Source organism: Pongo abelii, chromosome 2, assembly GCF_028885655.2.
Source record: "Pongo abelii isolate AG06213 chromosome 2, NHGRI_mPonAbe1-v2.0_pri, whole genome shotgun sequence".
Taxonomy (NCBI): Eukaryota; Metazoa; Chordata; class Mammalia; order Primates; family Hominidae; genus Pongo; species Pongo abelii.
The window spans coordinates 28,206,615-28,278,703 of NC_085928.1; the positions used below are offsets into that span (position 1 = coordinate 28,206,615).

General features: G+C 36.3%; 1 pseudogene; it reads left to right on the forward strand.

The window, feature by feature from the left end:
- The first annotated feature begins 30,101 nt into the window (after window positions 1–30,101).
- Window positions 30,102–31,062, forward strand: LOC100440647 (nuclear transcription factor Y subunit beta-like; annotated as a pseudogene).
- Window positions 31,063–72,089: the final 41,027 nt, after the last annotated feature.

Below are 72,089 nucleotides of genomic sequence, written 5' to 3' on the forward strand. Positions count from 1 at the left end.
TCTTTCCATTGCCTCCTTGGCTGTAAAGCAGGATGCTAACATGCTACTTCCTTATTTAGAGATTTCACACTCATATTAACTGATCTTATTAGGAGCTCAAAATATGACTATCCAAGAACATCATATTTCTTCGTAATCAAATGAGTTAATGAATGTGAAAATATTTTATAAACTAAAAGATATTATATACAGCTTATTTTAAATGTTGACACATATGAAGTAACACAATTACTTATAAATATAAAAGCAAAGTAAGGTTGGCTGTGTCCAACTGATAAGGTTTCATTTACTCTAACATATAGAATTGATATTAAAACTTAGAGGCAAGATTCTACTCATCTCCTGTATTAATCTGCTTGGGCTGCCAAAACAGAATACCACAGACTGAGTAACTTAAAAAACAGAAATTTATTTTCTCACATTCTGATGACTGGAAGTCTAGTATCAAGATGCCTGCAGAGTTGATTTCCGGTGAGCCCTCTCTTCCTGATTTGCAAACAGCCACCTTCTCTCCCTGTCCTCACATTGCCTTTCCACTGTGCACGCACTCCTGATGTTTCTTTCTCTTCTCTTATGAGGCCCTATTGGATTGAGGCCTCACCCCTTATGACCTAATTTTAATTTAATTATCCCCTTAAATCCCCTATCTCAAAATACTATCACACTGAGGGTTAGGTCTTCAGCATACGAATTTTAAGAAAACACAATTCAGTCCTTAACAGTTGCCCTTATGAAAGGTTAAAGATATTATCTTATCCATCTATTCAAATCATATTTATAACTGACTCATGCTTTTTTTTCTAATTTTGAGGCCAAATACAAATGGAATGGTACCCATAGCAGTATGATTCTGGTGTACAAATGAAGCATAAAGAAAAAATATATTTTGTTTCTTTTTTCCCTCAGCAGTTTTCCCTTTCCCCAATTGCATAAATTATCCTAACCTACCCTCCTTTAATTGGATAACCAGATAATAGTTATTTACTAATTTATAGCATCTACATAAAACCAACCACTATAATTTTGAATCCTGTCCTTAGACATAGCTAGCCCTCTTTGAAAAGGAACATAACCCTTTCCAAAGAATGAATCATTTTAAAGAACGTTAAACAAAGTGTAGGAAGACTATTAAGCAAATGATAGAATACTCTACAATTACAATTTTTCTTAATTATACACTGCCCTGACACTCCCTAGAAAATGCAGATGAACCATTTAATGCATTTATAAATAAGATCAAATTTGATCCCATTAAATATGCCAGTGGTACTTGCTATTAACTCTTTGCTTAGGTCTTGTTTTTTTCCTCACCTTTGGCTGAATTTTATTGAAACAGACATACCAGTTTCAGGTTTTTAATCCTGTAAAGTAATCAAAATAAAAACAATTTAAAACATCTTTGAAATGATCATTTGTAAATTGCAAGCCTAACTTGATGTTATTAGAGTCAGGTTATTAGAGTTTTACTTCAAGGTGATAACCCTTTTCTAACACAGAGTTTATATACAATCACTTGTGCATTCTTATTCATTAACTAAAACCACAGGAGGCATTGGTCTGATTAAAAGACCAGTGCATTGTCATAGAAAGAGACAAATCCAAATTATAACTGATTTTTTTTTTCTTTACTATCTCCCTTAAAGAGTCTGAAGATGGCCATGCTTGAAAGGAAGGACAAGGCCAGGATGATCTCTACTAAAGCGTAAACACACATAAACATGCTGTGCACATGCACACACACACACATACACACACACATACACACACACACGCACCCACCCCACATAGACACACACATTCCTTGGGGAAGAACTTTTACAATCCTTGATCTTTCATTTTAAATTAACTTTATATACATTGTTTAGCTCAATTCCAAAATGTTGTTTTCCTTAAGGTGATTTTGTTCTCTCAACTAGCATATTCCTATTTTTAAATAAATTCATTAAAGGTATAATTTCAAGAAATCTACATTTGAAAAGAAATATCACTTTTGTTTACAAAAACTCTTCATGAAAGCTAAGCAGAAAGATGAAGTTACATTGCTGTTCTAAACACATTGTTTGAAGAATTAATTACATTTATCTCTGTGTATTTTTGAAAACATGAATTAATGAAAAGAAAACACAAAGGTCTCATCTTTGGTCTTTTCTGCAATGACATCTTAGTAAGTTAGGCTGAAAATTTTACCTCTTTTCTCTCTTTTTTTTTTTTTTGAGATGGCGTTTTGCTCTTGTTGTCCAGGCTGGAGTGCAATGGTGCAATCTCGGCTCATCGCAACCACCACCTCCTGGGTTCAAGCAATTCTCCTGCCTCAGCCTCCCAAGTAGCTGGGATTACAGGCATGTGCCACCACGCCCAGCTAATTTTGTATTTTTAGTAGAGACGGGGTTTCTCCATGTTGGTCAGGCTGGTTTCAAACTCCTGACCTCAGGTGATCCACCTGCCTCGGACCCCCAAAGTGCTGGGATTACAGGCATGAGCCACCGTGCCCGGCCACCTCTTTCCTCTTTTCTACTGCTTATTGTTAATATACAATTAAATTAAAAATTATTCCTAATCAAAACTGAAAAGTTCTGCTCAGTAGAACATACCATCAAAAAATAAACAGAAAAACTGTAAACTGGAAGAAAATATGCATGGCATAAATATCTGACAAAACTTGGTTTTCAGAATATACAAAAATTATCTGTGACTCAATAATAAAAAATACAAACAGCCCACAAAGTAAATGGACAGAACACTTGAATAGACTTCACAAAACAATATATAAAAAGGCCAGTAAGTACATAGTAACGTGCTTAACGTTCATCTCAGGGAAATGCAAATTAAAACCACAATTAGATATCGCCCATCAAAATGGCTAAAATGAAAAATTATTGCAACACCAAATGTTGGTGAGGATGTGGAGTAAACAGAACCGTCATACATTGCTCGTGCAAGAGGACACAGTGCAACCACTTTCAAAACGGTTAGGCCATTTCTTTAAAAGTTGAATATGTAATTTCCCTAGGACCCAGCAATTATTCTCACAGATATTCTCTGAAAAAAAATTAAAAATGGATTTTTTAAAAAGGCATTGCACAAAAATGTTTATATCAGCATTGTTCACATTACCAGATGTCCATAAAGAGAAGTATTTACTATGATAAAATCATAAAATGAAATGCTACTTAGCAATAAAAAAAATGAACTAGTGATATATGGATTTTTTTTATTATTATTATACTTCAAGTTTTAGGGTACATGTGCACAACATGCAGGTTAGTTACATATGTATACATGTGCCATGTTGGTGTGTGATGTTCCCCTTGATATATGGATAAATTTTTAAAAATATTTTGGTGAATGAAATAATTCCGATTTAAAAAGTACAGAAGAAAATCGTGCATGGGTGTGAGACATTTACAAAAGCCCGCACAATTTTGAGGAGAGATAATATAAAACCCCTTACCACTTGATGGAAGCATGGCAACATCAAATTGTAAGAGCATATTGGATAGGATTCACACACACACACACACACACACACACATACAGAGAGAGAGAGAGAGAGCGCAGTGTTTGAAAAAACAATCTGCTATGGGTATCACATAAGCCACAAATTCCTTAGGATCAATTTTATGAGTTTCATTTCCTCTAAGTCTGTCTCCACATAAGAACATGGGACACTCAAAAGGGAAATAAATGACCACAGAAAGTGCAGGACATCTGAAGGGTAGAACAGCATGAAAGATAAACTTCATCTGCTTTTTGCCAGTCTTCCCAGAGCCCTCAGACCATGGGTAAACTTTAAATCATCTTTTCGTCTCTATTCACCTCCCATTTAGAGTCTATAAAGAGAAGTCATGGGATGAAGGGAGAGGATAAAAGCAATATGCAAACTATCACAAGGACAAAGAAACAAATACCGCATGTTCTCACTCATAGGTGGGAATTGAACAATGAGAACACATGGACACAGGAAGGGGAACATCACACACCGGGGCCTGTTGTGGGGTCGGGGGAAGGGGGAGGGATAGCATTTGGAGATATACCTAATGTTAAATGATGAGTTACTGGGTACAGCACACCAACATGGCACATGTATACATATGTAACTAACCTGCACATTGTGCACATGTACCCTAAAACTTAAAGTATAATAAAAAAAAAGCAAGATGGAAAACTTAAAAAGTTATTTAGGCTAAGTATTATAATTAATGAGTTCAACATGGTTGTAGAAATATAAGATTAGTATATAAAAATAATTTACCACCCATAGAAACAAATAGACTTTTAAATTATAATAAAATACCTAGATATAAGAGCAATAAAAAATCAAATATCTAGAAAAACATGACAAAAGTATATAATATACCCTTTGGAGGAAAATTTGAAACATCATTGAAAAACATTAAAGGATTAAATAGAAAAATAGGCAGATGGATAGGAAGATTCAATATTATAATTCAATATTATAATTGCCATTCTCCTAATATTGGTCTATGAACATAATTCAATTCCCATCAAAATACCAATAGAGTTTGTAAAGAAACTGGATAAGTTGCCTTTAATATTTGTATAGAAAAAAAACAGGAATGGCTGAGATACTCATTTTTTAAAAATCCAATAACTTGCTTTATGAAATATTGTTTTGGTGTTCTACTGCTGTATAGCAAACAATTTTAAAATTCAGTGACTTAAAACAACTATTTTATTAATCTTATGATTTTTATGGGTCAAGAACTTGAGCAGGACCTGGCTAATATATCAGTAAATTTCAAATCAGAGAAGTGGACTCAGCAGAAAATTATTACAGAGATTTATTTATTACAAGCAATTTGGCTTATGCATTTTTGAGGGCTAAGCCCGAAGTCTATACCAACAGGAAACCAGGAAAGGAAGACCATATGCATAGGCTGAAGCTGCTATCCAGAGGGTGAACAAATTGACATATCAGGAAGCCATCACAGCTGTGTTATTAGTTTTTTTTTTCTTTTCTGACTGAATGTGGTGTCAACTGGGATCACTCAGTGGTACCCAGCTAGATGTTAATTGTTCTGGAGGATCCAAGACAGCTTCAATCAAATATGTATTGCCTTAGCAGGAACAGCCAGCAATGTGGATTTAGCTGGCTCCTTCTCCCTCTGCATGTAGTTGTTAAGGTCTCACCATCTGGCCACTCCAGCAGGGAACCTAGATGTCTTTCTTGGTGCCACAGGGATCCCTCAGATCACACTAGAAACTGTCAGGTACCCTAAGGTTTAGTTCTGGAGTCATATTCCATTGGTCAAAACAGTTACAGAGCAGCACAATTTTTAATGGTAGGAAACATATTCTTCCATCTGATGGAAATATGTAAAAAAAATTGCTGTCCCTTTTAATCTGTCACAGATAGCCAGACTTGTTATAAAAGTATAGAACTAAAAAGAATGAAGTATTTGCATAGGGATAGAAAGCAAATAAAAGAAAAGAAAGTCCAGAAACACACACACACACACACACACACACACACACACACATACAACTTGATGTGTAACAGAGAGAGATAGCACTGCAGATCATTAGGCAAGAGATGCACTAAACAATAAACAGTACTGGATAATGATGCAAAAACTGAAATTGGATCTCTACTTCAAACCACACAAAAAAATCAATTCCAGATGGATTAAAGACTTAAATGTAAAATAAGAAACTTTTAGAAAGCTTTTAGAAATTGTACAGGAGCAAGATATATCTATAAACTATGAATAGAAAAGATTTTTTAACTGAAAACAAAAAGCTCTAATCATTAAAGAAAAAAAGCAAAGATTAATTAGACTGCATTACATTGAGAACTCTGTTCATCAAAAGATTCCATTTAAAAAAAAACTGAAAAGACTAACCAAAAACTAAGAAAAGATATTTGCAACATATACAACAAATGTATTATTAAAATCCAGAAAAAATTCTACAAAACAATAATGAAAAGGCAAATGACCCAGTAGAAAAATGAACAATGAGACACACATTGGCATTGCACTGATGAGGAATCATGAAAGGAAAATAAACATAAGGAAAGATGTTCTATCTCATTAGTAAATTTGTAATCATGAAAATTCTATTTAATACCAAAATCTAATTTCCTTTTATAACCACTCAATTGTCTAAAATTAATAAATCTGGCAATTAGTGTTGACAAAGATACAGAAAAAAAATGGAAGTCTTATACTCTCTGGTTAGAGTAGCTAAGTAAATAATTTGGCAGTTATAAAGAGGAAAAGCGGCATATCCCATGACGGGACAATCCATTCTCAGGTACATATCAGAAGTCTGACTAGGATGTGTGTAACCGTGGGGTACACAAGGAGTTTCTTACAGACACAGCTTTAAGGAAATAAATTGTTAGATCCCCAGCTTCCATATATGATATATGTAGTCTAAGGCCATCTGTCTGAGAATGTCTTTAGTAGAAGCTAGACATGTATTGACAATTATTTTTCATCCCTCTATTCAAAAATCACAATTTCTTCCACTTTATTAAAAAAAACTTTCTCACACATCTTTATTTCATAAGAATAATTTATCATAAATGGTACAAACTTCAAGAAAGCTACATAATGGGAACAATTTACAATACTGGGGGCAGAAAATTCAACTTTAATGATTGTAACATCAACAAGCTTTATGGCTTTGTGTCTTTTTCAATCGTATAGAGATGTGCTTCTATTAAAGACAAAGTTGGCATTAGAAATATCCCCCCTGCCACACACACACACACACACACACACACACACACCCTATTAGACTACAGTGAATTCATATTTATTGTAGAGTGGGATAATGAGAGTGATGACAATTTCACTTAATGGCCTCACTTTTTCATCCAGTAATTATGGGAGAAGGCATTGTACTGAGGGAGAGACTCTTGATAATGAGAGCAAAGCAAAACAATAAGTGTGAGGGTAAGAAACACCAAAGACAGCAACACAGGCAACCTGTGGCTCCATGCCTTATTGCACAATCTAGCCTAGAATTAAAATATTCAGAATGTATTTAAAAACTTCCCTAGAATTAAAACAACCTTCTCCAAATCTCATGCCCTGAAATATCTAAGACTGTGTCTGAACTGAATATTTTGCATAATTTCAAAGAATTAAAGTTAAAAGTGTTTATGTTTAATTCTGATATGTCAGCATCAAATCTTTGAGGAAATGGTACATATATTGGAAGTAAAAACATTGTTTTATATTTTTGAACTGTTTATTACTCATAGGAGAAACATTCTCCAGCATTTTACCTCCCAAACACCATTGGACACCTAAAGCCTAATTTTTTTACTTCGTAATAAATATATTGTTTGTAACTTGTCAACCACTTTTCTTATTTGTTGATTTTATTCCTATGGGAAGAGAAAGTGGATTCTACTATATACAATATGCACTTAGCAGTGACCATTTTAATACTTTATGTAAACTCTGCACTTTACTGGTAGCCTAATAATTTATCTTACTCTGAATTTCCACTGAATCCTGTTTCATTTCATTAGTAGGTGATAGTCATCCAAGAACCGGGAACAAATAGAAAAATAACAGCCCCAACCATCTCAAGAGATGCATTTCCAAATAAAGTTTTACTTTATGTTTGGTAATTATTTTTGAAATGGCTTTAGCCAACTGTATGCTAATAGTTGTTATGATAACTAAATCCAAAAAAATTTAACACATGAGAGTCTTAAAGGCACAGCAAATTTTTAAATCAAATTTATATACATATTTAAACATTATTTATTTATATATATTTATATATTATTTTTTGTTGCAACATACAAGAGGGTGTCAAATATAGAGAATATAAGTAAAACTATATTTTGCATAGGATAAAATTCTGTGGAAGAAGTGAAATGGAAACATGAGTTTAGGAGAAAATATACAAAATTTCTGGTTTAGAAAATACCTTTTTTCTGCATTTTATAAGTAAATGATCATGAGTAAAAGATTATGATGTTATTTGAATTCCATTGTATCCATATAAATGAGTTATATTACAGTATTAATTTAAACTGTCAATATGTAAACATACCACAAATTATATCATTTGCAATCACTTAACAGTTGATTACAAATTAAATATCAACTTTAAAATGTGTAAAGAATCTCACAGATTTTCAAAATTCTGGGACATGTGAGCAAAATGTTGAGCATTACATATATTATAGGAAGCACATGTACATTTAGGAATCACATACAATATTTTTTATTTTTCTTTTCTTTCAACAACCAGGACAAGCATTTATTGAGTGCACATTACTAATTATACACCTTTCTAGGTTAAAAAAAAAGAAGAATACAAACACTCCTGCCTGAGTGGAGTTTATACTTTAGGAGCATATTTATAAATAAATAAATGCTGTTATAACAACATAGTAATGGCCAACATGAATGTATACATACATTTCTACATACAATGGTAGCCAACTCAACTATTCACCCACAGGACAGTGAACAATCACTTTATGCATATTTTGCAATGGTAAAAGTGAATATACTTTTTACCTTTGTAAACCAAAGGTAATAATTTAGGTAAATAATCACTTCCAGTATGATAGAAGTTTTATAAAGCTAACAAAAAGCAAAATCAAACAAATATTACTTACAAAAACATAAATATGTAGTAAAACTATTTTTTAAATGTATAATGGCTACCCCTGACCAAAGACAGGATAAAGGAATAACAAACAAAAGTAGTTTTTGCAATAGAAGTCCAGTTCCTGTCCTTAGGTTCTTCAGATTGCATGGTGAGCTCATAGGTGTGTATTTTTCAGATACTTTCATGCCTCCTCCTCTAGCTATATTATATATTACATCAAATATAAATAAAGACAGAAATAAATATGATTAAGCTTCCTCATGTTTATTTGCAACTACAGTATTCAGAAACTGAGAGGCAAAGTAGATTGATGATCTTCAAAGAAGAATCGTAGCACTGCTGCCTAAACTCAAGCTCTGCTGTCCGATGTGTTTCTCATTCTGACAGTTGTTCACTCATCCACTCTTTTATTTGACATGAGCTGATTGGCACTATATGATGGACACTAGACTTAGCGTTGAAATAATCATTCCTCACCTCTTTTCAAGTCCATGAAAATTTTCTGAAACCCTAATGGTTTTTTCAGACTGTCCCTGAGGGCTACTTGCACGTGCCAGGTTGTCCTCTATTTTGCCTCTATTTTAGTAAAACAAACTGATAAGTAAGTGGAGGCTCATTTTTAATTTAAATACTACTTATTGCTACAAAATTAAGTCATTCAGGAAATTGCTACTCCTTCTAAGAAGAATCCTTTCTATTAATCTGTGTTATTGCCCCCAACAGTCCAATATGTAGCCTGAACTATACTTTATTTGTATCTCCCAGCTCATTTGAAAATATGTTTGAAACAGATAAAGTTTTGGAATTTAGTCACTGTTGAATAAACTGCAAGATAAAATTGAGTAATATTCCTCTCTGTCAGATAGTATATAAATACCTTTTCTTCCTTAGCACATGTAACATTTTGATTAGTAAATTGATGCTTATTTAGCAGATGTGTTTGATCATTAAAATATTTATGTAAGCAAAAAGAAATCTAATTGTGTTACTTTTTAACTTCTCATCGTTTCAGATTTTTTACAGAAGACCACAAAAGCAAAAAAAAAAATATGACTTATCTTTCATATTTTCAATGACAGCCATAATTTCAAATATTCTTTTCCCTATAAGTTCATGTTTATTTGTCTACAAGTATGTGCTAATTTTTCAATGTTAAAATATGTGCTCTATGGCTTCCTTACCACTGCCTTCTTACCCCTTTCCTTTCCCATTTTGATCTAACGCTGTGAAAAGGCTACAAACAAAGGGAAACTTCAGCATGTTCCAAAACATTTTTTACCAAATTAAGACTCATTCCAAAGGAGTCATATTTTTATATTTGGAACTTTTATAATGTACACATTAATTTTTATACAATAGAAGTACCATTCTTTTAGCATAGAAATGTTAAAATACAAGAGAAGAGTTTTAGGTTTGGAAAAAAAGACAGATACTAGTGAACTCATCCACTGAGATCATCCTTCCATTATCAACAATATTATTTAGTTTCTTGTAATAAAGAGTTTCTTGATTCCAGTAATTACTGCTTATCTGAGACAATATTCTTGAATGAGAAAAAGAATAGTCATGTAAATAAAAATCAATTGCAAATTTCCTGGTATCACTGTGTAGCAATCACTCCAATAACAATCTTATTAAGACACAGAGTAAGAACAGAAGCTAAATTGCTATCCTTCATTATCCTTCACAATAGAAATACTAAGATGATTTTAATTAATGGATTTGCTGAGAGTTACTTATTTATGAATATTATCACAAGTCTAGTCTTTACATATATAATATACATTACATGCTTTCTTGTGACATATCCCTATAAATGATAATTACATTTCTCAACAGAAAATGTGGAAAGAATTTAATATGATAGTGTAAGAATATTCTGCCCATGACAGGATTTAGGAATAAGCAAATGGCACAATAAGAGTTACCTTCAAATGAGAAAGAGAAGAGAGAGAGAGAGATTTGTTTAAAGCAGTTTCATAACTTAAGTACAATATTTATTTTTGTTCCCAATTTTCTTTCTTTGCTGAGAAAAGTAAGCAAACAAACAAACCTGAGATGAACAATGGAGAAGAAACAGTCTTCAGTTTCCTCTCTTTTGCTTTCAGAAGGGTAGGGGAGTGCAAAGAAAGGCAGAAAATTATTAATGTTGAAAACTTGTTCTTTCTTCTTTTTGATAATAGCCCATCTAATAAGTGCGAGGTAATATGTTATTGTGGTTGTAATTTGCATGATCTGATAATTAGAAATGTTGAACATCTTTTCATATATTTGTTGGCCATTTGTATGTCTTCTTTTGAGAATGTCTGTTCAAGCTCTTTGTGTACATTTAATAGGGTCATTTTCTTGTTATTAAGTAGTTCGAGTTCCTCGTATATTTTTAGTATTAGCCCCTGATCCAGTGAATTATTTGCAAATATTTTTTCCCAATTTGTAGACTGTCTTTTCACTCTGTTAATTGTTTCCTTTGCTGTACAGAAGCATTTTAGTTTGATGCAATCCCATTTGCTGTTGTAAACTAGTAGCCATATTGAAAAACAGTACGGAAGTTCTTCAAAAAGCTAAAAGTAGGATTAACATATGATCCAGCAATCCCACTATTGGGCATATACCCAAAAAGGTTGAAATAAGTATGCCAAAGAAATCTCTACACTCCCATGTTCATTGCAGCATTATTCACTATAACCAAGATAAGGAAAAATCTGAAATGTCTATCAATGGATGAATTGATTTTTAAAATGTTGTATAGACACAGTAGAATACTATTCTGCTTTTAAATACAGCAGACTCTAACATTTGCAACAACATTGATGAACCTAGGGGACATAACTTTAGGTGAAATAAGCCACACATGGAAAGACAAATACTGTATAACGCCACTTATATGTGAAAATTTAAAAAGCCAAACTCTTAGAAGTAGAGAGTAAAACGGTGGTTACAAGAGGCTGGGGTAGGTCCTAAAGGGAAAGTGGATGGGGAAAAGGGAGACGTTGGTCAACAAGTACAAAATTACAGTTTGATAAGAAGAATAAGTTCTGGTGTTCTGTTGCACAGCAAGGTGACCATGGTTAATAATAATCTATTGTATATTTCAAAACAGCTAAACGAGAGGATTTTAAATGTTCTTACTACAAAGAAATAGTAAATTTTTGAAGTAATAGATATGCTAATTTCCCTTATTTGATCATTCTGCAGTGCATACATATATCAAAATTAGCGTTGTACTCCATAGTACATACAATTATAATTTGTCAAAAAAAGTAAAACTTTAAAAAAATTAATACATCAATATTAACAGAAAAGGAGATTTCCACACCTGAATATAGCTAATTTAATATCACATAGTACAAACAGAATGTTCAAATCAAGAAATAAAACTGGTGCATTCTGTGAGGTCAGTATGCAGAACCTCTGGAGTTTTGCTTTGCTGATTTTTTTGTTTTGTTTGTGTGCAACGCTCTTTATCTTTGTTTCTTTGTATAATGAGTCCGAGTGACAACCATGTAGAGGAGAAGACTAAGAAAATGAGAGATGATCATTTCCTAAGAATAGTGAAAGGGCCATGGATTTTTTTGTAAGAAGAAGAAGTAGGACATGTGCCAGCCATAGTCAAGTTGCTGTAGTGAGAGTTTCCAATTGCTTTGTGTGCCAGCAATTCATTTTCTCGATAATTACTTAATGAGTACCTATCTATACGAAGCACTCTGCTAATCACCAGACATGAGTTGGAGCTTTTTTCTCTTGGGTCTTGCATGGATAAGGTGTGATCATTTTATAATCACTTCTCTTCTTGGGAAAACAATAGCAAGTCTTCATAAATAATATCCAGTGATGAGTGAAGTTGATATATCTTATTACAGAAAGATGTGGAAAGTCAATTAGCAAGTTTCTCTAATATAAGCAGAGAAAGAAAGCTAAGACGTTAGAGATTTTGAATCAAAGTGTTTTTTTCTATTTGTTCTAGGAGAGGATGCTGTGAACAATTATATTATGGGAGGAAAGAAATCTAGATAAGAACAAGAAAGTAGTTCCTTACATCTATGGGGATTAAAAGCCAACTAATGCTATTTGCTCATTGTTCTGACATTTAGAACCAGAATCTCTTACCAAGGATACTTTTCTTTGATTATGCTTTTAGAATGATCTCTAATCATTTCTGGGTTTTGCTCTCTCTTAACAACGAAATTAATTAAAACAGCAATAATATATGTAATCATAACAAATGCATTAACTATAATTTATTAAACACCCTCTATGTTACAGGAATTGGTTTATTTGTACTTTTTTGAGGTGAGCAACCCTCTGAGGTAACAATTTCCTTCATTTTTACAAATAAAAAAATTAAACTTCAGAGATGTCAGCTGCTTTTACTGAAAGTCAAGTAGATAGTTTTGAGTCTGGTTGTGCCATTTACTAAGTCTCTGCTGAGGCCAAAACTTTTGATCTTTTCCAAGTAGTAAGACAAAAAACACAATCATTTATATCGAGCTGGGGAGGAGGGAGCAGAATTTGCTTGTAAGTGCATTAAAAAGTAACACAGCCTATCTTTGAGAAGGAAAAGTGGGATGAAAACATGTTTTCCAATTTACAGTGTGTACTTTTTTGTACATTTGAATTTTATGACATCTTCATGTAAAAAAAAATAGCATAAATGCTAAGCTGCCTCCCAAATTATTTTCTTTCTGTCCTCAGTGGTGCTAAGACAATCTAAGGGAAAGGACTTTCAGTCCATGCTCACCAAGTTTTAGAGGCGTATTGGAAGGTTGGTGGATTGACAAGGTAATGGTAGTTCTCATGACAGAATGAAAACACTGTGACAGAAATGATGGTGAAGAGAAAAAATGTCAGCACCTAGCCTCCACCTCCAGCCTGTGCAATTTCTTTCTAGAAAATTACTTTCTGCTAAAACCTTGAATTTGTTTTTTATTTTAATACTGGAGATGATACATTTATTGATGTTTATTCAAAAGAGAAAATAGTGTTCTGTAACAATCCTGATCTAGGATAAAAGGGAGTGTGTTATAACAAACATATCTCAGCAAGTTATAAATACGATTTTCTAACAATTAAAATTGTTTATAGGTGGGGTACCTTCAAATACTCAACTCCTTATAATGTACTCAAATTAAAATAAGAAGAAATCTGATAGCTAAGCAAAAACTAAAACTGATGTCACTACCAAATGTTGACAAAGTTTAAGTGGAACTTACATACTCACAGATGATTGCACGCTCACAAGGGTAAATTGGTTCAACCACTTCAAAAAGTAAAGTTGGCAAATGCATCAAGAGCCATACAAATTGTTCCTAGATTTTTACTTAGTAATCCTACTTCTAAAATTTTTTCCTTGGAAATTACAATATTTCTATGTCAACTGTGAAAAATATATTTTTAAGGATATGTAGTTGAACCTATAGAATCTTATCACAAATTTTATATTCATACTAAAATAAAAATATAATTAAATCCCAATGAATGAAAAGAATATCAACAGTATTTCATGACATAGTATGAAAGACCAGTTTTTACTATTTTAAAAGCAAGTTTATTCACAATTTAGTAGGTACTGTGTTTAGCACTGACCTGATAATATTCTCATGTTTTCTAATTATATTAATTGTAGCTCAGTTAACAACAAATTAACTTCCAAAACCATAATATTTTCACTAGGATCCCAAATGTCAATAACTTTTATATTATTTCTAACTATATTACCCTCTTTGTACTATTGCCAGGCATTAACACATTTTCACACATCTAACTTTTGAAAATATGCTTACAAATTATCTTTTAATTTCACACTCATTCATGCAAATACAGCTACTTATTTAAAATTTCAGAACTTTGAATAGTATGTAATAATATACACTATGTGACATTAAAGCACCAAATATGAACAAAAATTTCAAAGATTAAAAAATGCATATACACACACGGGTGCACACACACACACAGTTGGCCCTTCATATCCATGGGTTTCACATACACAGATTCAAACAACCATAGAATCTATGACTCAACTGGACCATTGAGTCATCAGCCTTTGTTGTGATAAGACTTTCACTCAAGGATAAGCATTGTAAGAAATGGTGTTTTTAATTTTTTAAGAACAAGATCCTCTCTTATTTTGTATACTATTGCTGATTATGTCAGCCAGCTTTAAAAAATTTTTGTCTAATATTGGAAGTTTACTTCTAAGTTCTGGAGTGCTACAGAAAGAATGGACTATTGTGAAACATGAGCTTTAGCTAATTACCATATAGCAACATACTGTTAAGTGAGAAAGCAGAAAAGAAAGCTGTATACATACCACAATAGCAAAGTAAATCATACCTATGAAACAAAGTCTAGAAGGAAATAAATACAAACTATAAAAGCAATGATGGGGCATTGGCATCATAAGTGAGTGGTTTTTCTTCTGTTTTCCAAAGCTTTCTTCTAAGAAGAATATAGCTGGACTTTCTCTTTATATCCAGTGTGAGTCTCCCTTTTAAATAAGTGTGTTTAGCTCATTTGCATTTAATGTGATTATTGATTTTCTTATGTTTAAATCTATCCGCTTGTAATTTGTTTTTATATCTCTCATTTGTTCTTTGTTCCCTTTTCTCTTTTTCTGCCCTTTGAATTAACTGATCATGTTCAATAATTTTATTCTCTCTCCTTTATTGGGTTATTAGTTATAACTTTTGTGTTATTTTAGTGCTTGCTTTCAGATACATAATTTACATCTTTTACTTGTATGTAACAGCCTCTCTCCAAGAGATATAATACCATTTCAGATCCAATATAACAAATTAACAAGAGTATTCTTCCATCTCCTTGCTTTAGGACTAATGTTATACATTTTACTTCTTCATACGGCTTAAACCTCACAAAACACTGTTATTAATTTTGTTGTAAGAAAAACTTATCTTTTAAAAAGTTTTAAATAATAGACAAAAATAATATTACCCATATAATCATCATATAGGTAATATGGGACAGTTAGCTGGACAAACATTGCCGAAGTACGATTGCATCTACATAGAGTCTAAGACCTAGGAGACTTTGTTGTTCACACACTTGCATCTAAAATTGCCACTTCAGAAAGCAAATGCCAAAATACAAAGCAATATGTTTATATATATATTTATATATATAAATACATAATGTGTATATAATATATATTATAATGTGTAATATAATGTAATGTGTATGTAATATAAATGTGTATATAATATTTATATACATATGTTTATATGTGTGTGTATATAATATATAATAAAATATATAATAAATATATGTGTACATATATGATATATACATATGTGTGTATATATAAACATATTGCTTTGTATTTTATATTTCTATGTGTATGTATATACATAAACACACACATATATATTGTTCATATATCATGAAGAAGATGAGTGGTGAAATTTTGTTTTTTACTTCTATTGAAATTAGCTTTACTGGAATTATGTTAATTTTATGACATAATAAAAATTAATATAACATACCTTTGGTTCAAAAACAATTAAAAATAATGATTTTAAGTTTATGGAAAGTATAAAAGTGTTTAGGGTATAAAAAATAAGTGGAAAGAGGAAGAATAAAAATATGTTATATGGCCATAATTACTATTACGTTAAAAATTAAAAGCAATCTTTAAGAAATTATGTTATATTCAAAATCAGGCAATATCACTTTACAGAGCTACTGCAGACAGAGAGGGAGTGGAGTGGGGTGCGACATTAGATTAAACAAAAAACATGACTCATTTTTCAAATACCTCGAATCCTAAATAGGAAATTATTTCTCCTGACATAAAATATCTAAAATGTTCCCTTTTGCCCCTGCTGCACGCACACACAAAATACTAATTGAGAAGAAAATAAAATGGCAACAGGCAGGGAGCACTGAGGTTAGAAGAGGGCTATAGAATTAAGTGGATAAGTAGGCATTCTTAGGCAGTACAGCATCCTAGAAAATGTAGTCAAGGGAGTGCAGTTTAATTAATTGAATAGAAACTTATTTGAGTAAACTTCAATTATACAGTGTTCAATGACTAAGAATAAAATCTTAAAATATTATTTCTAATAAACATTGGCTGGGCATGGTGGCTCACACCTGTAATCCCAGCACTTTGGAAGGCAGAGGTGGGCAGATAACTTAAGGTCAGGAGTTTGAGACCAGCCTGGCCAACAGGGTGAAACCCTGTCTCTGCTGAAAATACAAAAATTAGCCAGGCGTGGTGGTACGTGCCTGTAATCCTAGCTACTTGGGAGACTAAGGCAAGAGAATCACTTGGACCCACGAGGCAGAGGTTGCAGTGAGCCGAGATCGCACCACTGCACTCCAGCCTGAGCGACAGAGTGAGACTCCATGAAGGAAGGAAGGAAGGGAGGGAGGGAGGGAGGGAGGGAGGGAGGGAGGAAGGAAGGAAGGAAGGAGAAAAGAAAAAGGAAAGAAAGAAAGAGGAAAAAAGTTAACATCACAGCATAAACCAGCATGATAAACAAATGATGGGAAGCATAGCAAGGAGGTTCAGTAAAATTGGAAGGAATTCAGGATGAGTTGTAACAGTGATTACTTTCTTAGAGACAGGTCATGAGTTATTTCTATCTGTTTTTAGGCAGTGAGAACTAAAAGTTTATAGCAGACTCTTTCATGTATTCTTCAAAGTTTATAAGGTGTGTTGTACCAATGTAATCTTCATAATAATATGGGATCTGTTCATAATGGAATCATCCCCGGGTCTGTGTTCAGTTATTTGCAATAAATTCATTTGCTGTTTTTAAAGTCCATGTTAAAGTAGCCTTTCACGTTAGTTTAGAAAGTTACTTTCTTGCTGGACCAAAATGGGATCCGTGAAAACAAGAACAAGAACATGTTGCATCCGTGAAAACAAGAACAGTGGGACAAAACAGGTAAGTTTTTTTTTTATGCAATGTTGCTTTAACAAGATTAATTTCTGTTAAATATAACAAAAAATAGGATACAGTCCAAAATGTGAATAGGATTTGTCTTTGAAAGATGAGCTTTTGAATGTTTTTAATCCTAATATTTATGGTTCCCCAAATATTTGTAACAGTTAAGTTTGATATGAAAAATAACATCTTTGAAAGTTGCACACTTCCCAAACCTAATAAGGAGATTATATGGGATATCTTTAAACTTTCTCTTGGTGTCCAGGAGCCATCCTTGTGAATCTCAGTCCACCTTCTCTGGAAGAGTGGCCCTTCTGTTAGGATAACTGAAATGTGTAAGACACCATTTATACGTTTACAGACATCCCCTAGGACGCTGTGAGTTTTCTATCTTCTTCCTCAGTTATAGCTGAGAAGACCCATGTGGCAACTTCTGGTGTTATCTTCTAATTTGGTATTTGGTATATGATGTACCATCAATTGAAAGTCAATTGACAATGACTACTAGAACTAGTCAATCTTCTTAAAGCACCTTATTTTTCACATAACTCTAATTCATTAATATTTTCACTGAGGTATGTGAATATATACATATGTATTTCCAGAAAACTATTTTTCCAGAGCTAAGGTCTCTCTCTCCCTCTCTCTCTCTTCCCCTCCCTCCTTCTCTCTCTCCCTCTTGCCCGCTCTCCCTCCTTTCTCCTTTTTTTTTTTTTTTGAGACAGAGTTTTGCTCTGTCGCCCAGGCTGGAGTGCAGTGGTGTGATCTCGGCTCACTGCAGCCTCTGCCTCCCGGGTTCCAGCAATTCTCCTGCCTCAGTCTCCTGGGTAGCTGGGATTACAGGCATTCACCACCACGCCCAGCTAATTTTTGTATTTTTAGTAGAGACGGAGTTTCACCATGTTGACCAGGCTGGTCTCGAACTCCTGACCTCAGGTGATTCGCCTGCCTCTGCCTCTCAAAAGTTCTGGGATCACAGGCATAAGCTACTGCGCCCGGCCTTCTCTCTCTTTTCTACCTCCTTCCTTACTCTACCTCTCTTCATATTTTCTTTCCTTCTTATTTGAGAGGACAGTTCTGACTACAGAAAGAAAAAGCTTATGTTTGTCCGAAACAAAAGAGAAACGTTATTCCAGTTACCTTAAAGTATCAATATTCCTTTACCCTACTCCTGACTAATGAACGGTAACTATGGGACACAGCATTTCAGACACTCACATCCAAGAGCCTATCTATGAATTTGGGGTAGCAAACAATACAAGGTTTGTAGCATTTTTTTCCTAAATGTATTGGCCAGTTGTTCTCACTGTGCTGGGAATCCTGAGAAGCAGTATTTTGTTTATTTGTTGTTGTTGTTGTTGTTTTGTTGTTTTGTTTTTTATTTTTTCTCTGCCAGTGTGCTGACCTGCTGGTAGGTACTGAAGACCAACAGCAATTCATAGGAACTGACATTTAGTTCAAGGGCCTTTCAGAGTTCAGAAGCATTTAGAAAAGCATCAGTGAAAGCAACTTACATACCCACCCTTATTGGAGTTACAGCCCTACTAGCTCAGAGGTGCTGAATACCTCCTAGTGAATTGTCTTCCCATGTCATCGATGATTGGTTAACTCAGATTCTCCCTTTGCTTCTATCTTCCATTCATTTAGTCATTAAGGCAGAGTACTGGGCTTTGGGGGTATTTTCTTTTTAATTATAAAACTATTGTCTCCAAAAAATGATCAAAATACTGAAAACTGAAAATCAAAATGATAAACATTCACTAAGCACATACAAAAAAATTATTAATTGCATTTTAGTGCATTTTTCTGGCATTGTTTTGTCTCTTATTTTTCCTTCTTTTAACTTTAATGTTCTCAGAATTTATAAGCCTACATGATTGCATTTTCTCATAGCACTTCTTTTACACAGAATAACATGTGATTAAGAGAAAGAATGGTAGTATTGTGTTTTAGTTCTCAACAGGAGGTATATCCGAATGACTAGGAAGATTTTTCAAAAACATTATTTCTCACACAAAGATATGCTTTGACGGAAAGGGAACAGGGGAAGGGGAGGGCGTGATTGGTGCCACTGCCTTCTGACTGAAATTCCCAAGTGACTCATACCCTCTCTCATAACTCAGGAGTGTGACTAAAAGAAACTCAACCTCTGAATGAGGAAACCTAGGTTTTAGGCAGAGCCCCAGCATTCTTTATATATTTATTCATTCAACTAATACCAAGTGAGTGTTTTCTCGGCCCGCACTGGGCTAGGCTCTACGCCTCAAGTGTTAAAGAAGACAGACAAGTTCTCTGACCTCTTGGAGCTTAAAGTTTAGTTGATGAGACAAGCATTAAACAGATAACCATCTTAACATCAATTTAATTTCTGAATAACATTTTTTTTACCCAGTGTGCTCTGAAAACCTTAGCTATGTGACCCTAGGGAGTTAACCTAACCTCTATGCCTCAGTTTCAGCATCTGCAAGATGGCATAATTCAGACTTGACAAATGACCTTACTAGATACATGGTAGAAAGATTTAGAAAAAATAGTTGTAAATGTGGTGTGAAAAATATAATGTGTTAAATAAATATTATGATTGCCATCAGTTAGAAAGATTAAAAAATACACACACACACAAATAATCCATATCTTCCCTTCTAGTTAACATATATATTCTGGTGACACCATCATCAAAATGAAGGAAGATATGATATATCCAACTAGCTTCAGTGATTTCCTCAGTAGATGTGGAATAAGTTAAAGTAATTGTTAATTGATGACTAGGTACAAACTTTTCTGCTTATCTATCACTGTTAACAAACTACACCAAACTTCAGTGGCTTCATAGAGGTTAAGAATTCAGAAAGGACTCATCTGAGAGATTCTTACCTTCACAGAAGACTGTAACATCAATTGCAGTCACTCAATGGTATTCAGGTTGTGGCTGGGCTAGTGCGGGTTGCGGGCTGAGGAGAGGAAGGGAATGTCTCAGCCTGGCAGCTTGCAAGGAGAGCTGGACCACCAGACTCAGTGGGCCCTTTTCCCCTCCACATAGCCACAGGTGCTCTTTACCTGGTCACCATGTTTTGCTTCTCACATGAAAGATCAGGTCTCCAAGAGTGAGAGTCCCAAGAAACTGAAAGTAGCAATTGCCGGTATATTAAAGCTTGGGCCTGGAAATAAGCATTGTTTCCCTTCCACTGTATTATATCAAAGCAAATCCACCCAAATACAAGGGAAGGAAAAATCAATCTCATTTCTCTATGGGAGGAATGTCTAATAATTTGCAGATCTTTAATCTGCTATGCAAATACTGGTAAACATCAACTATCGCTTAATTCTTTTCTCCACTGGCCTCAGCCCCCATTCATCCATCTTTGTTTCCACAACATGTACTGTGTCAAGTAAACTCCTCATTTTATATAAGATTTATAACAAAGAAAGGAAATGGGGGAAAAATTATTCCCCGCAGGCCCCTCTTAAAGAAGTGACTGAAGAGAGAAACTTGCAACAACGCCCTAAACCAACCAGTGTTAGTACATTCAACCCACAAGCCTGGGGATGGAGTAAGAGTGTCGCTTGTATTGAACTTCTCTCTTTCCTCTATTGGGAACAAAATATTATTTTGTTTTTCATCTGATAATTTACTAACAAAGAGAAAAACAAAAAATAAAGCCCTAAGTGCCTCCTCTCTGATGTTCAGATCTTGACAGTTAAATAGATTTCTAACAGTGTGCTTGTAATGATCAAATGGCAAGTGAACTTAGAGGTCTTAAGGAGTTAATTATGATAGAATTTAAACTGTAGTATATTTTTACTTTCTATATAAGATGTACCGAAAATTATATTTTATCCTAAAGGAAAAAAACATGGCACAAAAAAAAAGAGCATTTGGAGTCAGATACGCCTTAGTTTGAGAAGCATTCCTGACACATAGGAAGGGTAAGACTAGCAACATCACAGCTGAGTTTCCATTTCTTCAACACCATTGTTGCTGAAGAAATCAGGTGTGAAATATGTCTATATAAGGACTAACATAGTAGATTTCCAAGAAATATTTGCCAAAGAAATGAATAAAATCCACATCATCAAAGTAACCATCCAAAAAGTAAGATTTGATTCAGAAAGGGATGACCTCTAAGAAAACCAAAGAGGCGAAGTAACATTTATTAAACACCAACTATGAGCTAGGCATTGTGCAAGTTACTGAGGATAAAGACGAAAACACAGACTTTCCTCTCAGAGAAAAGAATGTAACTTAGAGCTAAATGCAAGGAAGAAAACAATGTTTTTTGGAAATGCAGAGTGTGTGCATACAGCCTGTGGGTCCCAGAGGGGAACAGGCGAGCTGCGCCTTGGGTGAATTTTTAATAATGAGTAGGGATAAATCAAGTAAAAAACAGAGGGCAATGGGGAGAGGCAGGCACAAAAATTATTATGGAAAAAGGCAAATAAGCCCATTAAATGTGCTTTAGATTAGGTCTGAGAAGTAGGGGGAAACAGGCTGGGCATGGTGGCTCACACCTGTAATCCCAGCACTTTGGGAGGCTGAGGCAGGCAGATTGCTTGAGGCCAGGAGTTCGAGACCAGCATGGCCAACATGGTGAAACCCATCTCTACTAAAATACAAAAACCAGCTGGGTGTGGTGCTGCATGCCTGTAATTTCAACTACTCGGGAGGCTGAGGCATGAGAATTGCTTGAACCCAGGAGGCAGAGGTTGAAGTGAGCCAAGATCACACCACTGCACTCCAGCCAGGGCAACAGAGACAGACTCTGTCAAAAAAAAAAAGCAGGGGGGAACAATCCAGTAGGTCTGTATTCCTTTTTAACCTGGCAAGGAGCCCAGTTCCAGGCACATAGTAGGTACTCACAAACTCATTAAAGGCAAGGCAGGAAAGGAGAATGTGGGGTACATGATGAGTTTAGTACTCTATTCTAATGACTTCAGATGTTTTGCTGAAACCCACAGGGATGTGTTGAATGATTTTAAATAAGAGCAATGTGATCATATTTCTCTTTCCCAACCATTCATCTCACAACACTCTGGGAAGAGAATTGGAGGAGATCTATAAACATATAGGTGGGGAAATGGTTAAGCATCTATTAATGCAATCTACTTCTGGAGGGTTGCAAAACTTTTACAAAAATTAAAGCAGGTGTAATGTTCTCTGACTGTTTCACCTGAATCAGAGACTCTCTTGCTCCCTTCCATAGCTGCCTTGAGTGTGAAATTTAGACACAGGCCAAAATACCAGTCAACTCACAGTATATTTCTATTGACCAGCCTGGGTGCTTTCTTGACTAATAAAACTCTTTCCTGATGAAATGACAATTTAGCTCCTGAGCAAGTCTTTGCTGTAAGAATATGTGTGAAGCACAAACCAATAGAAAATGTCTTGTTTTGTGGAACCTATTTTTTTCCCATGTTTTTTCAGCTACTTTTTGGATTTTGCTCTGAGCCCTGAATATTGGTAACCTCTCACACTAAAAGTTCAATCAAAGAAAACACTAGTTTGTACATGATTCACATTATGGCAAAATGGCATTATCTGCTTGAGGCTATAAGATTGTAGATGAAAGGTGGATTGAACATCAAGCCACTAGTATATCTGTCTGGCTGTCAGGCAGAAAAGGGCAAGTGGTCAGTTGGATGAAATGACTTACAAGCCTCCCTTACAAAGTCAAATATGTATCTAAGGATGGTCAGAAAATAAGCACAACCCATACAGCCTTACCTCTGTTGTTCACTCACTCGATTTACATTCATTCATACAATATCTCTTGAGAATCTATTTTACCGTAGGCCCTAAGCTGAATGTGAGAAGTGAAAGGGTGAGCTAGATACAAACAGGCCCTGTTTTTGACTCACTGCCTCAAGGCAATTTAGAGTTAAGCCAAATTTCCCATGGTTTCTGAAATGTAGTCTAATTAGTTCTGTTCCCACACTTGGTTTGTGCCCTCATTCTCAGGATAAATATTTCTATCCTTCAAGGATTTACTCTTAATCTATCTCTTCTATAAATCATCCTTATTATTCTGACTCCAAATAATTTCTTTGTCTTATAGCTGTTTTACAAATGTTAGCCCCCAATCATGTAATGTGCTACTCCATGACTGACTAATTACCTGAAAGAATAAATACAGATACAGATATGCTGATATATAGATATCACAGAATAACATGTGGTTTTCCCAGCTTTCATTTGCAACACAAATAAAGATGAGTATTTACAATTGATAATGTATTTGAAACACCTTCAGCAGGACTGAACAACTAGTTCATATGAATTTCACCAAAGATGACCTATAAAAGTGATTGTTTTATCCCTCAGGTCAGAATCCATTTAGGAGAGATGACTAGATATGTTCCATGTTCAATAGGAAGATAATATTCGTGCCTGAATGTGACAAGTGACATTTTTCAACTGTGAATCTTTAAAAGTTGGCATATAAAGAAATGAAGAAAAGAAAAGAAATTCTACTGCTTATCATCCTCTAAAGAACACATAAATCTGTCACAGAGGAGAGCAACAGAATTGTTCTCTACCCTCCAGCTGAAATATTTCAGAAACAGGAGATTAAAATTTTATTAGATCCTCAGTACTATGCCTGGGAGATAGTGTTCTGTGGATTTTATGAACAATTTGCCATCAGAGTCAGGTTTAGGGAAGAGTCTTAAAACTTTATCCTTCATTATTATTAGTAAACTACTAAACACAAAACAGGAAGTAAAGGCAAATAGGACATGAAAGTCTCAATAAATATTGAGACTTTTACAGTGTTAAAATGTTTACTTCCTCATCTCAGCTCTCCATCCACTATCTGAAACTCCCACCCACCACAAAATCTACAAAAGATTTCTTCTTCACTTACACTTCACGGGGTAAGATTTTTGAATTCTTTTATATCCAAATATCAAAGGAATTGCTTTATTTCTACATTGCACTGTCACATAAACCCTCAAAAGGAAAAAAGACAGCTGTTTTCCTTTAAGTACCTAATTCCCCCCAGTCCATTAATAGTTGAGCAGGGCGCATGTTTGATTGTTATCAAAAGGTCAGATATTATGGAGGCATATTATGATGTATATGCTTGTAAACATTTTCATTTAATCCAAACATTTGTAATCACAAAAAATGCTTTTGTCCACAACTATTAATTTAACTATTTTGTAACTGTCTCTGAAAAACAGTCCAAATCATTATCATTTCTAACTACAACTCAAGGAAATTTTATGTTCTACGTCACATAACCAAAAAACTTTCTAATTTTGACCTTATTTAGAAATAAAAGTTTATTTTAAATTATAAATTAAACATAAGAAGTACTTAAGACTGTTTATAAGGTATGTCAGTAACTATAATACAATAGTGGTAGTGTCCTTATAAGAAGAGACATCAGAGAGCTTGCTCTCTCTCTCCCTCTCCTTGCACATACCAAGGAAATGTCACATAAGGACATAGCAAGAAGGTGGTGGCCATATGCAAATCAGGAAGAGAGCCCTTAACCTAAATCAAATCAGCTGAAACCCTGATCTTGGACTTCTAGCCTCCAGAACTGTGAGAAAATAAATTTGTTTTTTAAGTCACCTAGTCTGTGGTATTTTGTTATGGAAGCTCGAGCAGACTATGACAGGCCCCGTAGTTCCTTTATTCCAGTGAAGTGACAGCAGCCCTTGGAGATTGACACAGTATTGAAAGACTAATTCCTCCAGAAACTGGAAGAGTGCTAACAGCTGTCACCTCTCAGACCTCTCAAAAAAATTGCCTTTGACTGGAGGAATCTGCCTCAACTAGGGTTCTCTTTCCTTCCTAGGGTAGCTCTCATTCTGGCCACAACATGGGCTAAGTAATTTGACCCCCACTTCAGAGCAACCTGTGACATTTGCTAAAGCCTTCACTGAGGCTGCATTGGGATTGGACTTCCTTCAGCAAATTCTGCCTCTTTTCCATCTCTTCCACAGGTATTGATTATAAAAGCATGTCACAATAAACTTATTTTTCTAGACTTACCTTCATGTCAGCATCTGCTTTCTAGAGAAGCCAATCTACAGCTCCACCTCATCAGAATTACTTTTAATTTTTTTTGGTATAGTTTAAAGTGGATTTCCAAAAAATATAATAAACACAGCCTGATCCAAAGGATGAGAAGGAAAACCTTGAAAATTTTACTGAGCACCTGTAATGTGCCTGCATTCTAGTTTATGGTTCTTTCGTATGTGTTATCAATTCTTTTCTTCCTGATGTTTACAGTACCAATATATTCATATCATTCTCCAGGAACACCATCAAATTAAAATACACTCATTGCTAACAAATTTTATGTAATGAAAAGAAAACAATGCTCATTTTAGACAGGAAACTGGTTTATAATGGTTTCGAGAAAGCTGACTGTGCAATGCCTATTCTTGTGTCCCCTGCTTTGCTCATTCACTTGCTTTCTTCTTATTCTTTATTACATTACAATATTTGCCAACCTCCCTTCAATGCTCAACTCAAGTCTCAAATTCTTTATGAAATATCTGTCCATTCCTATTTCCCTTATCTGTAGAGTTTGTGCATGCTATTCAATTAACTCACTGAAAGCTTTTGAGTTCTATAGTTTATATCTCCAAAGGTCTCACAAGCTTTTTAGAGACAGAGAGTATGTATTGTCGTCCTTTAAATCCCTTAATGAGCCCAGTGCCTCACACATCACCTACTGGAAAAAGAGACAAAGACAGATATGAAACTCTTTTTTGCAGTTTTTCAAAGAAAATCAGAGGTAATCTTTACATGAAAAATGTCTAAATTATCTTCTACCTGAAGAACAAGGGGAGCATTTCAACTCATAATTACACAGATAAATAATCAATATCAATACCTTTCATCTATATTAATATTGAAGAATGAGGTTTAGAGGTAAATGGTAATACTCAAGCATTACTTAGATATTCTACAGGTTAAACAAAAGTGGATCTAGCAAATAAAGATGGGCTGGTTTAATTTTTGTATTAATTCAATAAATAATTATTACACACTCACAATATTCTAGAAATTAGGGATATGAAACTCATTTCTCTCTAATCAAAGCAACATCATTTTTTTTACTAGTTCCAGTGAACAAGTAAGAACAGGCAACCCACATAGCATTGGCCGACCAGCCTGATGAAAGGAAGGCACATTTTCAAAAGTCACAGATCCAAATCCATTAAAAAAATTCTCAGAGTATTAGTACATAGAACGTATTTTAAAAAAAAAACTTGCACCATTTATTAAGCATTTGCTGTGTAGGAAGCACTGCCATGTGATTTACATATATTGCCTCATTTAGTCCTTAATAAAAACCTATAATTGTGCATTTTGCAAAGGAGGAATTTGAGAATCTAAAAGTTTATCAGACAGCTTAAATAATTTTCCCAATATTACATTAAGGTATTGTCTGATTCCCAAAACTCTGCTCTTAACTATTACACTGCACTGCACTCAGGAAATGAATGTTGATGCTATTTTTCTACCACAGGTCAATAAAAACAACTGTCAGAGAGACCTCGTTTGGCTGCTAAAGTTTTTCTATTAGATATTTCTTGTTTCCATCTTCATGAGGTGTAATATACTCACTATTTTAATTTTCTTTTTTGCCTATGATAACAATTGCAACTTTAGTTAACTAAAAAGTACATATAAAACTTTAATGTGTCTTTTTCTACATCTGATGACTCCTTTTTCCTTCTGGCCACCTTATTTCATAGATATCAAGTATTCTTTTTTTTTTTTTTTAGATGGAGTCTCACTCTGTCGCCAGGGCTGGAGTGCGGTGGCATGATCTTGGCTTACTGCAACCTCTGCCTCTTGGGTTCAAGCGATTCTCTTGCCTCAGCCTCCCAAGTAGCTGGGATTACAGGCACCCACCACTAAGCCCAGCTAATTTTTTGTATTTTTAGTAGAGACGGGGTTTTACCATGTTGGCCAGGCTGGTCTCGAACTCCTGACCTAGTGATTTGACCGCCTCGGCCTTCCAAAGTGCTGGGATTACAGGCGTGAGACACTGTGCCTGGCCAATATCAAGTATTCTTTTTACAAAGCATTGAAAAAGACATTTTGCCGTAGGAGTTTTACATACTATGAAGAGTTTGGAAGGAAAAATGTAAGAAAGTATTTTTTTTGTCCATCTTAAAATACAGTAAACATTGACCCCGACTTGTTTATGTATTATATTAGGAACTACCTCCAAAATTTGACTTTACTCTTACTGAATGACGCTTACCATAAGTGTTGAGTAAACGAAAATGTACTAGCATCACTGTTTTAAATGTAAATAAGACTATATGAAATATTTACTTTATATGGTGTTTTGTAAAAGACTTAAAAAAATCTCCTGACTTTCCCCTTAAAATATTTACTGAGACAAAAGATAACCAGAATTTAAAATAGCACTGAAAATTAAGCAGAAATACATCTATTGCTGATATTCACTGGAAATCCCCTAAATATATATGTAAACATTGACCCATCGGTGTTATGCTCAGCATTGTGAAAGCAAGAACCACGATCACCATTCATCTCTTCCTTCTGAGCCCAAAGGTTCAGTAAGGCAACAGCTGCACAAATTTGAAGATTGATGAAAATAAGCAGCCACCCATGGTATGTGTGAGAACTCTGACTATCCCCTGGAGTTAGTCTGATATATCTATACTCATCAATGAATGCCTGTTTCTAGCCAGAAAAAGATAGTAAGTTCCTGAAAATGATTTGGGAGGAAATAGTGGGGGGCTGGCAGTGCTATATAAAAACTCAGGAAAAAACTTGGAAAAAGAGAGCAAAAAGAGAAAGAAAAGTAAAAGAGAGAATCTCAGGAAGACTATTGGAAATAGCCATCTTCTGGCACTTCATCTATTAATACAAGGAGTTCAAACACTTCATAGTGGAAAGAACTTGAAGATCCCACCACAGCCCAGCAAAATGGGCTGAGCAGAAAAGGCTGTTGAGAACTTCACAAAAAAGCATAGTATTGTAGAATTTAGGAGAGATCTTAAACAACAGTATGCACAGTGCAGCTGACTAAATATAGAAGAATCAGTACTATGGCCTCAAAAAATTCCGCAGAACAAGAGAAAGTGAATATTTTTAGTATTATACTATAAGTCAGAATTAGAGATCACTTATGAACTCCAGAAACCAGACACATTTTTAAAATATTTTGGTGCTCAATAGGATGTATGAAAACATGAGTTTTTTTGCCATTAAAAGTAACGGCAAAAACTGCAATTACTTTTGCAGCAACCTAACACTTTGAAAAGATAACACAATCAGAAGAAAAGGGAGGTGGCTTATATTGTTATGTCTGAGGTATTGGCAGTAAAATGCAGAAATGATACTGAAGAAAATAAAAATTGTTATTAACCTACAGTGACAAATAGGGCCCTTGCAGTGCAGAAGGAGTCATGGTAACAGACTCTCTTGGGCAAAGCAAGGAAATCCAGGTGCTGAAGGTAAACTTAAACCATCAGGTAATCTCCCAAAGCCTTTGAGAGCCTCAGCTATTGGGAACACCACATGCCAAGGAAGGTGGGGTGGGTTGAAGTCTGAAAAGACTGAGATTAGTTAGATGACCGTAAACATGGGAGTTGGAACACCCAGATCCTCTCCTACATGCCTGTAGCCAGAAGATTATTTCTCACATACATCTTCACTGGCAGGAGAATAGTCGGCTATCCTCAGGAAAGCTCTGGACTTTGTAACAGAGCACAGCAGAGAGCAGGAGACAGTATGTGAATGAAAAATACAGTGAGGTATGCATACTTTTCTCCACCTTCTTTCCTCTTTTTTCTGTCCTTCTCCTTGCCTCACTCAGGATTCCAGCAACTGAGTATAAGGATCCTCCTCTCTCTGTACCCCACCACAAAAAGCTGGAAAAAAAAGATTCTTGGGTGTAAATCTATACGCGCCCCCCCAAAAAAATGTTCCTATTATGACATTTTGTAGGTCCTTCAATTAAAAGGCTGACTCTCTTCCCAATCACTATGGTGTTCATGAATCCACCAACCAACAGGCCCACTCTCCCCACAGAGATTTGACTTCTTTTTTTTTTTTTTCTTTATTATTATTATTATTATTATTATACTTTAGGTTTTATGGTACATGTGCGCAATGTGCAGGTAAGTTACATAGAGCTTTTTGGTGCCTCTTGAATATGAATAGACTATGAATGGAAAGATCAAGAACAACAATTATTTAAAAACTGTTTCAATGTAAAAAGGAGAAACCAAAAACTGGAACAAAAAATATTTTTTAAGGAAAAAAGCTAAGAAAACATAGAGAGAAGAAGAAAGCTGATGGAAATCAAATATATGTATGTATATGTATGAATAGAGGATTAAGATGGCAGATAGGATGCAGGACTAACTTGCAGCTCCTGCTTGGAAGGATGAAGCAGTGTGTGGAGACCCACATCATGAACTTTTAATCTCAGAATTACCTCAAGAACAGCTCCAGGAAAACAGCAGATTGGATACGGGAGCAAACCAGGGCTACATTGGAGGTTGAAATAGCAAAGAGTAGACACCTTTTTAGACAGGTGTTCTTCAGCACCACTGACAACACGGTTTCGACAGTATTTCATGACAATGGATGATGGCAGTTCTACAACAGCATGCCTCTCAACTAGGAATCTGGGCAGACTATATTGGAGGAAGTCATTATGTTATACAGCCTCACAATGATACTGAGGACACCATGAGTGATCAAGAAGACACAAATGGTTCAAAAGTAAGTTTCAGAGAACAAAATATGTATCTTCCAATAACAAATGTGGCTAGGATAATGAAAAATGCCATACCTCAAACAGGAAAGGTTGCAAAAGATGCCAAAGAATGTGTTCAAGAATGTGTAAGTGAGCTCATCAGCTTTATAACATCTGAAGCAAGTTGAAAGGTGCCATCAAGAGAAACAGAAAACAATGGAGAAGATATTGTTTGCCATGTATATTAGTCTGTTTTCACACTGATAAAGGTATACCCGAGACTGGGAAGAAAAAGAGGTTTAATTGGATGTATAGTTACACATGGCTGGGGAGGCTTCAGAATCATGGTGGGAGGTGAAAGGCACTTCTTACATGAGAGAAAATGAGGAAGAAGCAAAAGCAGAAACCCCTGATAAACCCATCAGGTCTCATGAGACTTATTCACAGTCATGAGAACAGCACAGGAAAGAACAGCCCCCATGATTCAATTACCCCCCCTTAAGTCCCTCCCACAACACGGGGGATTTCTGGGAGATAAAATTCAAGTTGAGATTTGGTGGGGACACAGCCAAACCATATCACCAATGTCTACCTTAGGCCTTGACAGTTATGTGGAACCTCTGAAATTATACCTTCAAAAATTCAGAGAGGCTACAAAAGGAGAAAAGGGAGTTGGTGGAGCAGTCACAGCTACAGATGGACTAAGTAAAGAGCTTACAGAGGAGGCATTTACTAACCAGTTACCAGCTGGCTTAATAACCACAAATGGTCAACAACAAAATGTTATGGTTTACACAACAGATTTCTAGTGTTCAACAAATTCAGTTTACATGATCTGAAGAAATGATGGAATGAAGGGTATAGAGAAATAAGAGTCTGTATGATTCTGGAACAGACATCAGAAGAAAATGATTGGTGAAAAGATGTATCTTTGTATATTAAATAGCTGTAATGTAGTTTCCTGATGCTTCACTAATTGAGGTGTTAATTCTGACTTAAGAATCTTTTTCATCAATGATTTTAAAGAAAAATTTGGATTTTAAAGGTGTTAAAATATATATATATATATATATATATATTTTTTTTTTTTTTGAGACAGAGTCTTGCTCTGTCACCCAGGCTGGAGTGCAGTGGTGCGATCTCAGCTCACTGCAAGCTCCGCCTCCCAGGTTCACACCATTCTCCTGCCTCAGCCTCCCAAGTAGCTGAGACTACAGGCGCCCGCCACCATGCCCAGCTAATTTTTTGTATTTTTTAGTAGAGACGGGGTTTCACCGTGTTAGCCAGGATGGTCTCAATCTCCTGACCTAGTGATCCGCCCACCTCAGCCTCCCAAAGTGCTGAGATTACAGGCATGAGCCACTGCGCCCAGCCAGGTATTAAAATATTTTTGTTTTGTCTGAGAGTTTGTTGCTCTGTATGACTCTTGAATGCATTGTATATTGCAATTTATTACTGTCAGAGATTTGTAGACAGTTTCTTATTGTCATATTGAATCATGTTACTTTTGTAATTCAAGTAAGCAGCTGGGTTAATTCATGATATTTGCCCTTTTAATAAAATATAAGGGTAGAGTTCAAAAAAAAAAGAACTACCACAGGAACATACCAGGAAAGCTGAGAGAATCCACAGACACTTCAAAGGAACTGGATCACCACTGCAGGCTCCCTGAGATGCTGAAAAACTATGAGTCTGCTTGCTTTCTCAATGGGGAGGCTCATGGTCTGGGGCAAGTTCTTAGCCCTGGTCACCGACTGCCTGGAAATAGACTCAGTGCTGCTGTTGGGGCACGGTGGAAGTGAGACCGGCCTTTAGGACTGTGGGCTGCGTAGGAGCAGAGTGAGGCCTGTGACTGCTGGTTTTCCCCCACTTCCCTGGTGACCTGTATGAGTCAGCAGGGGCAGTCATAATCCTCCTGGGAACATAACTCCACCAGATTGATACTCACACCCCCATCCCCAACCTCAGCCACAGCAATCCCCACTCAAGGAGAGGCTGAGCTCAGACACGCCTGTCCCTGCTCCACCTGGTGGTCTTTATCTATTTGTCCCAGCAGCCAAAGACAAAGGTCAGAATCCCTTGGGAGCTGTATGGCTCTGCCCACCATCTAAGAAACCTGAATACTTAACCGGTGTCCTGGGGCAAGTTTGCATCTTCCTTATAGGGCCGCAGCTGATGTGCTCTTTTTTTTGAGATGGAATCTCACCCAGGCTGTAGTGCAGTGGTGTGATCTCAGCTCACTGCAATCTACACTTCCTGGGTTCAAGCGATTTTCCTGCCTCAGCCTCCCCAGTAGCTGGAACTACAGGCATGTGGCACCATGCCTGGCTAATTTTTGTATTTTTAGTAGAGATGGGGTTTTGCTATGTTGGTCAGTCTGGTCTCAAACTCTTAGCATCAAGTGATCCACCCACCTTGGCCTCCCAAAGTGCTGGGATTACAGGCGAGAGCCACTGTGCCCAGGTTGATGTGCTTTTGAAAGCACCACCACCTGGCTGGAGGTCAAGAGACACAAAACCAGTGCACTAAACGAAAACACAACCAAAGACCCTAACAGAGTTCACATCACTCCCCTGCTACATCCACAAGAGCAGGTGCTGGTCTCCATGGCTGCAAGACCTGAATATGGATCACATCACACAACTCTTTGTAGACATTTCCCAGGACCAGCCTGGAGCCCAGTAGCTCTGCTGGGCAGCTAGACCAAAAAGAGCAAAAACAATCACTATACTTGGGATCTCAGAAGCCCCATTCCTAGGGGAAGAGGGGAAACATCACATTAAAGGAGCACCTCATGGGACAAAAGAATCTGAACAGCAGACATTAAATCCCAGATCTTCCCTCTGACATAATCTACCCAAATGAGAAGGAACCAGAAAAACGATTCTGGTAATATGATAAAATAAGGTTCTTTAACACCCCCAGAAGATTATACCAGCTCACCTGCAGTGGATCCAAACCAAGAAGAAATGTCTGAATTGCCAGAAAAAGTATTCAGAAGGTCAATTAATAAGCTAAACAAGGAGGCACCAGAGAAAAGTGAAGTCTAACCTTAGCAAATCAACAACATGATACAGTATATGAAAGAAAATTTCTTCAGTGAAACAGAGAGCATTAAAAAAAAAACATAACTTCTGGAAATCAAGGACACAGAGAAATGCCAAATGCACTGGAAAGTCTCAGCAATAGGACTGAACAATCAGAAGAAAAAACTTCAGAGCTCAAAGATAAGGCTTTCAAATTAACCCAGTCCATCAAAGACAAAGAAAAATCATAAAAATAAATGAACAAAGCCTCCAAGAAGTTTGGAACTATGTTAAACCTCAAAACTTAAGAATAATTGGTTTTCCTGAGGAGGAAGAGAGATCTAAAGTTTGCAAAACATATTTGAGGAAATAATCAAGGAAAACTTCCCAGGCCTTGCTAGATATCTAGACATCCAAATACAAGAAGCTGAAAGAACACCTGTGAAATTCATTACAAAAAGATCATCGCCTAGGCACATGGTCATCAGGTATCTAAAGTCAAGATGAAGGAAAGAATCTTAAGGGCTATGAGGCAAAGCATCAGGTAACCTATAAAGAAAATCTCTCAAATTAACAGCAGATCTCTCACCAGAAACCCTACAAGCTAGAAGGGACTGGGGACCTATTTTTGGCCTTCCTAAACAAAATAATTATCAGCCAAGAATTCTGTAACCAGTGATACTAAGCTTCACAAATGAAGGAAAGATAGTCTTTTCAAGACAAACAAATGCTAAGAGAATTCACCACTACCAAGCCAGCACTACAAGAACTGCTGAAAGGAGCTCTAAATCTTGAAATGAATCCTGAAAATACACCAAAATGGAACCTGCTTAAAGTATAAATTTTATGAGACCTATATAACAACAACACAATGAAAAAAAGTATTCAGGCAACAAACAGCATGATGAGTAGAATAGTACCTCACATTTCAATACTAACATTGAATGTGAATGGCCTAAATGATCTACTTAAAAGATACAGAATGGCAGAATGGATAAGAATTTACCAACCGAGTTTCTGTTGTCTTCAGGAGACTCACCTAACACATAAGGACTCACATAAACTTAAGATAAAAGGGTGGAGAAAGATATCTATGCAATGGACACCAAAAGCAAGCAGGAATAGCTGTTCTTATATCTGACAAAACAAACTTTAAAGCAACAGCAGTTAAAAAAAAAAAAACAAAGAAGGGCATTATATAATAATAAAAGGAGTCGTCCAACAGGAAAATATCACAACTATAAATATACGTGTACCTAACACTGGAGCTCCCAAATTTGTAAAACAATGACTGCTAGACCTAAAAAATGAGATAGGCAGCAACACAATAATAGTGGGGGACTTCAATACTCCACTGACAGCACTAGACAGGTCATCAAGACAGAAAGTCAACAAAGAAACAATGGACCTAAAATATTCCCTACAACAAAAGGACTTAACAGATATTTATAGAACATTCTACCCAATAACTGCAGAATATACATTCTATTCATCAGCCCATGGATCATTCTCCAAGACAGACCACATGATAGGCCACAAAACAAGTATCAGTAAATTTAAGAAAATTGAAGTTATATAAAGTACTCTTTCAGACCACAGTGGGATAAAATTGGAAACCAACTCTAAAAGGAAGCCTCAAAACCACACAAATACTTGCAAATTAATAACCTGCTCTTGTATGATCATTGAGTCAACAATGAAATCAAGATGGAAATTAAAAAAATACTTTGAACTGAAAGATAATAGTGACACAACCTATCAAAACCTCTGGGATTCAGCAAAAGAAGTGCTAAGAGGAAAGTTCATAGCATTAAATGCCTGCATCAAAAAGTGTGAAAGAGCAGAAATAGACAATCTAAGGTCACATCTCATGTAACTAGAGAAATAAGAAGAATCCAAACCCACGCTCAGGAGGAGAAAATAAATAAAGACCAGAGCAGAATGAAATAGAACTGAAACAAGCAAACAAACAAAATACAAAAGATAAATGAAACAAAAAGATGGTTCTTTGAAAAGGTAAGCAAAATTGATAGACCATTAGTGAGATTAACCAAAAAAAGAAAAGAGAAGATCTCAATAAGCTCAACTAGAAATGAAACAGGAGATATCACTATTGATACCACATAAATACAAAAAATTATTCAAAGCTACTATGAACACATTTACACACGTAAACTAGAAGACCCAAAGGAGATGGAGAAATTTCTGAAAATATACAACTCTCCTAGATTGAATCAGGAAGGTATAGAATCTCTGAACAGACCAATAACAAGCAGTGAGACTGAAATGGTAATTTAAAAATTACCAGCAAAAAAAATTTAGGGCCAGAAAATTCAAAGCTGAATTCTATCACATTCAATGAAGAATTGGTGCCAATCCTATTGACACTATTCCAAAAGATAGAGAAAGAGGGAATCCTCTCTAAATCATTCTATGAAGCCAGTATCACTCTAATAAAAAAAAGCCAGGGAAGAACATAACAAAAAAAAAAAAAAAAGAAAAATGCTCAACAAAATAGTAGCTGACATAATCGAACAGCATATCAAAAATATAATCCACCATGATCAAGTGGGTTTCATATCAGGGATGCAGGAATGGTTTAACATATGATTTACATGATCATATGTTAAAAATCACATGATTATCTCAATAGACACAGAAAAAGTATTTGACAAAATCCAGCATCGCTTTATGATTAAAACCCTAGGCAAAATCAGCATAGAAAGGACATACCTTGGCAGCTCCAGACAGAGCAGTGGGTGGTGGCTCACAATGTGAATTATAGCTTCAGACCTACTGCAAGAACAAACCAGCAATTCCCAGAGGACCCATAGACCCTCTGAAGGAAGCAGACTGCTCCTGCAGCAACCAGGAGATCCCCACAAAATTGAGTGCCCCAACTGCAGAAGTGGGAAAGGGAGACCCTCCTCTCCCTAACACATACTCTCACTCAAGAAGCTGAAGGTCTGTTTGTGGGAGAAGTTTCTGACATTACCTGTGTGTCCAGAATTGGTGGGTTCTTGGTCTCACTGACTTCAAGAATGAAGCCGTGGACCCTCGCAGTGAGTGTTACAGTTCTTAAAGGTGGCGTGTCAGGAGTTTTTTCCTTCTGATGTTCAGATGTGTTTGGAGTTTCTTCCTTCTGGTGGGGTTCATGGTCTTGCCAGCTCAGGAGTGAAGCTGCGGATGCGGACCTTCAGGTGAGTGTTACAGCTCTTAAGGTGGCGCGTCTGGAGTTGTTATTCCTCCTGGTGGGTTTGTGGTCTCGCTGGCTTTAGGAGTGAAGCTGCAGACCTTCGCGGTGAGTGTTACAGCTCATAAAGGTGGTGTGGACCCGAAGAGTGAGCAGCAGCAAGATTTATTGCAAAGAGTGAAAGAACAAAGCTTCCACAATGTGGAAGGGGACCCCAGCAGGTTGCCACTGCTGGCTTGGGCAGCCTGCTTTTATTCTCTTATCTGGCCCCACCCAAATACTGCTGATTGGTCCATTTTACAGAGAGCCTAGTGGTCTGTTTTGACAGGGTGCTGATTGGTGCGTTTACAATCCCTAAGCTAGACACAAAGGTTCTCCACCTCCCCACTAGACTAGTTAGATACAGAGTGTGGACACAAAGGTTCTCCAAGTCCCCACCAGAGTAGCTAGATACAGTGTCCATTGGTGCATTCACAAACCCTGAGCTAGACACAGGGTGCTGATTGGTGTGTTTACAAACCTTGAGCTAGATACAGAGTGCCAATTGGTGTATTTACAATCCCTTAGCTAGACATAAAGGTTCTCCAAGTCCCCACCAGACTCAGGAGCCCAGCTGGCTTCACCCAGTGGATCCCGCACCAGGGCGGCAGGTAGAGCTGCCTGCCAGTCCTGCGCCATGCGCCCGCACACCTCAGCCCTTGGGTGGTCGATGGGACTGGGCGCTGTCAAGTAGGGGGCGGTGCTCGTTGGGGAAGCTCGGGGGGTGCAGGAGCCCACGGACGGGGGATGGGGGTGCAGGGGGAGGGGGGTGTTGATGGGGAGGCTCAGGCATGGCAGGCTGCAGGTCCCGAGTCCTGCCCCACTAGCAGCTAAGGCCTGGGGAGAAGTCCAGCACAGCAGCTGCTGGCCCAGGTGCTAAGCCCCTCACTGCCTGGGGTGGCAGGGCCAGCTGGCGGCTCCCAGTGTGGGGCCCGCCAAGCCCAAGCCCACCCGGAACTCCAGCCTGCCCACAAACACCAGTCGCAGCCCCTGTTCCTGCTCGCACCTCTCCCTCCACACCTCCCTGCAAGCTGAGGGAGCCGGTTCTGACCTTGGCCAGCCCAGAAAGGGGCTCCCACAATGCAGCCGTGGGCTGAAGGGCTCCTCAAGTGCTGCCAAAGTGGGAGCCCAGGCAGAGGAGGCACCCAGAGCAAGTAAGGGCTGTGAGGGCTGCCAGCATGCTGTCACCTGTCACCTGGAGCTGAATCAATTTGGAGAGATGCGGAAAATACAGGGGTAGAGGAAGCATCAGAAAGGCCCTAGGAGCTCACTGGGTCCCCTAGCAGGCCATTCCTGCCTGGCACCACAGGGATCCAATGGGAGAGGAGCAAGGGGTAAAATACAAAGGGAGAAGCAAATCTCTACCTGAACTTTGTGAAAATTTCAACAGGGAGAGAAGCCTCCTGGCCAGAACTCGGAGAAGGGTGTGAATCCAGTATGCAGACTCCACAGGAGCGGGAGGAAACAAGCCCTTTTCTTTCACAGCTTGGAGGCAGGTAGCCTGGGGTAGATTTTCAAGCCCATATGGTTCTCTGCCTGGAAACGTTTGGGGGTGGGGGGCGGTACACAGTGGGAAGGGCACAGCCCTCCAGATTGTGTGGGAGCTAGGTGGGGCCTGTGGCTGCTGGCTTTCCCCTACATCCCTAACAACCTTCATGACTCAGCAGATGCAGCCATAATCCTCCTAGGTACATAACTCCATTGACCTGGGAACCTCATCTATATCATCCAAAGCACCCACAGCAAGACCTGCCCAAGGAGAGTCTAGCCCTGCCCCTACCTGATGGTCCTTCCCTACCTACCCTGGTAGTGGAAGCCAAAGGCATATAATCTTGGGAGTTCTAGGGTCCTGCCTGAAGCCCATTCCTCTCCATGCTACTAAAGCTGATGCTCTCTGAAAAGTGTCACTTCCTGGAAGGCAACTAACCAGCACAAAAATGGAACATTAAACCACCAAAGCTAAGAACCTTCACAGAGTCCATTTCACCCCTCTTCCACTTCCACTGGAAGAGGTGCTAGTATCCACAGCTAAGAGACCCATAGGTGGTTCACATCACAGGACTCTGTGCAGATATACCTCAGTACCAACCCAGGGCCTGGCAGACACACAGGGTAGCTAGACCTAGAAGAGAGAAAACAATCACTACAGCTGATTGTTCCTTCCTCAGGAAGCCACGTTCATAGGAAAAGTGGGAAAGTACTACATCAAGAGAACACCCCATGGGACAAAAGGATCTGAACAACAGCCTTCAGCCCTAGACCTTACCTCTAACAGAGCCTACCCAAAAGAGAAGGAACCAGAAAACCAACTCTGGTAATATGATAAAATAAGGATTTTTAACACCCTCCCCAAAAAAATCACACTACCTCACTAGCAATAGATCCAAACCAAGAAGAAATCCTGATTTACCTGAAAAAGAATTCAGGAGGTTAGTTATTAAGCTAATCAGGGAGGCACCAGCGAAAGGCAAAGCCCAATGCAAGGAAATCCAAAAAACGATACAAGTGAAGGGAAAAATATTCAAGGAAATAGATAGCATAAAATAGATAGCATAAATAAAAAACAATCAAAACTTTAGGACACATTGGACATACTTATGGAAATGCAAAATGCTCTGGAAAGTCTCAGCAATAAAATTGAACATGTAGAAGAAAGAAATTCAGAGCTCAAAGACAAGGACTTCAAATTAACCCAATCCAACAAAGACAGACAAAAGAATAAGAAAATATGAACAAAGCATCCAAGAAGTCTGGGATTATGTTAAATAACCAAACCTAAGAATAATCGGTGTTCCTGAGGAAGAAGAGAAATCTAAAAGTTTGGAAAACATATTTGGGGAAATATTAAAGGAAAACTTCCCTGGCCTTGCTAGAGACCTAGACATCCAAATATGAGAAGCACAAAGAACACCTGGGAAATTCATTGCCAAAAGATTATCATGTAACCGCTTTGTCATCAGGTTATCTAAAGTTAAGACAAAGGAAAGAATCTTAGGAGCTGTAAGACAAAAGCATTAGGTAACCTATAAAGAAAATTTATTAGATTAACAGCAGATTTCTCAGCAGAAACCCTACAAGCGAGAAGGGATTGCGGCCCTATCTTCAGCCTCCTGAAGCAAAAAAGTATCAGCCAATAATTTTGTATCCAGTGAAACTAAGCATCATATATGAAGAAAAATACAGCCTTTTCAGACAAACAAATGCTAAAAGAATTTGCCACTACCAAGCCACCACTGCAAGAACCTCTAAAAGGAACTCTAAATCTTGAAACAAATCCTGGAAATGGTACCTCACATGTAAATACTCAGATTGAATGTAAATGGCCTAAATGCTCCACTTAAAAGAAAAAGAACTGCAGAATGGGTAAGAACTCACCAACCAACTACCTGCTGCCTTCAAGAAACTCACATAAAGAACTCACAAAATTAAAGTGGTGGAAAAAGGCATTTCCTGCAAGTGGACACCAAAATCAAGCAGTGATAGCTATTCTTATATCAGACAAAACAAACTTTAAAGAAAGAGCAGTTAAAAAAGACAAAGAGGGACATTATATAATGGTAAAAGGCCTTGTCCAACAGAAAAATATCACAATCCTAAACATATATGCACCTAACACTGGAGCTCCAAAATTTATAAAACAATTACTAATAGACCTAAAACATGAGATAGACAGCAACACAATAATCGTGGGGGATTTCACTACTCAACTGACAGCACCAGACAGGTCATCAAGACAGAAAGCCAACAAAGAAACAATGGATTTAAACTATACCTTGGAACAAATGAACTTAATAGACATATACAGAGCATTCCATCCAACAACCACAGGATACACATTCCATTCAATAGTGCATGGAACTTTCTCCAAGATAGACTACATGGTAGGCCACAAAATGAACCACAATAAATTTAGGAAAATTGAAATTATATCAAGCACTCTCTCAGACCACAGTGAAATAAAACTGGAAATCAATTCCAAAAAAAACCTTCAAAACCATGCAAGTATATGGAAATTAAATAACCTGCTCCTGAGTGAGCATTGGGTCAAAAACGAAATCAAGATGGTAATTAAAAAATTCTTCCAACTGAACGACAATAATAACACAACCTATCAAAACCTCTGGGGTACAGCCAACGTAGTGCTAAGAGGAAAGTTCATAGCCCTAAACACCTACATCAAAAAGATTGAAGAAAAACAAGCAGACATTTTAAGGTCATACCTCATGGAACTAGAGAAACAAGAACAAACCAAACCCAAATCCAGCAGAAGAAAGGAAAGAACCAAGATCAGAGCAAAACTAAATGAAATTGAAACAAACAAGCGAAAAAAAAAAAAAGTATAAACGATAAAATGAAAAGTTGGTTCTTTGAAAAGATAAACAAAATTGATAGACCATTAGCAAGATTAACCAAGAAAAGAAGGGAGAAAATCCAAATAACCTCATTAAGAAATGAAATGGAAGATATTACAACTGACACCACTGAAATACAAAGGATCATTCAAGGCTACAATGAACACCTTTATGCACATAAACTAGAAAACCTAGAAGAGATGGATAAATTCCTAGAAAAATACAACTCTCCTAGCTTAAATCAGGAAGAATTAGATACCCTGAACAGACCAATAACTAGCAGCAAGATTGAAATGGTAATTTAAAAATTATGAAGAAAAAAAAGTCACAGACCAAACAGATTCATAGCAGAATTCTACCAAACCTTCAAAGAAGAATTTGTACCAATCCTTTTGACACTATTCCACAAGACAGAGAAAGAGGGAACCATTCCTAATTCATTCTATGGGGTCAGCATCACCATAATACCAAAACCAGGAAAGGACATAACCAAAAAAGAAAACTATAGGCTGATATCCCTGGTGAACATAGACGCTAAAATCCTTAACAAAATAGTAGCTAACTGAATCCAACAACATATCAAAAACATAATCCACCATCATCAAGCGGGTTTCATATTAGGGATGCAGGGATGGTTTAACATACTCAAGTCAATAAATGTGATACACCACATAAACAGAATTAAAAACAAAAATTACATGATTATCTCAATAGACGAAGAAAAAGCATTTGACAAAATGCAGCATCCCTTAATGATTAAAACTCTCAGCCAAACTGTTATACAAGGGACATACCTCAATATAATAAAAGCCATCTATGACAAACACACAGCCAACATAATACCACATGGGGAAAAGTTGAAATCATTCCCTGTGATAACTGGAACAAGACAAGGATGTTCACTGTCAGCACTCCTCTTCAACATAGTACTGGAAGTCCTAGCCAGAGAAATCAGACAAGAGAAAGAAAGAAACGGTATCCAAATCAGTAAAGAGGAAGTCCAGCTGTCCCTATTTGCTGATGATATGATTGTTTACCTTGAAAATTCTAATGACTCCTCCAGAAAGCTCCTAAAACTGATGAAATAATTCAGCAGTTTCCAGATACAAGATTAATATATGCAAATCAGTAGCTCTTCTATACACCAACAGTGACATACCAGAAGATCAAATCAAGAACTCAACCCCTTCTATAATAGCTGCAAATATATATATATATATATATAAAACAAACAAATGGAAACACATCCCATGTACATAGATTGGTAGGATCCATATTATAAAAATGACAGTGCTTTATTAGCAGTGTGAGATTGGACAAATGCAGTAAATTGGTACTGGGTATTGGGGTGCTGCTGTAAAGATACCCAAAAATGTGGATGCAACTTTGGAACTGGGTAATCAGCAGAGGTGGGAACAGTTTGGAGGGCTCAAAAGAAGACAGAAAGATGTGGGAAAGTTTGGAACGTCCTAGAGACTTGTTGAATGGCTTTGACCACAATGCTGATAGTGATGTGTACAATGAAGTTCAGGCTGAGGTGATCTCAGATGGAGATGAGGAACTTGTTGGGAACTGGAATAAAAGTGACTCTTGCTATGTTTTAGCAAAGACACTGGTGACATTTTACCCCTGCCCTAAAGATCTGAGGAACTTTGAACTTCAGAGAGATGATTTAGGGTACCTGGTGGAAGAAATTTATAAGCAGCAAAGCATTCAAGATGCAACCTGCATGCTGTTAAAAGCATTCGGTTTTATGTATTCACAAAGATGTTGTTTGGAATTGGAACATATGTTGAAAAGGGAAGCAGAGCATAAAAGTTCCAAAAATTTGCAGCCTGAGGATGCAATAGAAAAGAAAAACCCATTTTCTAAGGAGAAATTCAATTCAGCTGCAGTAATTTGAATAAGTAAGGAGAAGCCAAATCCTAATCACCAAGACAATGGGGAAAATGTCTCCAGGACATGTCAGAGACCTTAGCAGCAGCACCTCCCATAACAGCTGTGGAGGCAGGCCCAGGAGGAAAAAATGGTTTTCTGGGCCAGGCCCAGGGTCAATGTGCTTTGTCCAGCCTAGGGACTTGGTGACCTGTTTCCCAGCTGCTCCAGCTGTGGCTAAAAGGGGCCAAGGGACAGCTCAGGCCATGGCTTCAGAAGCTGCAAGCCCCAAGCCTAGGCAGTTTCCACATGGTGTTGAGCCTGCAGGTGCACAGAAGTCAAGAATTGAGGTTTGGGAACCTCTGCCTGGATTTCTGAGAATGTAAGGAAACACCTGGATGTCTAGGAAGAAGTTTGCTGCAGGGGTGGAGACCTCATGGAGAACCTCTGCTAGTGCAGTGCAGAAGGGAAATGTGGGATGGAGCCCCTACTCAGAGTCATTATTGGGGCATAGCCTAGTGGTGCTGTGAAAAGAGAGCCACCATTCTCCAAACCCCAGAATAATAGATCCACCAACAGTTGGCACCATGAGCCTGGAAAAGCTGCAGACACTCAATGCCAGCCTGGGAAATCAGCCAGAAGGGAGGCTGTACCCTGAAAAGCCACAGAGGCAGAGCTGCCCATGGCTGTGGGAGACCACTTCTTGAATCAGCATGACCTGGATGTGAGACATGGAGTCAAAGGAGACAATTTTAGATCTTTAAGATATAGTTACTGCCTCAATGGATTTCAGACTTGCATGGGGCCTGTAGCCCCTTTGTTTTGGCCAGTTTCTCCCATTTGGAATAGGTATATTTACCCAATACCTGTTCTCATATTTTATCTAGGAAGTAACTAACTTGCTTTTGATTTTACAGGCTCATAGGTGGAAGGGACTTAAAGTTTTTAGCTTCAGACACTTACAGACTTTAGATATTCCAGAGATGGCTGAAAAGTAACCTGAAGAGAATAGAACTGTTACGATATATCATAATACTAAAATGTTCCTGCTTCAATGTGAGAAACTCAATAAGCAGAATCAAAAATTAATTATAAGATTCCTGAGGGGAATTTGGTTTGGTAAGATTTGTTACCACATGATGTGATTTGTCTCTGTGTACCTACCCAAATCTTATCATGAATTGTACTCCCATAATTCCAACGTGTTGTGGGAGGGACCCAGCGGGAGATAATTTGAATCATGGAGGCAGTTTCCCCCATACTGTTCTCATGGTAGTAAATAAGTCTCATGAGATCTGATGGTTTTATCAGGGGGTTTTCCTTTTGCATCTTCTCTAATTTTTATCTTGCCGCCACCATGTAAGAAGTCCCTTTCACCTCCCACCATGATTCTGAGGCCTCCCCAGCCATGCAGAACTGGAGCTGTATGTCCAATTAAACCTCTTTTTCTTCCCAGTCTCAGATATGTCTTTATCAGCAGCATAAAAATGGACTAATATAACACACGAAACAAACCTTATCAAAACAATAATAAAACTTAAAAATGTATGAAGAGGTTTTTGCAAACTTTCCCTAAGACATCTGGCTGAAACTTAGAAGAAAATGATGTTATTATTGCACTTTATCTCTTGTAATAAGAACCCAGCGGTTAGGCCAACAAGTGTCCAGGAAAACACTTTCTGAAGTCCAACTAAAATTGATTTTCAATTTTTTTAAAAAAAGCAAACTATAACATTTTAATCTCATTATTTTGGATTTCATCTCATCTATATTCTGTAAATATTTATCAATATGAATTAATGTTATTAATGAAGTAAATGAAATGTATATTAAAAAGAAAAATTCCAGACATAGAAACAAGAATATACTTTAAAAAATAGACTTTCATTCACTATGAAAATATTATTTATTTAATTAACAGTCTTAATTTAAATATTTATAGATAATTGCCATGAGCCAGACACTGGGAAAAGAGTATATAAATATGTGTTCCCCAGCTTTTCTGAAATTTCAGTCCAGCAGAAAAGACAGGCATTTTATACATAATCATATAAATTATTAAAGTTTGAAATTCAATTAATACTTGCCATTTATTTCTATGTGTTCAATAATGATAAAGAACTATTTGTTAAGGAGGCAATATAGGTTCCATTTTTATTTACTCACTTCATAACTGGTTTAAGAACTGTGAAAAAATGAATACCATATCTACCCCAGAAGTGACTGAGAGATGGATTTGAAATGTTGGGAACATGTGATGTTTCCAACATTTATTTGCTTTGATAAAATGTTATTTGACTATCCAGGCTATTCTTTTTACTTAACATAGGTACTTGGAGAAAGTGCATTACCACTTTGAACTTTAGATTCTTCTGTGAAACAGAGATTACATTTTTCTCATAATGCTGACATGAGGATAAAATAAAAAATCATATCTAGTGCTAAACGCTATGCTAGAAAGTTTACATAGGGTATGCCATTTGGTCTTTCAATTATTTATAAAGTTGTTATTATCCCCATTTTGCAAATGAGGAAGGCGAGGTTCAGAGTGATTAAGAAAAGTATTCCAAGTTGTACACAGAGTCAGAGACGAGTTGGGACATGAAAGAAAGTACCTCTGATTCTATATCTTATTCTCTTTCCATTAAACCTTACTTCATCTCAAGCCCATTTATATTTTAAAAGGTTACCTTTAGAGATAATACATAACCCAAGAGATGAGACTCTATTGGGGAAATGCCTGATTCCATGACACACAAATAAATGTCTGCCTGAAGTGGGTTTAATTCTGCTTGGAAACAGGGAGGAAAGACTGGACTTTTATTTGAAGCCATTCTCAGGCCTAAGAATTGCTAAGAGTATTTTTTGATATGTAACCCCCTCCTTTCTTCATTTAATAGTGATACCTGCAAGATTCTTTTTAGTAAAGCCAAAAGCAGTAGCTGTTGCCAAGAAAATATCCCGCATTTGTTTCTAATCCAGGTGGTTGAAGCTTGAGTTGTGCTGAAACACAATAGCAGTTTATGTGCTGGAAAGCGCCCCTGTCTGTCAAAACATGTTAGACACTGCATCAACAGAAAGCTGCTTAAATTGTCACAGTGAATTTCTTAGTTATTTGCAAACTGGAAGTATGAAGGGAAAAAGCCTAAACAATTCATAAAATTTATAAAATTGTTTCAGCATATGGAAGTATAGCAATTTTTAAAATTGTGTCTTATTAAAACCCATTAATATACCAAATTGAAGATATCTGGACTCTCAATCATCAGAGGACTAAAGCTGGGCTAGGTAGCCATAGATGACCATTTTAAGTCATCTTCCTATAGTAATGAATTTGGGAAGAAATCTAAGATAGCGGTGTAAACCAAAAATAAAATTCTAGAGCCCCCTAACCATCTGATTGAACGTTCTCCTTGGCCAGGGTCATTTTAAAATTTAACCTGAGATTGTTTCAGGCCATGATGGGAAATGATGGTCAGACATGCCTCACTATACCTCTCTAGCATTAACATCAACAGACACCTTTAAGTCTGATAAGAAACATTTTACAACCTAATCTCTCTGAAGCCTACTACTGGAAAGCTTCCTCTGCAAATAAGAACTTTGGTCTCCACAACCTCTTATCGTAACCCAGACACTACTTCCTACTGATCTCAGGTTTTTAGATAAACTCCACCAATTGTCAACCAGGAAAATTTTACATCTACCTATAAGCTGGAAGCCCCCACCAGCCCACTTCGAGTTGTGCCACCTTTCTGAACCAAACCAATGTGTTTCTTAAATGTATTTGATTGAAGCCTTATCTCTCTAAAATGTATAAAACCAAGGTGCACCCCAACCACTTTGGGCATATGTTCTCAGGATCTCCTGAGAGCTGTGTCATGGGCCATGCTCACCCACATTTGGCTCAGAATAAATTTCTTCAAAGATTTTACAGAGCTTGACCCTTCTTTATCAACAGTGGCCATCATTCTGCCTCTGAAAAGTTGTTTCCTAAGAAAAATTTATCTTTGGTTCAACCTGTAAAAAGAGCAATATGTACCAGTTTATATTTTAAAAGACTTCCTCTTACTCCCCAATTATTTTCCTATCCAACCAGCTCTGCTCAAACAAGTGGTGGGAGGAAGGTGGGGAGTTCACTCTCTTCCCATTGCACAGTAGTCACTTTGCTTTTGTGATTTCTTGTATGTGTTAAAATCTGGGTAAAAAGCTAATTAAGACCAAAGAACATTAACAGAAGTGTCTTTTATGAAAAATTTATTTTTGCCTCTGTAGAGGAAAGAAAAATGGCTTCCCTCTAACCTTCCCCGTTCTTTGGCTGTACTACAAATTAAATTAACATAAGGCAGATTAACAGGAGAAAAAGCATTTAATTACACACATATGCAAGGAAGTGCACGAAACATGAGACTCAAGGAAGGGTCAGATGATTGAAGCTTATGCAGTGTCCTGAGCTACAGAAAAGAATAGGGGTTTGGGTTTTCTAGTGGATAGAGCTGGTGATACAAGGTGTGAGAAAGTGAGGGGAAGAAACGTATGGTGACTAAAAGTTGTCCTGTTATGTAAACAATAAATATCTTGGGTAATAAAAGTTGTCTGGAATGGCTCTCTTCCTGATAAGATACTTTACTAATGTAGATTTTCTTTATAGTTATAAATTTCCATTACAAGAAAAAAAAAGCAACTTTCAGAGCTACTCCTGTGTCTGCAGTTTCTCATAATAACCAGCTCAAAATATGCCAAAGAAATGTATTTTAGGGGGCATATCTGGTGTCCTACAGTCATATTTTGGTGTGGTGTGTCCTGAATCTCATCTTGTCCAATGCAGATTCTAGATCTGAAATTAGAACTTCTAATTGTGGTTTCCTGGCTTTTTGAAGTATTACAAAGTTAAATGCCTCAGTTTATCTCTAAAGCAAAGATGAAAATATTTGTGTGTTCTCTAATTTACATAGCAGCAGAAAAGAAAATATCTGTATAGTGCCTTTCTTAAATCTCTTTAGAAGAAAAGGATGAGTTTTGCAAATTTTTGTCATAATTTTATTAGACAAAAGAATCAAACAGGCTCCGTTTGTTTCAATTTTGATATTTGCAGTTTAAGTTTAAATTGAAAAGACAAGATGCTCTGAAACTATTAATTATTCAAATGTCAAATGCTGACAAGTCATTGGATACATTGCATGTATGTCTGGTTGCAGAGACAAGCAGTTTGCAGGGGTGTGTGTGTGTGTGTGTGTGTGTATGTTTTAATTCTGAGTGACACTAAGGACTAAAGCCATGTGGGAGGAACCACATGACAGCATTTGCACTGTAATTCTTCAGTATCCGGTGTCCAGGTGTTGCTCAAGTTGCTATCTCCCTTATGCTGTAACATGACCCTGTAGCCTATAACTTGTTTTATTTACTGTTTTTCTTAGTTATGCCTCCAGTTGTATTCTGTGTGGCTAGTTTCTAATCTAGATCACTAAACAAACAAATCATTCTATGAGATACAATTGCAGTTCTAAGGTGGTAAAAACAAGGCAGAGGCCAGGTTTTATATTCATCTTGTATTCCCTTCCAACACCTAGTTCAATGCTTGGCACTCAATAAATGTTTGCTGAAAGGAAATTAAATACTAAACAGAGATAGAGATTGTGAGTTTAGAAGGGAGGGTGGTAGTCGTTGGCATTGTGGATAGGGGCCCAGAATCCCAACTAGGAAAATTGCTTTTGTGTTCATTCAATTTCTGTTTGTGAGACTGCAGATTGACTGATAGACAATTTAGTAGCAGAATGCAACCAAAGAGAGATCTTTTTTGCTTGTTTTCCATTTAACAGAAACCAAAAACCACTGAGACTTCCCTGAAAGATCCTGATCCCAAGATTTCAGAACAAAGAAGTTGTGACACAGTGTCTTCTTCCTGTGAGTCCCAAACCCCCGATATTTATCAAAACTATACCTTCCAAATCTCCTCCACCCCTGCCGCCATTACTTTTTTAAAGTGCTAATCGCACTATCATCTGTCCCCTCCCAACAAAAAAAAAAGAAAACCAGAAAAAGGAGTCCAGGGTTGCTAATCTATATAAAAGTCCTAAACAAAGCAAATACGGCTAATACCATGTCTTATTAAATTGAACCCTCACTTACTGGAGTGATAAAAGGTGATAAGATCTATGGGACTGAATCCATTTTACACACCACTATTCAAACTAATCCTCCCCGTGGTTCAGGGAACAAAGAGTTCTGCCATGGGGAAAACAGGGGTCCTACTTTTTATTCCCTAACTCTCCTGTTCTTGCTGGTCAAAGCAAAAGCCATTCATCTAATACTCTGCACTTGTATTCAGAGCCACAGCATCTTAAAGCAATTGGTGGTCTGGCCAACTAGCTATTAAAAAACAAATAGTCTTTCTAGCTTTAGAATCTTCTCGCATAGGCAGAGTAACCACAGAGAAATCGTCAGCAAAAGGTAATAACTGGGCTGAGAGAACTATTTTCAACCTATGGTTTAGTCTTGAATTTAACTAAAGCTCTTCAAAGAGATTAAATACTTTCAAATGTGAATTTTTTTCTCTTAGGAGAGAAAATTTTAGAATTCCAATTACTATTGTATTAACTTGGTAGACATTTGATTCTTTCCAAAAGATTTATAATAAATTCGTCTACTAAAGCAAAGTCAAAACTTTTCTTCCTAATATTGAATAGTGATCAATATGTAGAAAAGAATACAATTAGAACTCTATACAGGAAAATATCAGAAGTTGTTTTAAACTACAAGTTTTCAAAAAACTACTTCATTATTGTATAACTTTCTAAGATTTTTCAACTTTTGTGATGACCATTCTCTTGTAACTTACTCTTCAGCTACATGATTCCTAAGATTAAGTATAATGAAACACAAATTGATCTTTTCTTAGTGAACAGGTATTGTGATGTACTAAAGGTGTCATTATAGAGGCAGAGGCAGCAGAACATGAAGCAATATGAGGTAGATCAGAATACCATGGGGTACTGACCCCAAAAGAGAACCAATAACTCAGTATCTTTGTTTCTATTGCTTTATTAATAAATAATTACCTACTCTCAACCTTTAAAGTTGCATGTAGAATTGAAGTATGAGTTCTTCACAGCTGAAGAAAGAATAAAAGAGAAAGCTAGAGTGAGATAGAGACAGAAATAGTGAGAGGGAGAGAGAGAAGAAGAAAAAATTTATATAGTATCTATTATTTAGTAAAAGATAGTTTCTGAAAGATAATTTTGGGCCATTTAGTGAAAGACCACCCTGTCTAGGAGAAAATGTTTATTTATGAGAGAAATTTAAAAAAATAATAATAAGAGAAATAAAAGTAGACTGGAGCCAGATCAGACTTTTTTTTTTTTTTTTTTTTTTTTTTTTTTTTGAGATGGAGTGTCACTCTGTCACCCAGGCTGGAGTGCAGTGGCAGGATCTCAGCTCACTGTAACCTCCAACTCCAGGGTTCAAGCAGTTCTCTGCCTCAGCCTCCCGAGTAGCTGGGATTACAGGTGCCCACTCCCATGCCCGGATAATTCTTGTATTTTTATTAGAGACGGGGTTTCACCATCTTGGCCAGGCTGGTCTTGAACTCCTAACCTAGTGATCCACCCGCCTCAGCCTCCCAAAGTGCTGGGATTACAGGCATGAGCCACAGCTCTGGGCCTAAGATATTTTTTTAAAGGGTAGAAGGAATGAAGGAATTCTAACAGTAGACTAATGTTTAAGAGCAAGGCTATAAGGATTTAAAGTGGAATTTAAACTTAAAGAACTTTAAAGACAGGAATAATTTAAAAGAAGAGAATAATTTCAGGAAAAAAAATACTACAAAAAGAATTTATCAGATTTTGGGCAGAAGAATATCTTGAACCTGGGAGGCAGAGGTTGCAGTGAGCCAAGATTGTGCCACTGTACTCCAGCCTGGGCTACAGAGCAAGACTCTGTCTCAAGAAAATATATATCAGATTTCAGAATTGATTAGATTTCTGGAAGGACAAAAGATAAGCACTGAACAGTCATAGTAAAGCGTCAAGATGGAAAATGGTGATGGCATGGCAGGGAAGATAAAAATCCAACATCTGAGTGGAGACATTCAACACCCAAGTAGAGGTTGGAGAAAGATCAAAGTCATAACTACAAAACTGGGTATTGCCCTCCTAGAAGTGAGAAGCCACACTCACTAAGGTAGTGAATGTAAACAATAGAGCAGAGACGTAAGGGTTCGGATTCCATAACTGATAATTTTATTTCTTCCATTCTCAGTCACTTCCATTTATGCTCCTTGGCACTCACTGTTCAAACATTTCCTGAACAATCATTTGCCAGAGTCTGTGCAGCTTTGGAAAAACATTGGTGAGATAGGAATGGTCCCAGTTCTCAAGGAGTTAGTATAAAATGTTGAGTGTTTGTGTAATAGTGGGTGAGTGTATAGAGCAGGGAGAATTGCAACAGTTTAATGTTACTGGAGATTTGAGTCAGAAAGTGGAAGCATACTTAAGGTGTTAGACTAAAGCATGAAGGGTTTCATATGCCCTGTTAAGAAATTTAAACTATATCCTCTGAAATAGATATATCACTGCAGCTTTCATACAGGATGAATTAGAAGAGGGCAAGATAGGAGTAAGGAAATCAGGTAAGAGATGAGAGCTTAAACTATAATAGCAGCAATGGCAAGGAGGATACCAGGCAGTAATGTATCCAGGAAATATTTGAAAGGTAAAATTTATAAAAATTGAAGAGTAAGTTGAAGGCAACTACAGATGTCTAGGTTAGATGACTATTTACATGTCCATGTGATTAGCTAAGTTAAAGAATTAGGGAAATGAAGCAGGTTAGACTGGTGTTTTGTTAGAATGGCGGGGCCAAAACCTGCTTGGTTCAATCTTGGTCATCCTGACATTTATGTAACCTTTGGAAATCAAGTTAATCATTTAATAAATGGTTAAAACGCAGGTAAGAAGCAGAGCTGGATTTGTAAACCATCAGTAAACAAATGATGGATAAACATCAAATTCAAAGAATATAATTTCAGGGAGAATTTAATTTTCTACTTTACAGGTGAGATACGCTTAATTTCTCTTTATTCATGAGCCTATGTTGCTTTTGGTCTCAAGACTAAAAAACAGCAAGTTTATTTTTATTTTGAAAATACTATAGTAAATTTAGAATAAATGAAATTCCACAGAGTGATTGTCATATAAGAAGAGAAGGGTGAAGACAGGAACATGGAAACACCAACATTTACAGGGTATCTACACAAGAACAGACTAGAGCGAGGAAAAGAAGAAACATCAGACAACTAGAAGTGGTTTTTAACTATTTTTAAATTCCCAAAATGATTAATGATACTTTCTTTGCCGCACTTCTTTATCTTCCAGACTGATTTTTTAAAAAATGTAAGTCACTATACCACATGCTATAATGCTTAGGTGTAAAAAACCCTAGAAAACAAAAGTTGAATGATGTAGTAGATTTATTTGTGCTAATTCTCATTGCATCTCTCCATGATGAATCCAGTTAACAATTTTTTAATGGCATAAATTATGTGATTTTGCTAGTTTCCCTCCAAAAGAACTCAACATAGAACTCAGGCACTACAGGCATTATGCAAAGTATGTGGATGACTCTTACACTGCTGTCTGGGGTAAGTTATTAAATATTTATTAAAGACTAATACCCATGCTGAGACAACTTACCCATGGCACATTCCCCTACCCTGCAGAGAATTAGTCTAAGGAAGGTGTGTATGGCATCTCCTAAATAGCGTCTAGAGAGAAACTACACAGTCATAGAGCTTTTTTCCTAGAGGTGACTTGCAAACAAAACTTCCTTATTTTAAAAAATATTTTCATTAATATTTATTCAGGTATGTTGAATATAAACGTTAAAAGACAAGAGTGTGGATCATTTGTCAGAATTTATTATGATTTCTAGTATGCAAATTCCTAGATTTACTAGGGTAGAAGATTTTACACTGAATTCCAAGTTCATACTTAATTCATCTTTGTCACTCCTACCTAATGTCTGGCACAGTGTTTTATAAACGGTAGGCACTCCACCACATATTATATAGAATTTATTGAATTATTTTCAGACAGAATATTATCTCTACCTTTTTATTGTTGGTTTGGAAAATTCAGATTATAAATTTTATAACTCTATCACGATATTTTTGACTGGGGGCCTCTTACTGACCCCAGTGGTTTTTCAGCTACGCAGTTGACCTGCAGTCTTTAGCTTTGTACCTTTCTTGGTCTCCGAAACAAACAATCTACGAATAATCTGCATTATTTTATTACTGAAAAGAAAAATTGTTTGTATTTTCTCCTAATCTTTGTGATAACACTTTTTTCTTTCTGTATCATTTTTTTTCTGTTCATCAACACCCACATTCATCTAAGAATCTTTTTACACATTAATTATCTAATCTTGACTTTTTGATATTGCATTTTTACAAAAAGACTTCATAAATCATTTTTAAGTGATGGTAGTTATAAGATAAATTTAATTCAATTGACAACAACCCACAGTTTAGTGGAGGTAGGGCAATATACTACTGCTACTTTTTTGTTCTAGTGTTTCATGATAGAATGAAAAAGAATAGAGAAGGTAATAAAGAAAGACTGACAACCTCATGAGCTGATAGGATATTCAGAAGGAAAAAAATAATAGGTGAGATTTTCAGAGATGATAAGGAAAAGAGCTCAAATGCTATTGAAAATTAGCCCACATGTCATTTTTTAATATATGTGCTTAAGGTCCTATTTTCAAAGCTTTTTTATGCACATTTTCTCATTCTGGCTCCTAACAGTCCAATGTTATACAAAATAGAATAATGCAGCCTGATTTTAAATACCTGTTAATATGTAATTACATATTTTTGTAATTAAATTTTTTACATATAAAAGTTATTTTGCTTGGTTTGAAAAATTAAGAATTTGCTCTGGCTTAAGTTCTGAGTATATCACAGAAGAATATATCTAGGTCAGGCCTGGTAAACATTTGACTGTCATTGACTATTTGAAGATTAGTTGCAAATGACATTTTTGCTGAAGATATAAAACTAGTATAAGTTTTAAGACATTTTCATGATGGCATTTAGGGAAAGGCTAACATTATCTTTGTTTTTGACCTACAGATCTTTATTTGCATTAGGAACCTAATGATGGAAAGAGGAAGAGAGCACAAAGCAAATAACTTTATTTGGAGTTCCTCTGCAATCCAATCAAAGTCTTATTTTTCAAATCAGCATAGATTTGTTTTAAGACAAGAAAATCTCTATCGATATTTATTGAAACAGAACCGCTAAAATAACATATTTTTTTATGAGATAATGCAAAAAATGCTTGGAGTATGTGGAGAATATTTTGTGAATTTGAGAAGGAATGTTAGCTGTTTTGAACTAAAATAAATTGAGAACTGAAATAATCCTGTTTCTAAATTGTCCACTGTTTGTCAAGCTACAATCTTGGTACAATGTTTCTTGTTCAAAAAAATGGCTGCAAATGGATCTATTTATAAAAATTTAACTGAAACATGTAGTCATTTATATATTTTATTCTTTCAAATAATGTTTAGGAATAACACTTGGATTCTTTCAAATAATGTTTAGGAATAATACTTGGATTCTTTATGGCCAAGTATTAAAATACAAAGTGGAGAATAATTTTTTGCATTTTTATATTTTATAAGTAGTAAAACCAAAACTGACAAGTTAAATTTTGGTGGCAGCCACATAACAAGTCATTCCTTGTGCCAGAAAATTTAGTGCACCAAACTTTTATTTCTTTTCCTCTAGGGGAATTTACTAGAAACATATTTCTTCAGAAGCAGAAGAGATTGTTAAAAAATTGCTTTGGAATTACCATCATGTCTTCACTATATAGAGGAATCTCTGAAGAGGATGTTTGGTATGGAGGAGTAAGAGAGTAACAGACAGTAGCTGATTCTTTATATTACTTGGAGTCTAAGGGACATCATGAAAAATTTCTTTTAGGCCTGCATTGACAAGTCAATCCTAAGCCAAAAGAACAAAGCTGGCGGCATCATGCTACCTGACTTCAAACTATACTGCAAGGCTACAGTAACCAAAACAGCATGGTACTGGTACCAAAACAGATATAGACCAATGGAACAGAACAGAGCCCTCAGAAATAATACCACACACCTACAACTGCCTGATCTTTCACAAACCTGGCAAAAACAAGAAATGGGGAAAGGATTCCCTATTTAACAAATGGTGCTGGGGAAACTGGCTAGCCATATGGAGAAAGCTGAAACTGGATCCCTTCCTTACACCATATACAAAAATTAATTCAAGATAGATTAAAGACTTAACTGTTAGACCTAAAACCATACAAACCCTAGAAGAAAACTTAGGCAATACCATTCAGGACATAGGCATGGGCAAGAACTTCATGTCTAAAACACCAAAAGCAATGGCAACAAAAGCCAAAATTGACAAATGGGATCTCATTAAACTAAAGAGCTTCTGCACAGCAGTGTCTGTAAGACAGGGTTTCTGCATGTAGGTCAGGCTGGTCTTGAACTCCTGACCTCAGGTGAACTGCCTGCCTTGGACGCCCAAAGCCCTGGTATTACAGGCGTGAGCCACTGCTTTTGACCCTAATTTTTATTTTTATTGATAGCAGAGGACAACTTTATTATTATGTCTTCAGTTTTTTTCTTTATTGAGGTATAATTGACAAGTGAACATATGTATTTGCAGTGTACAATGTGATGTTTTGATTGATGTATAAATTGTGAAATGATTACCACAATCAAGCTAATTGGCATATTTATCACTTCACATAGCTAACATTTGTGTGTGTGTGTGGTGAGAACATTTAAGATCCACTCCCTTAACAATTTTCAATCATAAATTATATTATTATTAACTATGGTTACCATGCTGTAATACAGATCTCCAGAACTTATTCATCCTAACTGAAAGTTTGTACCTTTTGACCATCTTTCCATTCCCCTTCTACCCTCCACCCCTTATCCCCTGGCAACCACCATTCTATTCTTTGCTTCTATGAGTTAGACTCTTTTAGGCTCCACATATAAGTGACATCATGTTGTATTTGTCTTTCTGTGTCTCGCTTATGTCTTCTAGATTTAATCATGTAAATTACATGATTTTCTTCTTTTATAAGACTGACTACTATCTTATGTACACACACACACACCCCCACACAATTTTCTTTACCTTTTTATTAGTCAATGGACTCTTACGTTGATTCCATATCTTAACATTTATGAATAATGCTGCAATTAAGATAGGAGTGTATATATCTTATTGAGATAGTTTCATGGCTTTTGAAGACATTAAGATATGGCCAAACACCATGGCTCATGCCTGTAATTCCAGCACTTTGGAAGGCTGAAGTGAACAGATCACTTGAGGCCAGGAGTTCGAGACCAACCTGGAAAACATGACAAAACCCCATCTCTACTAAAAATCCAAAAATTAGCCAGGCATGGTGGTGCACGCCTGTAGTCCCAGCTATTCAGGAGGCTAGGGCACGAGAATTGCTTGCACCCAGTAGGCAGAGGTTGCAGTGAGCCTAGATCACCACTGCACTCCAGCCTGGGTGACAGCACCAGACTCTGTCTCAGAAAAAAAAATAATAATCATACAGAAGTGAACTACACATTCATTTCATTGTCCTCAAAATGAGACAAATTTATCCACTCTCACCACTTCTATTAAACATAGTAGTGGCCCTAGTCAGAGAAATTAAGGAAGAGAAAGAAATAAAAGGGATCCAAATCAGAAATGAAGAAATAGAATTATCTCTGCTTGCAAATAAGAGCTCATGTATAGAAAGCCCTAACGACTCTACTACACAACTGTTAGAACTGATAAATTCAGTGAAGTTGCAATATTAAAATGTCAATATACAAAAATTAGTAGCATTTCTATACACTAACAAACTATCTGAAAGCAAAAACTTTTAAATTCAATTAAAAACAGAATGTAAATGAATAAAATAATTAGGAATAAATTTACCAAAGAGATGAATGATTTGTACATTGAAAACTATAAGAAATTCATGAAAGAAATTGAAGAAGATGCTAATAAATGGAAAGGTACTTCATCATCATAGATTGGAAAAATTATTATTGCTAAAATACCCAGACTACCTAAAAGCAATCTATAATCAAAGTGCAATCCCTATCAAATTTATATCTATGTGACATTTTTTACATACATAGAAAAAACAATCCTAAAATTTATATGGAACCACAAAAGACCATTAATAGCCAAAGCAATGTTGTGCAAAAAGAGCAAAAATGGAGACATCACACTACCTAGCTTCAAAATATACTGCAAAGCTATAGTACGCAAAACAGCATGGTACTGGAATAAAAACAGACATGTAGACTAATGGAACAGAATAGAGAACCCAAAAATAATCCACTGATTTATGGTCAACTGATTTTTGACAAAGATGCCAAGAATATACTATGGGAAAAGATAGTCTCTTCAATAAATGGTGTTAGGAAAACTGGATCTCTATACACAGAAAAAAGAAACTGGACCCCAATCTCATGCCACACATAAAAATCAACTCAAAATGGATTAAAGACTTAATAAAGTAAAACCTGAAACTGTAAAGTTACTAAAAGAAGAAAAAAAGAATATGGCTCTTCACATTGATCTGGGCAAGGATTTTTTGGATATGACCTCAAAATGACAGTCAGTAAAACAAAAAATAGACAAGTAAGATTGCTTGAAACTCGAAAGGTTTTGCACAGTAAGGAAACAATCAACAGAATAAAGTTACAATCTAAAAAATGAGAGAAAATATTTATAATCCATACATCTGATAATGGTTTAATATCCAAAAATATATAAAAAACCCAAACAACTTGGTAACAAGAAAACAATCTGATTTTTAAAAGGTTCAAGAAATAAATATTTCTCAAAAGAAGACATACAAATGACAACACGTGTATGAAAAAATGTTGAACATCACTAATCATCAGAGAAATGCAAATTAAAACCACAATGAGATATCACTTCACTCCTGTTAGAATGGCTATTATCAAAAAGACAAATGATAAAATGTATTGCCAAGGATGTGGAGAAAAGGGAACCCTGGTGCACTGTTGGTGGAAATGTAAATTGGTTCAGCCGCTATGGAAACAGTACAGACTTCTTCAAAAATATTTAAGAATGTAACTACCATATATGTAATCCAGTAATTGTACTTCAAAAGCCATGAAACTATCTCAATAAGATATATACACTCCTATCTTAATTGCAGCATTATTCATAAATGTTAAGATATGGAATCAACGTAAGAGTCCATTGACTAATAAAAAGGTAAAGAAAATTGTGTGGGGGTGTGTGTGTGTGTACATAAGATAGTAGTCAGTCTTATAAAAGAAGAAAATCATGTAATTTACATGATTAAATCTAGAAGACATAAGCGAGACACAGAAAGACAAATACAACATGATGTCACTTATATGTGGAGCCTAAAAGAGTCTAACTCATAGAAGCAAAGAATAGAATGGTGGTTGCCAGGGGATAAGGGGTGGAGGGTAGAAGGGGAATGGAAAGATGGTCAAAAGGTACAAACTTTCAGTTAGGATGAATAAGTTCTGGAGATCTGTATTACAGCATGGTAACCATAGTTAATAATAATATAATTTATGATTGAAAATTGTTAAGGGAGTGGATCTTAAATGTTCTCACCACACACACACACAAATGTTAGCTATGTGAAGTGATAAATATGCCAATTAGCTTGATTGTGGTAATCATTTCACAATTTATACATCAATCAAAACATCACATTGTACACTGCAAATACATATGTTCACTTGTCAATTATACCTCAATAAAGAAAAAAACTGAAGACATAATAATAAAGTTGTCCTCTGCTATCAATAAAAATAAAAATTAGGGTCAAAAGCAGTGGCTCACGCCTGTAATACCAGGGCTTTGGGCGTCCAAGGCAGGCAGTTCACCTGAGGTCAGGAGTTCAAGACCAGCCTGACCTACATGCAGAAACCCTGTCTCTACTAAAAATACAAAATTAGCCAGGTGTGGTGGCACAGGCCTGTAATCCCAGCTACTTGGGAGGCTGAGGCAGGAAAATCGCTTGAACTTGGGAGATGGAAGTTGTGGTGAGCCAAGATTGCACCACTGCACTTCAGCCTGGGCAACAAGAGCAAAACTAGGTCTCAAAAAAATAAACAAATAAAATTTAAATTAAAAAAATTAAAAATAAATAAAAATTTTAAAAACTGTCCTAATAAAGTTACAATCTAATGAGTAAACTGGTAAATAAGTAAATATATATATATATACAATATATTATCAGGCACTATAAGTGCTATGAATAAAAACAGATTAAGGGTTTAGATAATGACTGAGGCATATTTTAAGTGTGATGATGAAAAAGACCTTTTTGAGGAAATGAATGAAATGAATAAAATGAGGAAGGAGCTATGCAAAGATATATGGAAAGAGCACTTCAAGAATAGAAATGAGCAATTCCATTGTGCTAAGGCAGGAAGGGGCATGGAGTGTCCATTGAGTAGCAAGACTACTGTGACTAGCACAGAGAACCACAAGGTGGAGGTTATAAGCTGTAACACCAAAGTCAGAGACAAAGACTTTAATTCTGTGATGGAAATCCATTGGAAAATTTTGAGTAGCGGGAGACATAATTTGACCATAATGACATTACGTATTTTCTGACTGGAGAATGCATTTTTAGAATGGCAACAGTGGAGCAGGGAAACCAGTTAGGTAGATACTGCAATCAGGGGAGAAATAATTACTAGAACTAGAAAGGTGATGATGGAGCTGCACTGAGACCTGGTGGGATGCCGGCTATAGGTTGGAGGTAGAACACTTTTCTGAATATGTCACATTTAAATTACACTAATAACAATGAGGATTAACATGGGAGATATTCCTATGCAATTGCTTATCTTCCCTTCCTTTTCCACCATTTAAATTACACTAATAATAATGAGGATTAACATGGGAGATATTCCTATGCAATTGCTTATCTTCCCTTCCTTTTCCACCTGGGCACACATATAGTCTATAGCTAGATCATATTTCCCAATTTCCCTTGCAGTTAGGTAGGGTCATGTGACTTAATACTGGCCAATGCAATGGCCAGAATACAGCATTGATATATTTCTAGCCTTAGCTTTTAAATAATTCCCATGTAGTTTTCCATGTGTTATCACATCTTTTTACCTACTAGAGGTTACAGAGGATATACTCAAGAACTCAAAAAAAGGGGAGGAGATGGATTCTATGTAATTCTGGTAATAATAGAAATAAAAAATATTTTTATAGAGAGTGTTAAGTGGGCTTTATGTTCACATACAGTGACTCATTTAATAATTCTGACTGTACTATAAAGTAGCATTATCCTCATTTTAAAGAGGAAGTGAAAACTTCTGGTAATCCACTGAATATATAAGCAGAAGGGTATGTGATCATAATGGGTTAACAATTGTTAGACATGGGGTTTAAATAGAAAGCAGTGGCTTGGAGCTTGGACCATGGAGTCACAAAGATTTGAATTCCAATTCTGGCTCTGCTAATAACCAGGAGGATGATCTGCAAATCACTTAACTTCTCTGGTTCTTAGGTTTTTTGTATCTGTGAAGTGAGGACAATAGTATCTACATGTTATTGTAGTTGTCCTATAGTTGTAAGGATAGAATACTCTTTAAGCATATTGTGTATTTGCCAAAATTGTTTTTTAAATGAAAACTGGTATTATTCTTGTTGTTTTACAGAATGGAGATGGCTTTAAGGCCAAAGCAGAAGCTCTGATAACATTTAGGCCAAAATGGCAGGGCTAAAAGACCATCAGGTTATATATCCCTCAAAAGAACCCTGGCACATAGAAAAGAATCAGTTCAAAACGTAATATAGACCAGACGGGGTCTTCAGGAACCAAGAATGTGCTTTCATATGTCAGTGTAACTCTTACCTATTTTTGCCACTTGGGGAAGAAAAGATTGTCACTATTTGGTTTTGCCTAAAAGAAGATTCTGAGACAAGGACTTATCTTTTTTGGGAGATAACCTCAGGAAGCAGAAGTGAAAGTGAGAAAGGAATGGAAAGAAACCCAATACAGTATGGGTTAATGAGTTGGTTACCACTGTGGGCAAATCAACTCAGTCCCACTGAGAGGCCTCTGGAGAACTGTGTAGAATGCAACTCAGAATTATCTATTGGCAGGACAGAGTCTGGGACAGTTATCTTTCCCCTTATTGGCTGGGAGTTGCCACTCAGACGTTAACATCCCCTCCCAAGCCTTCCACCTCAGCACACTCAGACTGCCCTATGTTTGGGTCCAGCAACTTAAACAGGCATCGTAAAATGTTCTGCAGTACGGAAATGGAGAAGGCAGGCACGAACTTGGAATATAATTCTGTCAGTGTGCAAAGGAGCTGTCTGCCAGAACCACAGCTGATGTCAGAGGTGGGCTATGGAATGGGTTTTAATATATCAAAAAAATTAATGTGGAAAACCAGTTCCCCCAGGTTCATTTTTTTATGTGTGCCTTTCTGTACCCCATATCTATAATCAGTGAAAGATAGTGGGACTCAATGAATTGGATCCAAGAAACAAGTTATACTCTCGGGTCCTGTTTTCTAAACACTTTTCCACAAGAAATGGTACCATATCAGAAAGATTTCCTAGTCACATATATTTTGGAAATCTTGGCTTTATAAGTGTTAAACAAATAGCTTTCATCTAGAAATGTTCTCATCTTTTGGTATGGGAAAATCTACAATGAATATATAAGGAGATACAGTATTTGATGTTTCTAAATTTATTTAAGTACTGATTACTTTTTCATGATACACTATTGACGTTTCCCAGAAAAGGGCTTTGGAGAACTTACTTGAGGAAGTATTCAATATAACTATACTGTTGATAGAATTATTAAAAAGGTCACCTTCTTTGTGATATAAAAGGAATAAAGTTCTGAGAGACTCCTAACAAATTATTAAGCTTGATAAAAGTATTCTTTGAAAATACAGGCTTGAGGTATATGACCACCTCCAGAGAGAATACTTTTCTGCTTTCATGTTTATTTTTTACTTTGGCATCATAAGAGTGGAGAAGGGGTACACAGATGCTACTACTTTATTCTTACCATCTCTTTGCTCTCCTATTTAGGGTTTAACTCAACATCCCAGCCAAAGGCGCCCAAATCTTCACCTCCCCAGAATCTCTTTAAGTGTGTAGGGATCAGATTAGCTTTACCTGCAGGAATCGAATTATCTTTATAACATGTTTTAAATAAATATAATAAAGATAAAAATGATACAAAATAGAAAGTGACACACAACTGCAAAAAAAAAAGGAAGGCTCTAACAGAGAGTCTAAGAGGACCATAAATGTGAATCAGCTTGGGAAATTGAAAATTAATACAATGAAGAAAAAAGTAGATTAAGATGCTAAGTTTCAAATGTCAGAAGAAACTTAGAGATAAGTAAAATTAAAAAGAAAATTATATGCAGCAGAGGGACAGTGGAAACAGTATTCAGCATGATATAAAAGTTCTTTGCCAAGGTTACTCTGTCCACTGTACAAGGAATAATGAAATGAGAAACATTGGTATAACTGAATACTCTATTTTAATGATCAAGCAAACTTTTGCAAGCTGACAAATATGACCACGTGGAATAGTCATGTATCTTAAACCCACGTGTCCACAGAACACATTTGTCAATAACATCAATTCTGATAGACAGATCATTTATCATTTGAAGCAATCAATGTGCACTACAAAGGTTATTAGCAAGCTAGAACTTCATAATAGGGAGAAAAAAGTGTAGCAAAGCATATTCTCTAAAACCTGGTTAAAGAACAGGTCAAGAAAGAACATTGGAAATCTAAAAATAAAGAATGACTTCTGGAAGTCTTTCAATGAGAATCAAGATTTTTTTTAAAATTGTCTGGTCAAATGAGAGCCCTTTGATGAGGACTACTGAAGACAAAGCTTATCATTATTATAATCCTCCATCTGGAATACTATTCCTTTCTAGGCTTACAATGGACCAGCATCTTTCAGCTTAGGTGCTGTCTTCTCTGCGGAAACTCCCCCACCCTTCTCAGCTGAGATAAGCATGGCTTTCTCACTGCTCTCCCAGAAGTCTGTTTCTTCTGCTACAGTACTTAACATATTACTTGTTTTCTCTCTATAATATCAACTAGTTGAAGGCAGAGTTTATGATTTTTCACATTCTGCATCCCTGGCAATCAACAGAGAATTAATGCTCTTAGTAGGTACTTCACAAATAATTAATAATAGTGTAAAAGAATGAATTAAGATGGTATTCAGTGGTCACTGAATTACAATTAGACTTTGGAGGACATATGAGAGATATTGGCTTTTCAAATAGAATTCAGTTATGCAAATAAAAATCCAAACTTTGGTTTTGATCTAGGCAGATAAAATGATTTTTCTTTGTTTCTTCACTTTAAATACCACAAATATTTGAAATTATTAAGTGTAGTTTTAAAGTAAATTTTTGTCCTTTTCATAGTTTCTAAAAATTCATGTTTTATTTGGCTATGTTAAATAAAGCTATATTAATCGAAAGCTTAAATTAAAAATAATCATTCAGTATTTTAACATTTATTTTTTCAATTTGCTATGTTTCTTTTAATAGCCTGTTGGTGTGGTTAGGCAGTGTCCCCACTCAAATCTCATCTTGAATTCCCCCATGTTGTGGGAGGGACCTGGGGGGAGGTAATTGAATCACAGGGGCAGGTCTTTCCCATGCTGTTCTCATGACAGTGAGTGAGTCAAAGGAGATCATTTAGGAGCTTTAAGATTTGACCGCCCTGCTAGATTTCAGACTTGCATGGGGCCTGTAGCCCCTTTGTTTTGGCCAATTTTTCCCATTTAGAATGGCTGTATTTACCACATGCCTGTACCCCAGTTGTATCTAGGAAGTAACTAACTTGCCTTTGATTTTACAGTCTCATAGGCAGAAGGGACTTGCTTTGTCTCAGATGAGACTATGTACTGTGGACTTTTGAGTTGATGCTGAAATGAGTTAAGACTTTGGGGAACTGTTGGGAAAGCATGATTGGTTTATGAATGCGAGGACATGAGATTTGGGAGGGGTCAGTGGTAGAATTATATGGTTTGGCTGTGTCCCCACCCAAATCTCATCTTGAATTCCCACGTGTTTTGGGAGGGACCCAGTGGGATGTAACTGAATCATGGGGACAGGTTTTTGTCCTTGTGATATGCTGTTCTTGTGATAGTGGATAAGTCCCATGACATCTGATGATCATATAAGGGAGAATTTCCCTGCGCCAACTCTATTCTCTTGTCTGCTGCCATGTCATACCTTTCCCTTTCTGCCATGATTGTGAGAAGTCCCCAGCCACATGGAACCATAACCTTTCTTTCTTCCCTGTCTTGGGTATGTCTTTATCAGCAGTGTGAAAATGGACTAATACACCTGTGATATACTAATAAATTAATTTCTGATTAAAAAACAATCTGTGTGAAAGAAGTAACACCTAGCAGTTAAGCACGTGCCTCCATCATTTTCATGTGTACAACAAAAATAATAATCATACCTGAACATAAAGGTTATGCAGGAACTAAATGAGATAATACACGGAAAACACAGTTCTCTTTCTGACATCTGTTAAGCACTCAATAAATATTGGTACCACATGACTATTGTTATAATTAGAAAATGTTCACCACACTATTTGCAGATGTTATATTTATTACCCGGAAACCACAAAAATCTAAATACAAAATAAGAAGATTCTTGCTGAGCCGACCTTGTTCACAGGGCTCTCAAATGCTGGTCTTTTCTCACTTTTGGCCACCATCTATATGATCTCTACTTTGTGTCTTTCTCTGTAAGTGAAAATGCTAAAGTCTGAGGCCATGCCTTCCCCCAATCTGATTCAACCTTTGTTTTAGGCCACAAAACAATGATTTTACATTTCCCAATTTTTGCAGTGTATTTAATGATACTACATTTTTACTCCACATATTTTTCCCCTCTGTAATTTCTATGAGTATCAGGAAGAGGTAAGACATGAAGGGAATTTTGGTCAGAACCTAATGAACTGATGATGCACTGCCTACAAATACAGTCCTCTTCTCATTCCCAAACTAGATTCCCCATACTTACCTTGTTCTCACAGAACTTCTCCTTAAGTCTGCCTTGGAAAAATGGGAGGGCACTGTTTCAAAGAGTTAGATGGTATTGAGCCAGGGCCCAGGTTACCACCAGACAGCATCTCATCAGGTTCTGTCCTCTCAGATACAAGAAGCCCTCTGGTAAATGACAGTAGAATCAACATTGCCCAAACAATCCAGGATACACACAAATCCTGAATGAGGATACCACTTAGACCCCGGCTCTGAATTATCTCTATATTAGAATATTGTCTTCCATCATAGTGCCACTAGAGACATAATCTGACATAGAAAATATATTTTTCTAATATTTGAAACTTGGATTTTAAAAAACCATCTCTGTCACAAATTAGAAATAGGATGTTAGTTTATCTATTGTTTATTTTCATTTTCTTATCTTTAAAATGAGAATATCCATTTCTGTTTAATAAATTTTACACAGTTCTCATGAGAATCAAATGAGATAATATACAGAGTTATAAGGCTTGAAAACTTAGGATGTCAGCATAGCAAAGTGGAAGGAACATCAAACTTCAAGTCAGAAAGACCATGGTTTGTAGTGACATCCTGCCCCTACTTAGGGGGATAAAACTGAAACTGGGCAAGTGTCCAAGTCATGTGATCCTCATCTGTAAAAGGGGGTAATAAAATGATTTCCTCTTAGAGTTTCAAGATAATTAAATGAGAAGTACTAGAAGCATCAGGCAAAGTTCCTGGAATATGGAATGCAGTCACAAGCGACTGTCTTTTCCTCCATAACAAATCAAACAATTATATGAACATTAGATATAATTTTTCATTATACAAATAAAACAAGAATAAAAATACATGTTTTTTTACCTTCCATATTATGTTATATTTGATATATCATTTGAAATAATTATCTTTTGAGGTCATTTGTTTCAAGTCTATGACTTACCTAATTATATTTTCTGGGCAAAGCAGAAGATCTAAGGTTTTTGTTTGTTTGTTTAGTATTTGTTTTTCTGTAAACATATTCGAAATAATTCCTCCCATTACAACTTTAAAGTTTCTACATTGCCTTCAATATCTGTGTTTTTCTTTTACCCATAAAACAAAATTTTTGTACATGATGCTTTAGAGACTGTACCTGTAAGTTCCCAAGACTCTCCTAAGTTTGTTAAACCTTTCCTATTCTAGTTGCAAATCACTTTGCTTTGCTTTTCCTTCTCTTCCCGAAATCTTAAATTTTTAAAATTATATCTAGAGATTCTTGACATAGTAACAGTTAAAAGGAGGGCAAAATTTAGTATTTTATGAAACAGGACTTTCCAAACTTGAAATGCGAAATTACCCATAACAAATGCATTGTGTTTTTTTCTCATGAAGATATGCAAGGTAGAGGTCACGTTCTATCTGTCCACGTAACAAGCAACTGAAAAAAAATTTTAAGCTTTCAAAAATAATAGCATTTACACATGCTGAGTTCTGTTAAAAGGCATCATGATATCAATATAATTCATTCTGTGGGTTTTGAAAATACATAAAAAGAAGTTTATCACAATATATGTAACTGTGTATTCAATACATACAATATGCTTTTCAAAACGTCTTTGTCTCGTGGCTAACCTTGTTGCTATAATGTATGTGACACCAGGAACATTGTTTTGTCTCTCTATACAAAATCTTTTCTTATTAACTTTTAGTAGCTATGCACATCAAGAAAGCAAAATATATTGAAAATAAGGTATTTAGTAGAAGGTTGTATGCCTTCCTATTTTGCAGTCTCTCTCAGTCTCCTTGAAAGTTTCATTTAAATGTCCATATTAATGTTGTTTATGTGTGGGCATCGTTTTCAATTTAAGGGTAGTTGAATGAACCTTTTGAAACGTACTAAAATTCAAGTGCAACTGAGTTAAGGACACTGGTAAGTACAGTATGAATAGAATTCATGAAAAGGTTTTCAATCAGCTATGGCTTGAAAACTATAGCTTTGTTGAAGGATGCTTTGTCATGAATCTGTCTCCCTACTGATAGAAAGAGAGCCAAAAGTCTCTATGTTCCCACACTGAAATGAGCCAAACACAATGTGTATATGTTATAAACACATATTTTGCATATTTTTCATAAATATTTGGTTCAAAAATGCATGCAGGGACCATTCTTGATTATTACTACCTATTTTGAAGTGTTTTATATTTATGTGTTAGACCCTCCAATCATGTTTATAGTCACTGGTATTGAGCAAGAACTTCAAAAACTCAAGACTGGGCTTCAAGTGGATTATCCAGAGAAAGGCTCTAGGTCCATGCAGAGATCATTAGGCAAAGAGAAAACTAGGCCTGGTTCCTTTGCATATATCATAAATTACTGCTAGAGAATGATGCATTCCCAAGCTACAGGATCAATCAGAGTAACAAGCCTTAATGAATTAACAAAAAAATGCAAAACTCCTGTGATTTGTTAACAAGAAGATCAGCATTACTTAGAACCATAAAATAATAATTTGTAGAATGAATTTCCTCCACATTTGGCTTCTTAGAGTCATTTCAGTCGTTGATATTATATTTTAAGTATCTGCATAAAGCAGAAGTCAGCTTTTCCAAATACAGTTAACATCGGCCAAGGAAATACTATAAAATTACCCCTTTTTTTATTTTTTAATAATACTTTCTATGGATTTATACCAATACAATACAATACACATCACAAAATAAATGGGCTCTTAGGCCAAAATTAGCATAATGTAGCCTTCTAAAACACAAAAACAAATATTATAGGAAGTTTTTGTTCTGTGACAATTTTTGCTCAGTTGATCAGCACAGTGGCAATAAAGCCTGACAAGCACCAAAGTCTTCTATTGACTAATAATTTTTTCACCCTTGCAGGCCAGCATGCACCTTACAACGTAAAGTGCCAATGACAAAATGGACCAACAGCGAAGGGTAGATAGATCCGTCCCTGAAACATTTCTCATAAATACACACACACATACAAACACAAATGCATTACAGTAGGTCAGTAGTTTTCTTTACTTTCTTTTGACTCCATGCCTATAAAAAAAAAATCAGTGACCTTAAACCAAGAAAAATCTATACATTTGGGCATCAAGAGCTACAGAACATCAAAACAATATGTTGGACCTTTGAAGACAAAGTGAATTCAATTCAACTCAATGGTGTTGACATTCTTGTCTCAGCTAGTACCTTCTGTTTGTTATTAAACACATGAACTCTCAAGAATTACCAGTTGGTTTTTCTACTAGTGAAATAGTATTTTTTATTTCAACTGTTGTTTTGGTAGTCAAACACAATTATAATAAGTGAAAATAATGTGATTGCAATAAAATATTATTAGGGTTCATTTAGAACTACCTAAATTTTTTATTATTAATCACACTCCATGTATTAATAGCTAGGTATAGTTTCTTTTTCCTTAGTTTAAATTTTTATTTCATATTGGGGGGTATATGTGCTGGTTTGTGACCTGTGAATATTGCATGATGGTGAGGTTTCAGATACAATTGGTCCCATTACACAGGTAATGAACATAGTACCCAATAATTAGTATTCCAGACCTTACCCTTCTTCATTCTTCCCCCGTCCAGTAGTCCCCAGTGTCTATTGTTGCCACATTATGTCCACAGGTACACAATGTTTAGCTCCCCCTTATGAGTGAGAACACATGGTATTTTATTTTCTGTTCCCATGTTAATTCACTAAGGATAATGGCCTCCAGCTGCATCCACGTTGCTGCGAATAACATAATTTTGTTTCTTTTTATAGCTCCATAGTATTTCATGGTGTATATATACCACCTTTTCTTTATCCAATCCACCATTGATGAGCATCTAGGTTGATTCCATGTCTTTGCTGTTATTTTCTTTTGAATATATACATGGTGATGGGATTGCTGGGTCAAACGGTAGCTCTGTTTTAAGTTCTTTTATTTTACTTTATTTTATTTTATTTTATTTTATTATTATACTTTAAGTTTTAGGGTACATGTGCACAATGTGCAGGTTAGTTACATATGTATACATGTGCCATGCTGGTGTGCTGCACCCACTAACTCGTCATTTAGCATTAGGTATATCTCCTAATGCTATCCCTCCCCCCTCCCCCCACCCCACAACAGTCCCCAGAGTGTGATGTTCCCCTGCCTGTGTCCATGTGTTCTCATTGTTCAATTCCCATCTATGAGTGAGAACATGCGGTGTTTGGTTTTTTGTCCTTGTGATAGTTTACTGAGAATGATGATTTCCAATTTCATCCATGTCCCTACAAAGGACATGAACTCATCGTTTTTTATGGCTGCATAGTATTCCATGGTGTCTATGTGCCACATTTTCTTAATCCAGTCTATCATTGTTGGACATTTGGGTTGGTTCCAAGTCTTTGCTATTGTGAATAGTGCCGCAATAAACATACGTGTGCATGTGTCCTTATAGCAGCATGATTTATAGTCCTTTGGGTATATACCCAGTAATGGGATGGCTGGGTCAAATGGTATTTCTAGTTCTAGATCCCTGAGGAATCGCCACACTGACTTCCACAAGGGTTGAACTAGTTTACAGTCCCACCAACAGTGTAAAAGTGTCCCTATTTCTCCACATCCTCTCCAGCACCTGTTGTTTCCTGACTTTTTAATGATTGCCATTCTAACTGGTGTGAGATGGTATCTCATTGTGGTTTTGATTTGCATTTCTCTGATGGCCAGTGATGATGAGCATTTTTTCATGTGTCTTTTGGCTGCATAAATGTCTTCTTTTGAGAAGTGTCTGTTCATGTCCTTCACCCACTTTTTGATGGGGTTGTTTGCTTTTTTCTTGTAAATTTGTTTGAGTTCATTGTAGATTCTGGGTATTAGCCCTTTGTCAGATGAGTAGGTTGTGAAAATGTTCTCCCATTTTGTAGGTTGCCTGTTCACTCTGATGGTAGTTTCTTTTGCTGTGCAGAAGCTCTTTAGTTTAATTAGATCCCACTTGTCAATTTTGGCTTTTGTTGCCATTGCTTTTGGTGTTTTAGACATGAAGTCCTTGCCCATGCCTATGTCCTGAATGGTAATGCCTAGGTTTTCTTCTAGGGTTTTTATGGTTTTAGGTCTAACATGTAAGTCTTTAATCCATCTTGAATTAATTTTTGTATAAGGTATAAGGAAGGGATCCAGTTTCAGCTTTCTACATATGGCTAGCCAGTTTTAAGTTCTTTGAGAAATCTCCAGCCTGCTTTTCACAGTGGCTGAACTAATTTACTTTCCAACAAACAGTGCGTAAGTGTTCCCTTTTCTCCACAGCCTCGCCAGCATCTATTGTTTCTTGACTTTTTAATAATAGCCATTCTGACTGGAGTGAGATGGTATCTCATTGTGGTTTTGATTTGCATTTCTGTGATGATTAGTGATGTGGAGCATTTTTTCATATGTTTATTGGCCACTTGTATGACTTCATTTGAGTAGTATCTGTTCACGTATTTTGCTCACTTTTTTATGGGGTTGTTTTTTGCTTGTTGAATTGTTCAAGTTCCTTATATATTCCGGATATTAGATGTTTGTTGGATACATAGTTTGTAAATATTTCTGCCATTCTGTAAGTTGTCCATTTACTCTGTTGATAGTTTCTCTTGCTGTGCAGAATCTCTTTAGTTTAATTTGATCTCATTTGTCAATTTTTGTTTTTGTTGCAACTGCTTTTGAAGACTTGGCCATAAATTCTTTCCCAAGGCCAATATCCAGAATGGTTTTCTTCTAGAACTCTTATACTTTGAGGTATTATATTTAATCCATTTTGAGTTAATTTTTGTACATGGTAAAATGAAGGGGTCTTCTTCTGCATATGGCTAGCCAGCTATCCCAGTTCCACTTGTTTAATAGGGAGTCCTTTCCACATTGCTTATTTTTGTCAACTTTGTCAAAGATCAGAGGGCTACAGGGATGCAGCTTTATCTCTGGATTCTGGATTCTGTGTTCCAGTTTTTGTACCAGTACCATGCTGTTTTGGTTACCATAGCCTTATAGTATAGTTTGAAGTCAGGTAATGTGACAGACACCTCCAACTTTGTCCTTTTTGCTCTAGATTGTTCTGGCTATTTGATTTTTTTTGGTTTCATATAAATTTTAGAACAGTCTTTTCCTAATCCTATGAAGAATAACATTGGTAGTTTGATAAAAATAATGTTGAATCTGGGATTGCTTTGGACATATGATCATTTGAATGATATTGATTCTTCCAATCCTGTGAGCATATAAGGTTTTTACATTTGTTTGTGTCATCTATTATTTCTGTTAGCAGTGTTTTGTAGTTCTCCCTGCAGAGATCTTCTACCTCCTTGTTAGATCTCCTAGCTATTTTTTTTCTTTTTTGGTGTGACTATTGTAAACGGGATTGTAAACGGGATTGTGATTTAACTCTCAGCTTGAATGTTATTGGTATATGAACTGTTGAAGCTGTTTATCACTTTCAGGAGCATTTGGCAGAGTGTTTAGGGTTTTCTAGTTATAGCTTTACATTGTCCATGAAGAGAAATAGTTTGATTTCTTTTCCAATTTGGATGCTTTTATTTATTTCTGTTGCCTGTTTGTTCTGGCTCAGACTTCCAATACTATATTGAATAGGAGTGGTGAAAGTGGGCATCCTTTTCTCGTACCAGTTCTCAAGGAGAATGCTTCTAGGTTTTGCCCATTCCACATGAGATTGGCTGTGGGTTTGTCATAAGTGGCTCTTATTATTTTGAGGTATGTTCCTTCACTGCCTAGTTTCTTGAGTGTTTTTATCATGAAGGAATATTGGATTTTATCAAAAGCTTTTTCCACATGTATTGGGATAAGCATATTGTTTTTGTCTTTAATTCTGCTTAAGTGGTGAATCACATTTGTGGATTTGTGTATGTTGAACCAACACTGCACCCCAGGAATGAAGCCTATTTGATCATAATAAATTAGCTTTTTGATATGCTGTTGAATTCAGTTTATTAGTATTTTGTTGAGGATTTTTATATCTCTGTTGATCAGGAATATTGGCCTGTAGTTTTCTTTTTTCATTGTATCTTTGCCAGGTTTTGGTATCAGGATGATGCTAGCTATGTAGAATAAGTTAGGGAGGAGTCTGTCCTCCTAGATTTTTTTTTTTTTTGAATAGTTTTTGTAGAATTAGTGCCAACTCTTCTAATTCTACAACTCTGGGAAATGTGTTTCTAGGAATGTATCCATTTCCTCTAGATTTTCTAGTTTGTTTGCATAGAGGTA